The sequence below is a fragment of the Lycium barbarum genome, chromosome 5, assembly GCF_019175385.1.
Source record: "Lycium barbarum isolate Lr01 chromosome 5, ASM1917538v2, whole genome shotgun sequence".
NCBI classification, from domain to species: domain Eukaryota; kingdom Viridiplantae; phylum Streptophyta; class Magnoliopsida; order Solanales; family Solanaceae; genus Lycium; species Lycium barbarum.
In genome coordinates, this window is record NC_083341.1 from 125,588,776 (window position 1) to 125,660,864 (window position 72,089).

Below are 72,089 nucleotides of genomic sequence, written 5' to 3' on the forward strand. Positions count from 1 at the left end.
CAAAAGTACTTTTTGAAACAATAATCAATACTATGACAACAAAATTAAATTCTTTGGCAACAAAAAAATCATTTGCCAACAATAAAACTAGGTTGTTTCCAAATATAAAAAAAAATTGTTGCGATTTCTATACTTTCTTATAGTGCCTCTACCTTACCCCAACCCCATAGTGTTTGCCTAGATTGTATATATATGATTTTGTGATAATATTTTCTATTTACTTACCAAACACAAAAATATAAGTAAGAAAATCACGAATTCCCCAAAATAATATTTTCCATAAAACCATTTTCCTTCGTACTTGTTAGAATATACGAGTCCGCCAAACAGTGTAGAGAACCTGGTTCTCTATCTGTTCCCTTAACTAAAACGGAAAGTAAATACACAAGATATTTGCGTGGAAAACTCCTTGCTCAAGGGATTGAAAACCACGACCCCAACTTCACTAAACTGAGCAACTTCATATTACAACCTATTAAAACCTAGGAATTAAACTCTTAATCTCTTACCCCTTACAATAACTCTACTGTAAGCCCTTTACAATAACCCTATTGCAAAGCAATAAACCTTGACTAACTCTAGCCAAGAACCCAAACAACCTTGACTAACTTTAGCCAAAAAAAACCAAAATAACAAAAGGTTGAGATCTGTCCTACTATGACACTTTTTGAAAGTAGTGTAGGAATACAAGTAAAGAACAAAAGACAAAGACTTAACAAACCTAAGGACTTAAGACATCTTCAGTGATTTGAATCTGATCCTTCAGTTTGTTGTAGCTTTGTTCTTGAGAGCACCTTGAGAGGTGGAGACTTGTACTTAGGATATGAGCAAGTTTCTGATTTTGCAAGAATGGATTTTCCCTTAGAACATGTTGTTTATATATGTGGAGAGAGATTGAGTGAAAGTGACAAACCATAAACCTTGGACCATTGATCTAGCTAAGCAACTCTGCTGTAGTATTGCTGCATTGCTACAGTGCTACAGTGTCAGTAGCTTTACAGTTGTAGAGTTGACTTTTCAATGGTCCAGGGACCTGATCGCATCTGGTTCCTTATCTGGTCCCTCTAAAGACATAACTGGTTCCTCGAGTAGGTTTGTCAATCAATTTCCCCCTTTTTATGATGACAAACACGTAATTGAAATATCCCTTAAGAATCGTATCCTCACATATTCCCCCTAAGAAATAGGCCCATCTTCAAGTATGACAACACTTCCCTGTATGAACATATCTAGTTCCTCGAATAAGTTGGTCAACTCATCAAAACATAACATAGCATAACTTATCAATTTCCCCCTTTTTGATGATGACGAACTCATAATTGAAGTTCCTCCTTTAGAACCAGACTCTCACTTGTTCCCCTTGAGAATCAAGCCCAATTTTTAACATAACAACATTATCAACATCTTATATCTTTTTCCCCCTTAATTATCATGTTTGTCAAATTATCAAAACATAACATAGCATAGCGTATCAATTATTTCCCCTTTTTTGATGATGACAAATCCATAATTGATATTCTCCCCCGAGAACCAGATTTATCTTCTAATATTACAACACAGTATCAACACAAGTAAAGAACCAGATCCTTACTTGTTCCCCCTGAGAACCAGATCTATCTCATAGCAACATGTTAGCAGCATCAACCAATTATCAATCCCTCTTGAAAAGTTCCCCCCTATCCTCTTAACATAGCCAATCATTGAGGTAACTAGTATAGAGACAACTAGTTGAGCTTGATCAACCCCAACTCCAACCGATTTCTTTTAAAGTTTTCCTGCTCAGTGCTTTGGTGAAGATGTTTTCTACATGGTCCTTCATTTTGCTATACAAATCAACCCCTTTTGAACATTGTCCCTCAGGAAGTGATACCTAACATCAATGTGCTTGGTTTTCTTGTGTTGCAAGGCATGATCCTAGAAAAATGAGTTATTTTAGAGGTGTTTTTTTTATCCAGCATAATTAGCATCAGCATATCCAGCCAAGTTCAAATTGTCTCCTGAAGGGTAGAAGAGGACCAGGTCCGGAGTCTCTTTGAGATACCTCAAAATTCCTTTTGCAGTAAAGATTCGATGATACCCCGTACATGATTTCATTTACAGTAGAACCAGGTTCATCCATGTCTGGCCGAGTCGCAGTGGTTATAGGAGTACCAAAGATCTTATCATTTTCTATCTCAACCTTCTTCAGCAGCTCTTTGATGTACCTTTGTTGACTGATCATAGTGCCTCTTGGGGTTTGCTTGACTTATGGCTCAACAAAGAAAATTTAACTCACCCATCAATGCTCATTTCAACTTTACTTCTTCTTGATTGTAACTTTGAACCAGCAGCCTTGCCTTGTTTCTTATTGTGATTTAAAAATCATCAAGCTTGTTACGAGACATCCACCTGGTTCCTATCACTGTTATGTCAGAAAATCTAGGGACCAAGTGCCACACTTGTTTCTTTGAAGTTGATGGAGCTCTTCTTGCATAGCAGTTGTCCAGTCAGCATCTTTCAATGCTTCCTCGATATTTTTGGGTTCAATTTGACACAAGAAGGCTGAGAAGGCAAACATGTTTCTCGCCCTAGACCTAATTTGAATACCAGAGTCTAAGGGAGTAATCATATTTTGAAATAGATGAGATCCCTTGTGCTTCCAGTTGGATACTTGAACTTCAGGATTCGAGAGTGTCGTACCCCATTTTAACCGGGTTAAAAATAGAGTACAACATATTGGTGATTCCTATTTATTTGTTTTAAGGAGTCGCCACCTAATTAATTTAACGGTGAATTAGGACACCTAAATGTTAACTAAGGTAAAGTTAAAACTAAACCTCTGTTAATAATCTGCTTAACCGGTGTGATTCTAGGTAAGGGCTCTATATTATCCTAAAGGAAAGGGGTTAGGCATCCTTTAGAATCCGTTAACTTACGGTTATCCGGCCAAACTTAGGTTAATTAATTCAGATTAAATATAATGCTTAAATCTTAAGAAAAATAGGTTGTAAATGTTATTGAGGTTTTTAAAGGAAAACGTAATGATGCTATTTAAACTGACTTGAAGAACTACATAGTAGTCCACTTAAAAATAAAACTTATAAATGTTGTTAAGCTTAAAATAATAATTTTTATTGTAAAAATGAGACTTGCAAAATATAATGATTTGTATATAAATAGAAGCTTTTAGGAGAAACCTAGCCAATTTAACTTGGAATAAAATGACATTATATCAGTACAATAGTGTAGGAAATCTAGACTTGTCTTAAAAATAGAATGCAAAGATGATGAATTTCTTTCTCTTTTTTACTGATTTATTTAATTATGCTCGGCTAAAAATAGACGTGATTGATTCAAACTTGAAGAGTTATTTATAAAATATACTTGAGTTTATATTTGCATATTAGTGACATTTCTTAAAACAATATTCTAATGTAGCAAAACATAATTTCTTTTACTCCAAATATGTTATTGAAAATCAACTATTCTAACAAAAAATAAATATTATAGATACTTTAAATTAACTACCCATTATATTAAACTAACCCACTAATTCTACTGAGGTTCATCTAAGTTAAGAAAATGAAATAAGATAAGGTTGGTCATACAAAGCAAATAAAAACATACAACGGTAAAATAAGGTAGAGGGGAAGAAAATTGAATGGATCTGGCCCATTTTCAGGCCCAACTGCTGCGGACTATTCCTGCTATTGGGCTTCGGCCCAGTAACTTTCATTGTAGGGCTGCAGTCTACTGCTGCTGTATGGGCTTTGGCCCAATAATAATTTTTATATGCTGTTGCGGATGGACTGAGGGAGAATGACTCAAGAGGATTTCGTTGGGCTTTTAGCCCAACAGCGAATGCCGGAGAAGAACGAGTCCTCAGACTCGTATGCGGTGATCATGCATAAAAACAAAAGAAAAGGATCAATATGTGATCAGCCAGTAAAGTTAAAAGGTATAATGCAAATAAAAGAACAGATCAATGGATTGCGCATATACTATGTATATTTAATGTATACCTTATGTATTACACATTCATATGGGATATATAGAAGGTTTTCGCCGTTATTAATGTATTTTTATGAGCATGCTTCAAATATACATTCATATACATACTACAAACTGAGATATACTTGCAAGATACACAGGATTCTAACAAAGATATGTACTGGTACCAGAATGCATACATGACTTAACTAACACATTATTTCACCCATTCATTCGAAATGATTTCAACAATATTTCGGATATACAACGAATATTACACTGCCCATGTTCTAAGACGCTGGCGCAACGCATAAAAAAGAAAAAAAATACAAACTGAGTTGCAATCTTCTTATACTTCTCAAATTTTATCCTGGGCATGGTTTAACCCCAGTTCATAACAGTGGAGCAAATGTCAAGTTGAATTTTAAACTACAGGAGTAGGCATACATACATAACAGAAGGAGTATAGAGTTCTAAAAGCCAAACTAGTGCAATAAAAAGAAAACCGCGTAGCGAGATCGGCATATTGGGCAGAGAAACCCATCAAGTTGGCCATATATCCTTTGTGCTCAAATAAATGGTCAAAAACTTCGAACATCTTAAAACATGTGATCTTTTAAAGGTAACAGAGTCTCAACAAGGCACATATTCTTTATAATATCTTGGTTAGAAAAATAACTCCATCCTGGAAATCCAAACAAGTCAATTTCAAGATTATGTCCTATAAATTAAACTGTGCTACAGTCCTCCTAACTTACACAGAGACCTTAAACGCCCATTTCAGATCACATTAGGCATTAAGATTTAAACAAAGTTGGACACAAACATAACCAAACAGTTATCTTTAAATCAATCTCACAAGGGCAACCAAACATATAATCATGTATTGATCAAAAATAAGGCATAGCTAGTATGAATTAGGCAAGGTTATTTATTCTAATTAGCCATGATAGGAAACTGAGCAAGCATGACTTCCTAAGGATAGCAAATACCAACATTTTTAGGCTAAGTGTTTCTGAACTTTTAACAGACCAGCAGTATATGCAGAAATAGGTAAGAACAGGACAGATTCAGCAAAGAGCGAGTTTTTTGACACGCAATTAACATTTCAGCATTAATCAATCATTAATGCACCTTAAATCACACACAGGATTCACTTGAGATATTATATATATGCAGAATAATAGACTTTACAGATTTGAATCATCTTAAAACCAAAACAAGACGAAACAGGTGCCTGAGACTAAGTCTCTTTCCACATATGCTCTTATAAGAAATTCTTTATATATTTCAACCAACTTGTAACTTGTCAACAAATTATGGACTAATCATAGTGTCGGACAGGAAAGCATGCATGTATATTCAATCGTATTGATCAAGTCCAACTCCTTTAATCCAGATTTGACACAAACAGTTAACAGAATGACTAATCATAACAAATTTTAACCATATTAGCATGATTAGCGGACTTCTAGGTCACAACTGATCGCAAAAACTCATTGGGTGTCATAGTAGTGAAACAACAAATCCAGGTTTCAGAGAATAAGCAAGGATTAACATCATTCCTCTAAGTAATATGTAGAAGCAAACAGGATAGGTATGCTAATAATCCTTATCAGACTTTAATCAGATCAATTAATCATAGAAAAAGAGCTAAAGCGTACAAACACGATTAATGAATTACCGGATTTAAACTAACATATGATTAACTCGGTGATGTACAGAGCAAACAAAAGACCCATTTAGAGCACAAGGTTAATCTAAACTTGCATATGAATCTAAACTGTCGCGAAAAAACTAAACTAAACAGGACTAAACATGCTTAACGTAACTAGAACAATTATGACAGAACTGAAATAAAATTAAGTACACAACTAGAATAAACTATAACAGAACTGAAATAAAACTAAGCAAACAAAATCAGGTATACGGTTTCAAACGTTCAAACAAACATCAAAAAAAAGTAATTTGAAGAAAGGAGATTACCTTCTTCGGGTGCAGCGAAGTGAGGCGAAGGTTTCGATATCCACTCGAACACTTCAAATCTACTTCGAAACACTAAAAAAAACCGAATTTGTATACCCTTCGAATCTAGACAGATGCTAAGGACAAAACAGAACAAAAATGGTGTGGATTTTGACTTGATATCGAACAATACAGCTAAAGAATTAATCTCGTCTATGGGGATTTCTTGTGATTTTCAGAGCTTTAATTTTTCGGGCCCTTTTTTGCGACTGAAAAAAACCTGTCTTTATAGTGGAGTTTTGGGGTTCAAGAACTCGTTTTTGTAGGGGATTCTTGCGATTCCAGAACCGTTCTAAACGACTCAAGATAGGATTATTTATAGGATGGATTAGGGTTTTGAGTTTGAGAGGAGCGGGGACAAAGGGAAGTGGAGGCGGTAGAGGAGTGGGGAACAGGAGGAGGTGGAGGCGACAGTGGCGTGGGGGGACAGGGCATAGTGGAGGACAGTGGCAATGTGGGAAGGTGGAGGAGAGAAGAGAAGGGAAGGAGAGATGAGAGGGAGACAGAGAAGCGGCGGAGGGGAAAATGAGAAGGGAACCATAGTGGTTCCCTTATTTTGGACGGGGATTGGGCTTCCGGGTCGGGTTAAAAATGGGTTGGTTTGGCTAAAATATGGGCTGGGCAAAATTAAAAGAATGGGCTGATCCGAAAATGTTGGTTAATTATTTGGGCTGGGGTGAATTAAATTGGGCTGGTAAATTAAAATGATGCCGTGTGAATTAAAATGTGGACTGGTTTTGTGCATTGGTCCGAAAATAGTATGAGTTGATTGGGCAACTACATTTAAATAAAAGACCTATTTAAATAACTTGTGTTAAAATATTACTTAATATAAAATATGCAATTATTAGTGCTCAGGAGTTATAATAGCCGTGCAATAATATTTAGAAAATCCACAGTAAATAAACACTATTATCTAATTATGCAAAGATAAATACGATGTGTGTACGTAAGCAGGCAAAAATGCCGAAACGATAAAAATTATGAATTATAATAATAATAATAATAATAATAATAATAATAATAATAATAGTAATAGTAATAGTAATAATAATAATAATAATAATAATAATAATAATAATAATAATAATAAATGATGATGATGATGATGGCTAGTAACTGGAATAGAATAATGAAACGCCGGTATTGATAAAAGGCTAATAATTATAGTAAAATATAAATATATATATGTTTTTAATTTTTTCCAAAAATATTAGAAGCGTAAATAGGTATTTCGGAGGAGAGGCGGGACAAAATTGGGTGTCAACAGAGAGACCAGGTTCCTCCATGTTTGATCCATCATTGACATCTTCAGAGGCATGACTTCCATTTCTTTGTCCAACCTCAGGAGTGCCTGATATAGCATTAGCTACCCGATGTTCAGCTTCAAGTGGGATAATCGAGGGACCAAGCTCCTTTGTGCCTTCTGGAGATTTTGCTGCATCTTCTTCATTACTCTGCTTGACTTAACTCATCAGGAACTTTTGAAAACTCCCCATCTTCAGTTCTTGAAACAGAGTGCAAATAAATCTGGAGTAGTCATCAACAATAACAAAGATGTAACTATTTCCCCCTCTACTTGGAATTCTCATTGGTCCACATAGATCCATATGAAGAAGTTCAAGTGTCCTTGAGGTACTTACCTCTTTCTTTGGTTTAAAAGAGGATCTGACCTGCTTCCTTTTTATACAAGCATCACACACCTTGTGATCTTTGAACTTGGTCTTTGGCAGCCCACAAACTAGGTGCTTCACAACCAGCTTGTTCATCAGTGAAAAGCTTGCATACCCCAGCCGTCTTTGCCACGGTACAACATCATCATCCAGAGCACTGAGACATGTCAGATCATTACCATTTAAAGAATCAAAAATAGCCACATAGATGTTCTTGTATCTTCCTGCTATCAAGACCACTTCTTCAGATTTGATGTTGGTGATAGTGCATGAAGCTGATAGGAATTTTACTTCATTTCCTCTATCACAGATTTGAGAGACACTTAGCAACTGTACTTCAAACCATCCAAATAATACACATTTTCAATTGCATGAGAGAGTGTCTTGCCAATTTTGCCAACTCCAAGAATATGACCTTTCTTGCCATTTTCAAAAGACACACTCCCTCCTTGAAAGGCCTTGAGTGAGAGGAAATCCTTCATTTTTCCAGTCATATGCTTTGAGCAGCCACTATCCATGTACCATTTTTTACTGCTTCCTCTCACTCCAGCCTATAAACTTAGTCACTGATTAGATTTACGAACCCAAACTAGCGTGGGTCCCTTAGAATGATAGAACAGGTGAATTAAGCATATTTTAGTCCATGCAGGCAAACCAGCTTTTCCTTTTTGGGGACCAGGTCTCTCTGTTCTAGATTCCTTTTCAATGAATTTCTTATTTTTCTGAGCAGCTTGAGTTTTTGCTTTGCATGCATCTTTATAATGACCTGTTTGACAACAATAAGTGCATAGCCAATTTTTAGAAGTAGTAACATACTTGCTATGTGGATTATAGGGAGATTTAGGCCTTTTGAAATCCAATGCCTTCCTTTCCTCTTGTGTTGCTCTTGTACTTAGAGGTAATCACATTGGAGGACCAGATCCATCGAAGTGACTTATCCAGACCATTTTTAACCCTCTTTAAGTCTTCTTGAAGCTATTTGCTCCTTTCAAGAGCAGCAGTAAGATTCATCTTGGTTTTGTTAAGTTCTTTTTCAAGCTCAATATGAATTTTATAAGCTTCTTCCTTTCCTCTAGAGGGTGTGTTCATCCATTTTTTCATTTGGTTATTTAGCAAAGAATTTTCTCTAGTTACTTTATCAACCTGTTCCTTTAGATCTACGATGGAAACTACCATGTCATCCTTCTCTTGTTCTAATTCACCAATTTCTTTAGTTAGAAATCCATTTTCTTTAAGAGGCCATGATATGCATCGATTAACACATTTGCTAATGCCATCAATTGCTTTTGAGAGTAAATTTTTAAGTTTTTCTGAACATCAAGAAAATTTACCTTATCCTGTTCATTGTCATCATCGGCAACGTTAGATTTTGCCATAAGTGCAAAGATCGTTTCATATTTTGAAAGTTCATCGTCAACAGCCATCATAGACAAATCTCCTTGATTATCTTCATCTTCAGATTCACTTGAGGAATCCTCCCAGGCAACCAGAGCCTGTTTCTAAAGGTTTTCAGCTGTTTCTCTTCTTTTGAATTTTCTGTCAGGGACCTGGTTCTTCTTTGCTGCTTTGCCCAAGTTGTTCTGGTAATAGTTCTGGTTGTGGAGAGGACATTCCTTGATGAAATGCAAATTCCCAAGTTTCCCACACTTGTGACAACAGTCACATCCCTTGGGGTTTCTGTTGGTGCTTCCTTTCTTTTGGAACCTATAAATTTTCCGGACCATCTTTTGAAATCTTCGAGTGAGATATGCCATAGCTGACTCATCATCACTTGAGTCACTTTTAGCAGCAGCTATGAGGAACAGGTTCTTCTCTTTCTTTGGCTCCCTTCTTTCCAAATCTTGTTGTCTTTTCAGCTCATAGGTTTTGAGGTTTCCAATTAGCTCATCAATGGTCAGTGTTTGCAAGTCCTTGGCTTCAATAATAACATTGAATTTGCTCTCCCAAGAATTAGGCAAAACACGAAGTAACTTAGGAACTAATTTGTTGGTGGGGATTTCACCAAGGGAATGGAGTTCATTGATTATGGAGGTGAACCTGGTATGCATGTCATGAATGGATTCACCATCCTTCATCTTAAACAATTCATACTCAGTGATAAGCATGTCTATTTTGGACTGCTTTACCTGACTTGTTCCCTGATAAGCAGTTTGAAGCATTTCAGATCTCCTTTGTAGATTGACAAGACGAGATACGATTGTACTCATCAGGTCCAATACCGCAAACAAGAATTTTCTTTACTTTGTAATTCTTTTCTATAGCCTTCCAGTCAGCCTCATTGTACTCCTTCCTCGTCTTTGAATCTGTTTTGATACCAGTCGAATCTATCTTCATAGGAACACGAGGACCATCTAAGATGATGTTCCATAACTCAGAGTCCTCAGCCATGAGATAGTCATGCATCCTTGTCTTCCACCACCTATAATATTTTTCATTAAATCTTGGTGGTCTTGTGCTAGATTATCCTTCCTCAAAGTTTGGTGGAGCAGCCATGAGAAGATCTTTTCTAGGTGTTAACCTTTTAGAAAGAACCTGCTCTGATATCAATTGTTGGAATATACGAGTCCACCAAACAGCGTAAAACTCCTTGCTTAAGGGATTAAAAATCACAACCTACCGGAGTAGGATTTCCCAACTTCACTAAACTGAGCAACTTCATATTACAACCTATTACAACTTAGGAATTAAACTCTAATCCCTCACCCCTGACAATAACTCTATTGTAAGCCCTTTACAATAACTCTATTGCAAAGCAACAAACTTTGACTAACTCTAGCCAAGAACCCAAACAACCTTGACTAACTCTAGCCAAGAAACCAAAATAACAAAAGGTTGAGATCTATCCTACTATGACACTTTTTGAAAGTCGTGTAGGATTACAAGAATAGAACAAAAGACAAAGACTCAACTTCAGTTTGTTGTAGCTTTGTTCTTGAGATCACCTTGAGAGGTGGAGACTTATACTTAGGATATGACCAATTTTCTAATTTTGCAAGAATGGATTTTCATTTGGAACATGCTGTTTATATATATGGAGAGAGAAAGTGAAAGTGACAAACCATAATCCTTGGACCATTGGTCAAGCTGCAGCAACTCTGCTGCACTGCTACAGTGTCAGCAGCTTTACAGCTGTAGAGTTGACTTCTCAACAGTCCAGGGACCTGATCGCATCTGGTCCCTCTAAAGACATAATTGGTTCCTCGAGTAGGTTTGTCAAATCATCAAAACACGAAGTAGCATAACTTATCAATTTCCCCCTTTTTGATGATGACAAACACATAATTGAAAGATCTCTTAAGAACCGTTTCCCCACATATTCCCCCTAAGAGGTAGGCCCATCATCAAGTATGACAACACTTCCCTGTATGAACATATTAGGTTCCTCGAATATGTTTGTCAACTTAGCAAAACATAACATAGTATAGCTTATCATTTTCCCCCTTTTTGATGATGACGAACTCATAATTGAAGTTCCTCCTGAGAACCAGATTCGCACTTGTTGCCCCTGAGAATCAAGCCCATTTTTAACATAACAACATTATCAGCATCTTATATCTTCTTCCCCCTTAATTATCATGTTTGTCAAATCATCAAAACATAACATAGCATAACGTATCAATTATACGTACTAAACACACCTTTGTGGAAAAAAGCTGGCATAGAATAGACATACATAACGCCCTTTTTCATCTGATATCCGCATTGCGTCAACAAATCCGTCTTTAATTCCAGTAAAGAAAGCCTAGAGTCCCTCAGTGACATTTTGGGTTTATTTAAGTCATAAATCTCATATTTATAAAAATGATTGTAATAATCTCATATTTATAAAGATGGTAGTATATATCAATCTTGCAGGTTAAATATCTAACTCAAAGAAAGCGATAAGCGAACATAAGCCCAGAGACTAATAAACAAGCCTCAGCATAAGTAGCAACAAGAATAACTTTGCCTCAATCCCAAATAAGTTAAAATTAGCTATACCGAACAAGTTATGATTAGCTATAGGAATTCTCGCAGACCATTTTACTATTAAAACGCCTCGCAAAAATGCACCGCTATCTTTAACATAAAACCAAACCAATTGATTGAACTAATAAAAGTCGAAAATACGTTCAATTTCAATGTCATTAAGGAAATTCATCTTGTCATTAGTCGAGTTAATAGTGCCCAGTATTATTGGCGTCTTCGTAAAAAGTTTCTTTTTCTTTTCTAGCATCAGCTTGTTTTATAAATTAAAGTAGATACTCTATCGACAGAAATATCCACAAATTATGTATCAAGTCGAAATCTCACCCATCAAATTCCCATTTCGATCAAGAATTAGTCAAATTTTTCGATCATTACTAAAGATCAAGTTTGCATTATACGATCGAGACAGAATTAAGCTAATAGATGTATGATGATGACCCCCTCTCAGATTTCTGATAGGCTTCAGGTTAAATCAATGAAATAACCCCAAAAAAAAAAACGACAAAATGAATCATCAAAAGATTCCAACCAAACAAAGATGTGTATTACACAGTCAATTAATCAATTTTGATTAGTATGTTACATCCTCTGGAAACATCTAAATTTTATCAGCCAAGTAGTCTTTCGAAAGTGTGAAGCAAATTGTAAGCTTCTGAGTTTTCCATGATATTGTATGTTTCCTCACACCTCTATTGAAAAAAAAAAAAAAAAACAGCAAATTATGAGATATCAGGCTTCAAATCTCAATAGAATACTAAAAATTATTGTAAATTGATTTCTTTAATCTGTCCAAGTATTCACGAGTTTTTAACCAAAATTATCCTATATGTTTAGAGGTAGGTTCATTTTTACCCCTAAAATATACATCCGCGTGCACAGCATCCTTTAAGTTTGTCAAAGTTGAGCACATTTGGTTCACACAACGGGAAGACATAGACCTAACCAAAAAGGAACATCTCTTCCAAACACAGTAAAAATAATCGAGGTGTGTGTATACTAATCCCCACACAACCATTTTATACAAAGATTAAATTTAAAATACTCCCGTTTCATAATAAGTGGTTTTTTTTAGCTTATGCACAATCCTTAAAAAAGTGCTTACTTCTAGAAAATTAGAAGTGTTTTTACTAACTTTGCAATTTAAAGCAGATATAACACTTGTTAAAAAAAATAGTGTATTTGCCCTAAATCGTAAAGTTTAGGAGTATATTTGCACCTTTGCCCTTATACATAAAGATAATAAGATCAATTTCTCCTTAAAATCTTAAATCACTACTTATTTTATTTTGAAATGAAGGGAGTAAGAAGGAACAGCATAACATGGGGCGACAGCTTCAGGACTAGCACGGGCCTGCCAGCAACAAAATCCAATATTGCTTTTGGCAGAATCTAGTTGGTCTATCATATTATCTCGAAAGTATTCACTCTCCTAGGAAACTAATGAAAATGCTGATGTACATAGCCATCTTTTACAATACATGGACAGTAATCTTATAGTATTCTTCACTTTTTTTACATTTTAACAAATATATATATATCAGATCACCACTTAGACGACAGTAGTTTTTTTCCTGAATTTAACAAAAGAATGAACCTTCTTTTTATTCTTCCTCTCTTTTGCCACTTAAAAACACACAAGCATAGTATATTCAAGAAAGACTTGTCATTGACTAATGCAATTTACATGTGTGAATGCTAGGGACGGACAAGACATCAAAAGGTAAAAGAATATAGAGGAAAGAATTTCACAACAGAATTTTTTGAGTGCTTCCCGTGTAACACCATTCCATTAAATACCAGTATTTCAGAGCAATGTTGATGCCTAGATCCTGCGATTAAGTCCTCCGAAGAATTCTTGCAGTCCTGCAACAGGTTCATTGCTTGGACAAACAGAAAATGCACCTCGGCGCCAACTGATTCAGCTACCACATTTCTCTATAAACTACAAGTAAAATAGAAATATAAATGTTTACCGGATGAAAGAAAATGAAATGATAGGATACTATAAAGCATTGACCCCGAAGGTAAGCAAAAAAGAAGCTCACCCAACTAACAAGGCTTCCTTTTGTCAACCTTCAATGGAATGTAGAACCACTTCTTTTTCTTTGTCCGATCTCTTGAAGGCTTCTTTTCTCTTACCGGGCCATCTTCCCTGGTCTCCTTGGAACCACCTTGGTTCTTACTTCGATTGCTACTACTACGCTTCATCGCGGGAAGAGTTTTATAGGAAGCATGAATTTCATTGCGGTGCTTAAGAAGCTCATCAATCTATTCATTGGTGAAGAAGTCAAAAAACAATAATTTAACTTTGCCCTATGAATATAAAACCACTTCAAGGCATCAAACTTACAGCTTGCATTTCTTGTGCATATCTACTTGTCATCTCGGTAAATTGTGCTAAAACCTGTGAAGAAACAAGAAAAGGAATCAGTAAGATCAGAGAAACATAAAGCAAGAGATCACCAATTAATGAATACAAAACAGACCTCCCTATATTCTGTTTCAAATTTAGACAGTTCCACCCTTTTAGACAAAATTTGAGCTTCTACTGCTCTAAGATTCTCTTTTTCCTCAGTAAAAGGTGCGGCACAAACGACTTCGATGGTGTAGCTCGCACTTTTAAAAAAATTGTCGCCTACAAAAGCCAACCAGGAAATAGAGAGGAGTGCTGAGTATCATATTCCCATTGAATATCATAGAAAGTTCAAGATGGCATGGGAAAGATACCATAAATTGCAAAAACATGTGTGCCAGGTTTTAGCTCAGTAATCTCGCATGGTTGAAATCCATCTAGTTTCTTGAAAAATGCTGAGTCTGGATCCTTTGCAGCTGCTGATGCCTATATATTAGCTCAAGCAGAAAAATAATGTGAACACATGAGCACAAACTTAAGAGAACCAACTAAAAATTGAAATTATGCATAGATATAAACTCACCGATGTCTGGGTTTGATCCATGTGATAAACTGGGAATCCAAGAAAATACATGCCGGCGGATGTGACTTTCCCGGTTTTTGAGCTATCTTCCTGCAAAGAAGTCACGATAAATTTACAGCGGACACTAAGGAAGTAGAACTGCCAGGATCATAAACCAGATTAGCATAAACAACGATAAGAGGATTTTTGGCAACCGATGGATTGTGACTAATCTGAGGGCAAGTGGAGTAGCTTATAGTAGAGGGTATCGAAAAAAAAGAACGCAGAAAAGGATAGTGTTTGAGCAATGATATCACTTAATGTGAAGCCGCTAATTGATCTAGTTTCATTTTTCAATTGCCCCACATCTGCTATTCCGTCATTAAAGAAAATTAAAAGAACATGAACTCAGCATATCAGTAGAGAAGTGAATGAGAAACTTATTTTTGGTGCTAAAGAAAAGGATAGTGCATCATTTGGGAATAGGCATAAACTTCTTGATTTGAACAGAAAACTGGTACCCGTATCCATATATTTATAAGCCAAAAAAGAGCTCATTGTGATCTCTTCAAGCCTAAACTACCATGAAATTTGAAGTGTGATCTTATAGATTTACTTGACAACAAGGAGCAAACAAACGAATAGAAAGGATTGGAACCTGTAATGCAAGGCTCAGCCCGCCATTTTCTTCCTGGTCAAAGTATAACAGCTGCACACACAAAATTCAAATGACCAAACTGTGACAAACTCAAAACAGATCAACACAGAGAACATTTCAGTTGATAGAATTAAACCAAAACAAATTGAAGTCATTAAATCATGTTATAATCTATGACGGAAATCATAATATGATACTCCCAAATGAGGAAAGCATGTCATATTAAACTAGTCAGAAATCAGTCTCACTCCGCTTGATGATTCATTCCAAAAGAGAAAAACGAAATTTGCATTTTTTATGACAAGTAAATTTTCCTAGGATCAACTTCCCGACATGGAAGAAATCAGAATGGTGACACTATGTTTAAACAACATGAAGAATCATCCGAGACATTTCCTCTTTCTCTGCCCCCGTTTTACAACTAAAACCTAAGTTGCTCGGACTCTTCACTTTCGATGCCACACCTGTGTCGACAAGACATGGGTGTGGGTGTGGGATCCGTAACGGATTTGGTCAACCAACTTTGGGTCTCTGACCAAAATTGACGACAAATTAGAGACAAATACAATAATGCACAGGAGCTGGTTTTACCATGTGCGCATACAAAGGGTAGCGGCTGTGGGTTCCCATGTCATCAAAAAAAAAAAAAAAGTTCAGGCGAAATTGAAGAAAATGGAATACCTTGTATATAGAAATTTCTATGTCAGTCCTTTTCCTTTTATCTCCTTCTGTGATTCTCCTCTTAATGTCTCATAATTTAGACATGTAACTCTATTTTTAGATATTTGAATTATTTTTAGCCTGCACACGTACCCGTACCCGATCCGTCCCCCCGAATCTTAAAATTAGATCATGAAATATCTGCACCCATAATAAACACCCGAGTCCGAGCAACTTAGTCTAAAACAGTAGTTTAACGGGACATCATAGATGACATATCTACTATCTACTACTGATAACACATTTCTACAAGGTCCTAAAAATTTAACAAAGAGGCCTGCCACCTTAGAGCATTCCTAGGATTCGTTAAGATCAGCAACACACATAAATTTTCCGATTACCAAAGTCAGCATGTCAAGACAGATCACTTAAACAGAAATAGAGATGAGCAAATCAAACCTAAATGAGCAAAGACATGAGAAAAAGCATCTAAGAGTTTGCGTCTAGGTCTGGCAAACTGGTTAGAAGAATAAGTAACCATCCAATCCGACCCATTAAATATGGGTTAGATAATTGACCATTTAAAAATGGATCAAATATGGATATTATCCATATTATCCACTAAAAATGGGTATCCAGATGAATAATATGGATATCCATATTATCAATACCCATTTATCTACTTCCTTTCAGGGAGTCTAAGCTTATTTTGGCTTTTAGGTTGTGTTCTGACCTGACTATTCCTGAAACCATAGATAATATGGATATCCATATTTTCCGTCGGTTAACCCATTTTTTATCCGTATTAAATATGGGGGGTTGGATACTTTATCCGTTTTTGTTTAACCCGTTTTCGACAAGATCATATCTGATCTGACCCGCCCGTTTGCCACTCCTATTTGTGTCTATCGAATGATTTATCAGGAAAACAAAAGAGAGCCTATCTAATGATGGATATATTTGAATATATTCTAGAAGCACACTGTTAAGCCTCTAACTCGGCTACATATAAAATATTGATAAGTGACGCGCATCAGTCTTAAAGTCTGTAAATGCAACAGTAAACCAAGCAGTCCTCCATTAGCAATGTAGCAGTCTTTTTGTAGCAAAAAACTTCCTTTCAAGCTTATTTTGGCTTTTAGCTTGTGTTCTCACCTGACTATTCCTAAAACCATAGATAATATGGATATCCATATTTTCCATCGGTTAACCCATTTTTTATCCGTATTAAATATGGGGGGTTGGATACCTTATCCGTTTTTGTTTAACCCGTTTTCGACCCGATCATATCTGATCTGACCCGCCCGTTTGCCACTCCTATTTGTGTCTATCGAATGATTTATCAGGAAAACAAAAGAGAGCCTATCTAATGATGGATATATTTGAATATATTCTAGAAGCACACTGTTAAGCCTCTAACTCAGCTACATATAAAATATTGATAAGTGACGCGCATCAGTCTTAAAGTCTGTAAATGCAACAGTAAACCAAGCAGTCCTCCATTAGCAATGTAGCAGTCTTTTTGTAGCAAAAAACTCGTCGATTATATTTTCCAACTGACCAAATGAATTTTTCCTATCATCAGAAGTGTGAGTCCAAGTAGCAAGCATTCAGTTGATCAAATATACACAATAAAGTAAACCTAAGCATATTTGGCTTTAGATTTTGACAGACCTTGAATTTGCTTTTTTCTCGTGAATGAACTCGGAAAACAAGGCCTCCTTTAGCTTCCTTTTCTGTTATTGTAACAGAGTAGAAGTGAGCAGATTGCTTTTCTACCTGTTAAGAAGAAGATAAGAACTTCTGCAGTGACTAAATTTTAACAAGAATAAATAACATAAGATTTAGATTGATACCTTCCTGCATAAAGGTTGCCCAAGTGAAAGCGATTGAATAGGTACTGAACCATTGAAGGCTTCCTCTAGAACAGTTGCAGAGACTGTGGTTTTTATTGGTACACCAAGCTTACTGCTCATAATGAAATAAGCTAAAATTTATCATCATGCAACATAAATTTCATGAGCAGTAAGTCTGACTTCAACGAAAAGGAACATAAAAAGATTACATGCAACATGGACTGACCTAAAAAGTGCAGCAAACATAGTATTCACAGTTCCCAAACTTGAAAGATCAAGCTCCAATTCTTGGCTTTCTGACTCAACAGCCTGTTTAATACTTCCATTAGGTATAGCACCAACATTCTCATTTTTTCTAATAGGGAGAATGCACAAGAGAAAGTCTAAGTCTTAAACTAAATATAGATATCTAGGATAAAGAGAAGAGAAAATGACAAAAAAGTTCCCTTATGTTTGAGGGAAGGTTTAAAATAGCTCCTTAAGTATGCACTTAACAGTTTGGTCCTTTAAGCTTGCCAAAAGTTAACGCTTTTAGTCTCCGTAAAATATTACCGAACTCTGTTTGTTAGATTTGACGAAAACAGTTTGTTGGGGGTGGGGGTGGGGTTGGAGGAGAGATGGAACTCACATTTAAAGGTACAATTTTGTAGGTTCTGCTATTTGTAATTTATTTCTAAGGTCTGATGCAGCTTTTTGAGGTGTAATTTATGCTATCTTTTATATATTCTTAGTCTCCAAACTCTAGTGTAGTTTTTTGTGTTGCATATTTTAGGATTTGATCGGATTTTCTTGGTGTTTATAGTTAAGTCTTTTGTTTTCCATTGTTTCTGTCAAATCTAATCGACAGAGTTGGTAAATATTTTACGGAGACTAAAAGTGTTTTAACTTTTGGCAAACTTAAAGGACCAAAAGTCCAAAACTGTTGAGTGCATACTTGAAGGAATATTTTGAACCTACCCTCAAACATAAGGGACCATTTTTGTCATTTTCTCATAAAGAACAATACAAAACTAAATTATCAACCAGAAGGCATCATATGCTTAGGAAAAGAATAAGTAAATTAACTTCCTGCCCTACAGACTACACTGAGGGGGAAAAAAACCTCAAAGCCAGCTGAGTTATATTGACGCCTTTTATCTGGATCAGATAAAATGTTATATGAAAAGGTGACCTCCTTAAACATGTCCGCTGCTTTAGGGTCATTTGCATTCTTGTCAGGATGATACCTACATTATGCAAAAGTGCAAACAGAAAACAATATAACCTCCACCAGACAAGAAGGATATTATTTGCATCCTGCTATATAAAAGGACTTAAAATGACAAGCTATGATTGAATACTACACTCTCATGAGAACAATATTTTTAAAATTGATTGCTAGTCGATTTACAAACAGTGATGTGATAATTTCCACAGGCATCCAGAACCAACTTTGTAATTGTTGCCATGGAAATATTGTAATACTTTGATATATCAAACTCAAAGGTAACTTTCAAAAACTACATATACTGAAGCTCCGATGTGAAAGATGAGACTAACAAAAGATCAAAGTAAAGAAGACAAAATTCTTTCCTATAGCATAACTACAAAGATAACATTTGAAAAGAACTGACTTTCTAAAAGATTAAATTCTTCCAGAATCCTGCACAAACTACCACTTCTCCTTTACTTCCAAATCACAAAACCGCAAAAATAATTCTTTGACAGTTATTGTTTCCTCTTAAATTAGCAAATCAAGAACATTAAGGAAAAGATCTTTTTTCTCCCAATTTAGTTACTTCAAATTGGTTGCAGACCTAAAACTTGAAAAGAATTCCTAGTCAAATCCCATGAAATTTCAAATGAATGAAAGAAAATCCACAGGGAAAAAAAACAAAAGAAAGGTAAAAAGCTCTCATCTGACAACAATAACACATAAAAGGCTTTCTTCAAAATTTTCTTGTTCTATAAAAATTCTCAGAAACAATAGAGCTTCAATATTGATGCATCATCATAACGCTTATAACAACTATGTCTAACAATTCTATATAACTAAGCCTTTCGAACTACCATTCCCAAGCTAAAGTTATTTTTATTATCACAGAGGCAATAACAACAATACACATCACAATAGACAAAAGACAAAACAAAACTGAAAGAACACCAAAATGAGGTTTCAAGAAAACAACTCTACAATACCCAAAAAAAGAGCACTGTAAACAAAGAAAATACATAAAAGGTCAAAACTTAAATTAAAAGGGTCAAAGATTAAACATACTTCAAAGCTAATTTCCTGTAAGCACTTCTCATTTCTTGCTATAACAATTGTTGCTAACATCTCTATACAACAACTAAGCCTACAGAACTACCATCCCCAAGCTAACTAATTCTCTTTATCACAGGGGCAATAACAACAATACACATCACAAAATCTAAAAATTTTGCCCCACTCTTCAGACACCCCCCCCCCCCCCCCCAAAAAAAAAAAAAGATAATATTAAAATTTAAAGAACACAAAATGGGGTTATCAAGAAAACTCCTCTACAATAACAAAAAAAATACAACTGACAACAAACAAAACAAATAAAAGGGTCAAAACTTAAATTAAAAAGGGTCAAAGATTAAACATTACTTCAAAGCTAATTTCCTGTAAGAACTTTTGATTTCTTGATCTGTTGAATTCCTGGAAACACCTAATACCTCATAAGGATCTCTCCTTAAAGGCTTTTCTTCCTCATTCTTTTCAGATTTCCACTTATGCCCCGGCATTTTTTCTTTCTTACCACTTCAAGGCCACAACTTTAATTTTTTGAATTTTTTTTTTTTTTTTTTTTTGAAGAAAACACTAACAGCCAAATCAAATTTTGATAAAGATTGAAACTTTGACCGGAGAATATGTTAATGTGAATTTTCTCATACCCACATCAAATTATTATTTTTCCAAGAAATTTGTATTTCTGGGAAAATATTTGGGGTATTTGAAAACCCTAGAAATGGAAAACCTCAGGTTCCAAGCTGGAAGAGAGCTGTGAAGGAGAGAAGACTTTTTTTTTTTTTTTTAGAGAGAGAGAGATAAAATTTTCAAAATTTTAAAAATTTCCTTACTGTTTGCGCTATTATACGCAGCGGGTATACTGCGCCACTGTATAGGAGTCGTTAGGACCCGTTTGGTCATGGGAATTATTCACTTTTTTGAAAAATTAGTGGGCGTTTGGCCATAAAAATTATTCATTTTTTTCCGAAATTTTTTTCACTTTATTTAATTTTAGTGTTTGGCCATAAAAATTATTCAATTTTTTCCGGAGTTGTATTCCGGAATATCAAAAATAAGAAAAACTTATTTTTCAAAAAAAAATCACTTTTTTACATTACATTTCACCAAAAACTACAATTTCAAAAACTATGGTCAAACACAACTCCAACTCCAAAATTCCAAAAAAAAAAGTGAAATATTTTTTGGTATTTATAGCCAAACGGCACCTTAATGTTTGATCATGAAAATTCCAAATGCAACTTTTTGAAAAATAAAAAATAAATTATTTTTCACTTTTTTCACAATCAAAACCTTATTGAAAAAGTACATTTCAACAAAAAAAAAACTATTTGCAAAAACTATGACCAACTCCAACTCCAAATCCAAAATTTCAAAAAAAAAGTGAATTTTTTTTTTGGTTTCTATGGCCAAACGCCTACTTATATTATTTGTTATTGATTGTTTGGTTTATTGTATTTTAAATTACATGAAGTGCATAATTTCTAAGAACAAATTTTTTGGTAACAAAAATAGACTCTACTATATTTAGCACTTCCTCTGTTCCATTTTATATAAAGGTGTTTGAATTAGTATAAAATTTAAGAAAAAAAGAAAGGCTTTTGAATTTTATGATCTAAAATAAGTCATACAAATTTTTGTCGCTAAAATCATTTCATTAAGGGTAAAATGAAATTTTAGAGTTAAATTATTGTTAAATATAGAAAGGTACCATTCTTCTTGGCCTGACTAAGAGCCCGTTTGGATTGGCTTATAAGTTGCATATAAGTTGCTTATAAGCTGTTTTCAGCTTTTTTGAGTGTTTGGCTGGCCAACTTAAAGTCATTTTGTGCTTAAAATAAGCTCAAAAAAATAATTAGGCCCATTTGACTTAGATTATCTAAAGCAGCTTATAAGCTGAAAACAGCTTATAAGCCAAAAAAAATAAGTTAGACTACCCCAACTTTTTTTTTTTTAGCTTATAAGCTGTTTGCAGCTTATAGGCATAAGCCCATCCAAACAGGCTCTAAAAAGGAAAGAGTGTCATATAAATTAGGACAAAGGGAGTTAAGAAAAAAGTTTGAGGGGCCTCAGGGACATTTTTGTCATTTTTATTGTTTTATTTAGGGATAACTAATTTTAACATTTTTTATTCCATCATTTGAGAGGAATAATATTCCGACACTATTTTTAATTTTGATACAATTTATTTCGGGATTAGTAACTAAATACTAAATATTTTCTCAAGATTGTTTATGTTGGTCCAACATAACAAACGACCCTTTAGTTAGTGTTTGAGCACGTGCGACTCATGTGCCTGATTATGTCTACTAGTGAAGTGAGGTGCGTAATGCGCACTGGGCGTAGAGTAGAATTGGGGTGGGTTTTGGAATTTTGAGGAGTTTGTGGGGTGCTGAGGTGGCAAAAAGGGGAAAACAGAAGAAATGATCTGTATCGATTCATAGCCATGATTAATGGTGTAAAGAGAAATTAAACTCATTGAGATCGCAATCAATGGGTTAGGGGAATGATTAGGAAACTTGACCTTAAATACACAATTGATGAGATCTTGATGGATTTGTAATCATGGTATTTACTTTTTTGTTCATGATTATACTGCTACTTTATTTTAGCCTTGGTATATTTAATTACACGCTCATGCATGCTAATATGCTTTCATAATTCACACACATATACGACATATAGTTTGTACAGGTATATCCGCACATATTTGTGTCTGTTACTCTGTTAGTTTATTCCCTATATACTATATATTAGCCAGGACGATTCATTATTTCTGATTCATCATATGGCAAGTTGCTACATCATCTACAATAAATTGTTACAATTAGCAAATGATAAACTCTTAGGTCGATTTTGCACCATTTTAAAAAAAAAAAATGCTACTAGTTGTCTTAAATCTTTCTTTTCCTCTTTTTGTAGAGGAGAACTATGTAGATTTCGAGTGACGTAGTCTCTTTGTAGTCATTTTCTATTTACACTATGTAAGTTTTCTAGTCCCATTCATTGTGGTCCTATCTATGTTACTTTCGTCACAACATTACATTTGCTCAAAGCCTCGAAGCACTTTAAATTTTGCTACTAACTAAAACTACATTTAATCCGAATACGTTTTGGTAATATATTCAAAACCTTTTACCGTGAAGTAATTGGAATGACTCTCTCCGTTTCAAATTGTTTGTATTCCTTTTCTTTTTAATCCGTTTCAAAAAGAATATTTTTTTTTTTTGGTAACTTTTTAATATTTTCTACATATAACATATTTAGGACTGTAAGATTAAAGAGCATTTTGATACATTTTATATATCTTTAGTTTAAGAACACAAGATTCAAAAATATTTTTTACAATGTGAATGAAAACTAGAAAAATAAATTAAAATGCCGAAAGTAAATTATATGAAAAGCACTATAATGTTGTGAATGTAAACTTTGCCCAAATTACAGTTTGAGTTTCAGATTAGTAGCACAACTAAAAAAATTAGAAAAAATAAAATGCAAGTTTTTATGACCTAGTAGCTTATCTTCCTCACATATGTTTATTACACTGACCTGAACACACCATTCAAAAATATGAAGTGGCCATGTGTCAAAAGATTGAACTTAGACCACCAAAGATCTTATATTGGCTTTGCTAGATTGAACCTTTTGTCGGCTAATGAAAAGAAAAAGAGATTGGAACCTTTGTCGGTGAAAGTATTTAGTATTTTTTCAAAATTATATATTACATTAAAAAAATTATAGCGAAAATCGTAATTTATATATATTTATTTTTTTGGTTAAATTTCTTTGTTTAATTGAGCATACTCTAAAAATGAGCGATAGTGTATGTGGTACATAATAGTGATGTGGTAGGAAATGATGGATGTGAGCGGGCAGCCAAAACTGATTATGGTTGGAAGCGGAGGCGAATCTAAGGATACAAGCGATCATTTGAACCTTTTTTTATTAAAAAATTACATTATATAACGGTAAGGGATCATTTGAACTTTTTACATCGCTTAATAACTTAGCTCAATGGTCTAAGAGGTATCAAATTTCAAAGGTGGTCAAGTATTCGAATAGTTGGGTATATATAAAAGAATATTCTTAAATAGGTTGATATGTGAGTAATTCAAATTTAGAATTTCGTTGAGTGAAAATGAACTTTTTTTTTTGTGCGAATTTCCCTTCATTTGGGGTGGTTTTTAATTTTTGTCCTTCAAATTGGTGGTCTATAAGTTTTGCCCCTCAAATTGATGGTCTTTAATTTTTGTCCTTTACCTTTGCAAATTCTGCCTTAGGGTTCAAGGCAGAATTTTGTAAATTTGCAAGGATAATTTTGCAAATTCTGCCTTAAGATAGAATTTATAAAGGTAAAGGATAAAAATTAAAGATCACCAATTTGAAGGCCGAAAATTAAAGACCACCCCCGCAAAGGACAATCCTGCAAATTGCCAAAACGAATTTGGCCTAACGTGTAATGCAAACGAAATAACGCACGTTCTGTTTCTTGAATTGATAAGTCAAGTAATATTATTGGCGCTTCATAATCATCCTTAGCAGAGTTTTATCATTCTTGTGAAATCAAAAGTTGTACAACAATGCATTTGAAAATGAAATAACTATTGCAAAATCACTTTGGATGTAGGGGTCCAATATAATATCATTATCTGGGCTGATTGAAAAGCATGTCCCATCTCTTTAATTCAGTGGAAATTTGTCTTTTGTTTCAGAAATATGTAGAAAGTAATTAAAGAAATTTGATAAGAAAAGAAAAGAGTGGCATTGGCATAACTTGTTAAATTTACTTTATTTGTCTGCATTTGCAAGAAAACAGTGAAAAGCATATCCACCTTATGTACTTTTTACTACTTTGTGCTGATACTTTAAACCATTTTTTAATGATTATGTTACTTTACTCAGTTCAATTTTATACAATTGGAATTTAATTAAATAAAGAAAAGTTAAATTATTAATTTTGTTCATCTATACTAGTGATGGTGCAAATTGTTAAAGTTATTGTTAAAAGGGCAAAGGTGTAAATATATCCCTCAACTTTGCAATTTAGAGCAGATATACCCTTCGTTACAATAGTGTATATATACTACCGTTACAAAATGGTACAAATATACCCTGCAGTTACAAAATGGTGCAAATATACCCCTGCAGTTACAAAATGATGCAAATATAACCTTTTCGCTGAAGGTTATTTTTTAATTAAAAAAATGCCACGTGACTTTAAAAAAAAGTCTACCCATTTTTTTAGTAGACATATTTTTCTAAAGCCACATAGTAATTTTTTCTGGTGGATCGAGTCTGGTTCGGTTAAAAAAATGAGTAGACTTATTTTTCTTAAAGTCACGGAGATATTTTTTTAAAAGAATAATACCCGACACACCGGAAAAAAATTTACCATGTCGCTTTAGAAAAATATGTCTACAAAAAAACACAGGTAGACTTTTTTTTAAAGTCACGTGGCATTTTTTTAATTAAAAAATAATCTAAGTATTTTTTTTAAAAAAATTCCGTTAAAGAAAAGTGTATATTTGCACCATTTTGTAATGACAGTGGTATATTTGCATCATTTTATAATGGCAAGGTATATATACACCACTTCTTTAACGAGAGGTATATCTGCTCTAAATCGCAAAGTTGAGGGGTATATTTGCACCTTTGCCCTTGTTAAAAAGATCAAGATTGAGAAAACATCAAATCAAATCTTATAACTTGAATAGTTAAACATATAAATGGGCAAAGATGCAAATATACCCCTCAACTTTGCGATTTAGAGCAGATATACCCCTCATTACAAAAGTAATATATATATATATATACCCCTACCGTTACAAAATGATGCAAGTATACCCCTGCAGTTATAAATAGTGCAAGTATACCCCAGCCATTACAAAATGATGCAAATATACCCTTTTCGCTGACAGAATTTTTTTTAAAAATCATTTAGGTTATTTTTAATTAAAAAAAATCCCTATTTTTTTTTAGTAGACATACTTTTCTAAAGCAACCTAGTAATTTTTTTCTGGTGGGTTGGGTCTGGTTTGTTTAAAAAAATGGGTAGACTTATTTTTTTTAAAGTCACGGAGATATTTTTTTAAAAGAATCATACCTGACACACCAAAAAATTACCATGTGGCTTTAGAAAAATATATCTACTAAAAAAAAATAGGTAGACTTTTTTTTTAAAGGCATGTGGCATTTTTCTAATTAAAAAACAACCTAAGTGATTTTTTTTAAAATCCTGTCAGAGAAAAGGGTATATATGCACCATTTTATAATGACAAGGGTATTTGCATCATTTTATAGCGGCAAGGGTATATATACACCACTTTTATAACGAGAGGTATATCTGCTCTAAATCGTAAAGTTGAGGGATATATTTGCACCTTTGCCCTTGTTAAAAAGATCAAGATTGAGAAAACATCAAATCAAATATTATAACTTGAATAGTTAAACATATTTAAATGGGCAAATGTGCAAATATACCTCATAACTTTGCGATTTAGAGCAAATATACCCCTCGTTACAAAAGTGGTGTATATATACCCCTGCCATAATAAAATGGTGCAAATATACCTCTATCACTATAAAATAGTGCAAATATACCCTTTTCTTTGACGGAATTTACAAAAAAAAAATCACTTAGGTTGTTTTTTAATTAAAAAAGATGCCACGTGACTTTAAATAAAAGTCTACCTATTTTTTTTTAGTAGACATATTTTTCTAAAGTCACATGGTAATTTTTTTCCCTAATGTATCGGGTATGATTCTTTAAAAAAATTATCTCCGTGACTTTAAAAAAAATAAGTCTACTCATTTTTTTAAACGAACCAGACCCGATCCACCAGAAAAAAATTACCATGTGGTTTTAGAAAGTATGTCTACTAAAAAAAAGGGATAAACTTTTTTTTCAAGTCACGTGACCTTTTTTTAATTACAAAAAGCCTAAATGATTTTTTTTAAAAAACATCAGCGAAACGAGTATATTTGCATCATTTTGTAATGGCAGGGGTATATTTGCACCATTTTGTAACAGCAGGGTTATATTTGCACCATTTTGTAACAGCAGGGGTATATACACTACTTTTGTAATGAGGGGTATATCTGCTCTAAATCGCAAAGTTGAGGAGTATATTTGCACCTTTTCCCTATTTAAATTAATGAAAGTTGTAAACATGATAAAGAAGTGAAATAGTGTCAAATATTTTAAGGCATCTTGACTTGAAGTATCGTGAGACTTGGGAGACAGGAACTATTAATTTTATATCACTAAAGGATGCGATGAAATAAATGTGATCTCTCCACCATTAAAAAAAGATTTAGGCGAACCTGAAAATAAAAAATTCTAGTAAAAACGCTTTCCCTATATGGATTAGAGTCAATTGACTTCAGATACCAAATGATTAAAAGAAACTTATCAATTTTACACCTATCTTGGAAAAACGATTTACATTGTTAAGTTGTTGAATTGTTTAGTGAAAATTTTGACAATTACTTAACAGCTTCACTGACAAAGGCAAAAGGGTCTTGTCACTATAAGCAAAGTGGCTTTGCCTCAAAGCTAGTGATCAAGATGGGACTTGATACCTAGTTTTGGCAGAAAGTAAGGATTCCTCTTTGAATAATGGAGTAGTAAGAAATGTCCTAAGTGACAAAAAGTATAATTAAAACTGGCACATCTACTGTGGGGAATCTAATTGTCTGATTTATTTAGCCCCTACTCTTTCCCTCTTTGATCTCGTACCCCCTATATATCAATTACTCTTATCTATAAAAGAAATTAAAAGATGACAAGAAAAGAGAGTATATTTACATGTATACAGACATCACATGACAACAATATTTCTAGATTAAACAATTATAAGATGATAATGTTGTAAATCGTACGAAAAATACTTATAAATTTTTATAGCTTGAGACATATCAAGTACACTGTCCTCAAGGATATTTTGTCCATACAGTAAATAATATAATTTAGCGTATCTTCAAGATTCAACAAGTTTATTCAATTTAAGTTTAAGAGCCCGTTTGGATTGGCTTACAGCTTAAAGCTGTTTGCAGCTTATAAGCTGAAAAAAATAAGTTGGGGTAGTCCAACTTATTTTTTTTGGCTTATAAGCTGTTTTCAGCTTATAAGCTGCTTTAGATAAACTAAGTCAAATGAGTCCAATTATTTTTTTGAGCTTATTTTAAGCATAAAATGACTTTAAGCTGACCAGCCAAACACTCAAAAAAGCTGAAAACAGCTTATAAACCAACTTATAAGCCAATCCAAACGGGCTCTAAATTGGGAACAGAAACAACGGAAACTTAATAATAAAAATCCACCTTTTTTGAGATAAGGAAAAGAAGAGAGCATATATAGAAAAAGTTGTTTTCACTTGTATTCATCAAAGAAGTGTATATATAGGTGTTTCTCCGACGGCTAATTGATGACTAGTTTGACTACAATATTAAATATAAATAGATACTAACATTAGAAAATATTTTCACAAACCAATGATGAACATTCCCTTTTGAGATAACACTAATTTTTCCAACAGATAAGATATAAAGTGTAAGAGTCGAAGTACGTTTAAATTGGCTCCAACACCACCATTATTAGTAGTAGTAGTATTTTTTTTTAAAAGTGCTCGCTAGAGTTTGAAACATCTCATTTCGAAGATAACATGAGGGAATTCTACACAGTGTTGCCTCCTCACATAGCTCAAAACAACAAATAATTCCATTCCTTTTAAACCATCGGGTTTCTACATTTTGAGCAGTACTATTACAATTTACAACAAAAAATTGTCGGTCCTCTTTTTTTCCTCTGTTCACGCCTAATCCCTCCTCTTTTACACTACATTAACATATGCATTACACTGTATAACAAGTGTATACATTATTACTTATTCATTATATAACTACGATGAACTTTTAATGATGATTGGGAGGATATACACAAACATACATGTATATATATTGTGATATAACTAACATATATAATAGTATTCTTGTTTATTTCGATGATCCTCGATGCAGAAAAAAGAGTATATATGTGTGTACACACACAGAGACACATACTAGTACTCCCTCCGTCCTAATTTAAGTGTCTTAGTTTGACTTGACACAAAATTTAAGAAATAAAGGGAGACTTTTGAATCTTGTGACCTTATATTAAAGATGGATAAAGAGTAGCAAAAAATTATTTAAATCTTGCGGTTATAAACTTAACAGGTAGGATATTTGAACTGTCAACTTACTAAATATAGAAAGAAGAACTCTTTTTGGGATAGACCAAAAAAAAAAAGTAAGACACTTAAATTGGGACGGAGGGAGTAATACTTATCTGCCATATTTATCCTTGTAAATATATGCTGCCAAGCGATTCTATGAGAAGTTTTAGGGATGAAAGCTATTAGGAAATATTTGAAGTGGATTTTCAATGGTTCTTTCTGGTGAGGGGATGAGTGTTGGTGATGGAATTTGAGAGTGGGGATTAAGGGTCGAATTGGAAGTTGAGTTACATGAGTTTTGTTAAATTTTTTGAGTGAAGATTGAAGGAATTCTCAGTGGTGATTATGAACGTGCGGCTGACTAAATCAAGAATGGTTTAAGAGTCTTCCATCTGAAAGAAATTGAACAAACAAGAAAAGAAGTGGTGATCTTGGATTCGACATGAAAATTTAACGTCTTTGTGTGTATCTAAAAGAAAGCCTTGCATCAAAGTGCTTTTCATCCTCTTGGAACATTGAGGGAAGAAGGAAAAATGAAATTACAGTACGCATTTTGACGACAAGCCAATATACTACACAAATTATCAAACCATATATAATCTTTGCAACAAAATCATGAACGTACACTTTCCTCATCTTCTACCATAAGATATTTTACGCAGCATTTTTTCAAAGGATGGAAGCAAGTTTTGAATGTTTCCCTCACTAAACAAGGCGCTCCTAGTTGTAGCTATTTATGTAGTGTGCTAGTTGATTAGAAAGATGACTTGGTTTCTTCATTTTTTGATAGTCATAACTCAAGGCAAGGCATGAGAAACATTTTCCTCTGCATATTCATTGGTACACCTTGGCATTCATGAAGAATCCATTACCATTCTTTCCAATTCAGAAGAAACTGAACTGATGGCGAATTTAGCATTTGTCCTGAATCGAGGCAGAGGCAGATCAGGACTTTACTTATGGGTTCAAGACTCAGGTTTCAACTACTGAGCCAATAACCTCGATTGAGTTATGGGTTCATAATTTAATATTTTCAACTATGTCAGTTATTTCACACAGATAAATTCAGGTCTAGACTAAAATTTGGGGGTTCAAGCAAACCCATAATTATACTATTGGATACACCCTTGCTTCGAAGGACAAGAGCCTTAACGGGATCTCCTTTCCACCCATATTACTACAAACACCTACATGCCTCGTAGTTATCATAATCTTGCAGGATTTGTGCTCAATGGCTGCTAAATCAATGGACGACCAAACATCATCTAGCATTACAACTATGTTCAGTTATATGAAGCCTTGTTAATTCTGAACTTCGTTTGTGAAGGAATCAAACTAATCAATCGTGCTTTCACTGCTGATGTTGGTGTCTGGAGAGATGCGAACAGAATAAAAAATATATCTCTTTCAATGAAGGCAATCCCTTAACATCTCTAACAAAATTCAAGTTGCAATTTCCTTTTAAATGGAGAACGGTTAATAAACTTGACTCTAAGGTTTGCGAAGACATGTAATAGCGAGAACTACGTACGAACAAATAGAATTCTGTGAAACTCATATTGTCAGCAGCAAATTTGATGACAGGCTTGACGCGATAGTTGCATTGACAGTAACCATCATAATAATAATAGCAGAGTCCACAGTATATCTTTGTAGAATGTGTTTGTACAAATTTTCTGTCGTCCAGTGATGTTATCATCTGATGGAAACTTTTACTAACAAGGGAAGCTATTGCTCTCTCTTTCAGAGTTAGAGAAGAGAGAATTTTCTGGAGGATATCATACGGTAGCACATATAATAATCCATCAGTAATATTGTGGCTAGGCAAAGAGAGGGAATCAGAAACAATGGCGGCCATGCATTTGTGAGAGAAAAGTAAGCTATTGCTCTATATGTGAGTTTTCTTTGGCTTTGTAGGGTTTTGGCAGTGTATAACCCTCTGTTTGGATGGTTGTTTCCCGTGGTTCATTAATGTACAATATGGTGTTGTATTGTATTGCACTGTATTAATGAACACAATGTTTGGATAGACTGTATTTGTTGTGGTTTAATAATATTTGTATTGTTTGGTTTGACTGTATAATAACTTGTAAGTTTACTAAAATACCTTTAACTCTTAATTAGAAATTAGTTTATATATATTAATAAAACTCAGGTAAAGAATAAAGTAGGAACTTTAAAAAATAAATAGGTAGTGGATGGGGGTGGTGGAGGGGTGGGTGGTGTGAGGTGGGTGGTTGTGGAACGAGGGTGGGGGTAGTGGGTGGTAGGGTGGGGGTGAGTGGTTGTAGGGTGGGCTTGGACGGTGGTGAGGGGTAGTAGGTGGTGGTTGGTGGCAGAGGAGTGGGGTAGTTGGGGGTGGGATGGGGGTGGGTGGTAGGGTGGGGTGGGGTGAGTGGTAGAGCAGGGTGGAGTGGATAGTGGAGGGCGGGGGGTATAATGGAGAAATGAAATACGTAACCACGGAAAAACCATCAAATCCGTGGTTACAAAAATTGGGACTTTTCAAGGTTATATAACCATGGGATGAACCACGGGTTTACAACACCATACCACATAATTTTAAGAACAATGGAAACAAATATGGTTTCATAGAAAATCATACATTAATGAATCACAGGAAACCACCATCCAAACAGGGGGTAAGGCTCTCCGACTAAGAAACTTTTCCTTTTTTTAAAATTTAAATTACATTAAAATGTGAATGTTAATTCGTTAGGTCAAGCTTTCTTTACTTCTTGTCTTTATATACGTCTGTTTGGTTAGATTACAAGATTACTTCATGTTGGGTTGGTCCATAATATAGTTATTGACCAAATTCATGAGCTAGTTATTAAAGAAAATTTTATCGAGAAAATGACAAAATGATCCCTTATGTTTGGGGCTATGCCTAATCGGACCAGTTGCAACTTTTACTTGTTCAAATAACAATTACGGTGAAGCAGAATCAGGAAAGACGAATATCTTTATGATAAATACGTCCATTTTGCAAGTTCATTAGTACGAGTAGGTCCCAAAAAAGGATCGTCCTTTGTTCCCCATAGCAACCGGGAGTAAAAAAGCACCAAATTTGATGGCTTATTAAGGGAAAGATGAAGTAAGAGCATGCTATTGGAGACGTTGCAACATATGTCGGGAAGACCTTTGTTGATCGTGTACAAATGAAATACGGATCCAAAGGTAGGGTAAGAAAGGGTCTAGCTAAGTAGATTCAAAATAGTACCTAAAGTATGCTCTGAGCAGTTTTGGGCCTCTAAATTCGTCAAAGGTGAGCACTTTTGGTCCACAATGAATACACGAGATGAACCTTGGTTTTGTGGATTGAAGTTAGCCTATTGGTGTAATAGGACTCCCAATAACTGCACGCGATTGTATACTAAGGTGCTCTGCGCCAGTTATTGGAACGACGTAAGTGTGAGCAGATCCCGAACAAAATGATGAAATGAAGAAGAATAAACTGGAGACTCAGAGGAAGGACTGCTGAATTTGTTGCTTGTGTTTGGTTAACTACTTTACGACCTTAAAAAGAAAAGAAAGGATAAATTTCTCAAAAATCACTTTCTTAGCCATGTAATAAAAATGTTTACTGTTATTAAGTTTGAAATTCCACAAATAAAATTTAGGCATTATCATGAAATTTTAACGGTGGAATGTCAAATTTCATAATAGTGATTATCTTTTAAAGCTAAAAATGGATAACCTGTGCTATTACTACCAATTTTAGAAAAAGTTTGACAGATAAAGGGTAATTTAGACCAAAAAACAATATAATTAATGCTATTAAATGATTTTCTTAATTACTGAGTCAAAACCTTAAACGACAAATAAAAAAGAGTACAGGAAGTAGTTGAAAAGCACAAAGATATGATTAAAAAACAGAATCACTGCGGCCATAAGGCACTGATGATTTCTGCTCCTCTGATATGAATTAATTTCTGCTATTAGCTTTCATATCAAAATAATCATGGTAATTCATTTACTTTTTTTCTTTTAAGTTTTAGTTCAATTTTTTTTTCCTTTACCCGAACTCAATTGGCAACAGATGCCTGGCTATGTTCAAGAATGTTAACATCTTGACAAATCTCAACTTCCTAGCTTTAGAATTATGATATGACAAGGCTAATTTATTTGTTAGTTAAAGCCTATTTTTGTATACAGTTCCAGATCTTGGTATGGACTACTTTTGTAGAGGTCCATTGAACTCAATGGTGCATCATGCAAGTCCTTTTGCTGGAGGGAATAAGATGCAGATCCTATTAAGGATGTAAATTAAGAAAAACAAAACCAGTGATGGTGCACTTTCTACGCTATATTTAGAAGTATCAGTGGCAAAAATTAAAATCTTTCATATTGTGACGCCGCTTCAAAGCCAATTCGTCCAGTGATTGGAAGATTGTGCTGCCCAAGCTAATGCAACGCCACATTTAGCAATTACACATAAAACCATCACTAGAGGAATTGGTTTGTGTGTTACATTGCTAAATGTGGAGTTGCTTTAGCTTGGGCAGCACAATTTTCAATTTTTTTTTTTTCTATTCTCCTCATTGCTTATAAGCTCCTCCAAACGATATATACACTTCGTTAACTTTAAGTTCCTTCAGTTGAAGTAAGCTTTGAGCACAATCTTCAAATCCCCTTTTGTGTGTCCACCAGAAAAAAATATACACACGAGCCCTTACCTTACGAACTGTCAACCTAGTTAAACTATCTTGATGAACATTTATGATAATTCTAAACAATCAACTGCCCGGAGCTAGCTAACTTTGGCAGAATGATAGGTTAACAGCCTCAAGTTATTTGAGTCACCAATTTCATCTGGAATCTCTTTGATGTCGGAGCCATAAAAACTTAATATCTCAAGCCCTTTAAGTTTTCCAAGGATGGATATATTATCTAATTTGCTATGATCTAAGCTCAAAACTTGAAGTTCTACGAGAACTTCAAAAGATGAAGGAAATTTGACACAACTGGACAGCGGGAAAATATTTGGTACTATTAGTCCATACTAAAGGATTTAGCGAGGGAACACCAACTCTTTCACTCAAATCTAAAACCTTTAACAACTCTGCAATACCGTAGTTCAAGTGTCTAAACAAAATTTACTAGAAAATTTATGGGGCTATCCTTATATTTTGCCTATTAGGAAACATGACTCAAGGCAAAGCATGAGAAACATTTTCCTCCACATATTCTTCACTCATTGGTAAACCTTGGCATTCCTGAAAAATCTCCTTGACATTCTTTCCAATTCAGAAGAAATTGAACTGCTGCGAATTTAGCATTCTTCCTGAACAAGTGCCATGACTCTACGAAGTAGAGGCGGATCAGGATTTATGGGTTCACGACTCGGGTTTCAACTACTGAGCCAATAACCTTGATTGCGTTATGGGTTCATAATTTAATATTTTAAAAAATTTCAGTAACTTTACAAAGATAAATTCAGGCCTAGGCTAAAAGTTATGGATTCAAGTAAACCCATAACTATACTATTGGATATGCCTCTGCTTCGAAGGATAAGAGCCTTATTGGGATCTCCTTTCCACCATATTACGACAAACACCTAGATCCCTCGTACTTATCATAATCTTGCAAGACTTGTGCTCAATGGCTGCTAAACCGATGGACGACCAAACATCATCTAGCATTACAAGTATTTTCCTCTCAAAAGAGTGTTTTGCAAAGTCGACTTGCTCATCCAATTTCACTTTCCTCTAAAGTTTGAGGTGTAAAATATCTGCTATTTTGACCCTGAATTTTTCTTATATCCGGAATTTGAGAAACCACGACATATACAACCATATCGAAAAGGCTGTCTACTGCTTCTCTTTGTTGGATAATGACAATAAGCATAGGTTCACTTTCATTTGAATTTGTTTACATCCTATTTATATTTTATGACTTATAGCCTGCTTGGTCAAGCTTCTAAAAAAAAGTACTTTTGCCAAAAAACAGTTCGTGTTTGGCCAATTAATTTAAAAAGTACTTTTGAGCAGCAATTAGTTTTTGACCGAGCTTTTAAAAAGTGCTTGTATTTTTCTCAAAAGTGCTTTTCAAAAACGTATTGCAAAAAGATTGGGCATAATGTTGGAAAACATCAGAGCTAATGAGGCTGCACAAGCTGAGTTAAGATCTACCAACAATGAGAAGGGGAATACAGATGAAGTAAGCAAAGAGGAAGCCAGCAGTTCAAACAAGGTAGAAAACACAAGCAGTAGTCTTGAAGGAAACAAAGAAAACAAACAAAATGAGAAAGTGGAAGAAGTCAAAAGTACTAATCAAGAGGATGGAGAAATGCAGAACACTGAAAACAACAATGTTGATCAAGTTGAGCATAAGGTACTTTCAGTTTCAGAAAGAATAATCAACAAGAAGAAGAAGAAACAAAAAAAGAAGAAAGTTCCAAAAAATAAGAACAAAATACTGTTTAAACCAGCCATTGATCAGATAGTAGTGAAGAAAAATAAGAGAAAGCAAAGGAAGAAAGGGAAAGAACATGATGAAGAAGACAAGGTGCCATCAAAGTGACCTCAACCCCAATAAGGACCAGGGATTGAATCAGCGAGAAATGACTAGCACCAAGTCCAATAAAGAGGAACAGGAATGCAACAAAGAGCAAGAGCTCAATAAAAAAGAAATGGAGCAAGTTGATAGCAAAGAGGAGTGTACTTCACAAGCTTCCACCAACAACTATGTAGAACAAGTTGAGAAGGAACAAGGTAATCAGAAAGAGGGAAACAAGGAGGAGGTCAACAAAAACAAGGAAAACAAGGCAGATAAGGAAAAAGTCCACTACAAAATTAATGATATCAACTCATCCACTAGTCTACCATCTGACATCAAAAATCAAGAAGCAATTGAACTGTTTGTGGATTTAAGGTGTGAAAGCTTTGGACAAATTAAGAAACCACCTGATCCAGAGGTCTCTTTAGTAGAATCACAAGATGAAGAGGGCATTGACAACTCTACAAGATTGGAACAAGCTAGCAAAGATACAGAAACCTTTCAAAATGCTCATTTCGTAGATAACAAGGAGACTGGCAATGGAAAGGAACATGTTGAGAAAAGAGGAAGAAATGCACAGAGAAATATTCAAAGAAAAACAAGCAAGAAACACAGAAACACTACATCTCCTTCACAGATAGAGAAGGAACACAAAAATTATCTGCCCCCTAGTATCTAATGATCAGTGCATTGTTTTGGAATATAAGGGGGGTGAGATCCAAAAAGGCCATTCACAGGCTAAAGAGACTTGTTAATATCAACAAAGTGGTTTTTATTGCTTCGTTTGAACCTTTTGTCAGCAACAACAAAATAGAAGGGTATAAAAGGTTCATTGGATTTCAGCATTGTATTTCCAAATGATAACGGAAAAATATGGTGTTTATCAGATGGATATTCCGGCTAATGAGGAGCAGCAAATTACTCTGAGACTCAAAAAAAGTGGGAACAATGATGTGTTCTACATTAAATCAATTTATGCAAAATATACTACTAGAGAAAGAATTGATCTTTGGGATAGCCTTGAGAATACTTCTAGCAGAATCAATAGCAGAATAATGGATGCTGATGAGAAGTTGGGAGGAAAACCTCACAGGGCTTACAAGAGCTTAGATTTCATAAGCACTATGGAGAGCTGTGGTTTTTCAGATATTGGAAATACACTTGATGTAATAATAGAGGGCCAAACAAAAGAATTTGGAAAAGATTGGACAGAGTTCTCGTGAATGACCAGTGGACTCAGAAGTTTCAACAAAATCTCATTAAACATTTAGTAAGGACCGGCTCAGATCATAGGCCTTTACTTATGAAGAGTCAAAATGATGATCATGGTGGCATTAAATATTTTAGATTCTTAAATTTTTGGTCAAAGCAAGATGGTTTTACAGAAATGGTTCAAAACAGCTGGAATATGGCAATGATAGGTAATGCGATGTGGAAATTCCAATGCCAGCTCAAGGCTCTTAGCACTAATCTCAGACTCACTTGCAATAGTGGAAATGCTGAAGAACAAGGATACTATCAACCTCATGCTTAGAAGACTTATACAAAACACCATACAGGCCATGGAGGGCAAAGATATCACCATTTTACATTGCTTCAGAGAAGCCAATGGTGTTGCTGATTTTTTTGCTAAACTTGCATCCTGAAGTGGAACTAGCACCTTCTGCTACTCTTACTAACAACTACCTAGAGAAGTGAAGGGGTTATTTCACCTAGACAAATGCCAGCTACCTAGCATAAGAAGAAGATATGACAAGAATAACTTCTTTGTTAGTTAATTCTGTGTAAATAGTATATATGAAAGTTGTATAGGTTCACTTTCATATCTTTTGCAGATTGTAGGTTAACATCAAAATGCACTCGAGGTCATGTATTTTCCCACCTCTTTCAACTGTTTTTTGCATCGAATGAATGGGCAAGACAAGGGCCAAGCCAGGTCCTTGACATCAAGGTGTTAAACCTTGGTGGTGGAAATTTCATAAAATAAACAAAAAAAAAAAAAAAAAAGACATCTTTTCCTTTCATCAGAAAATTACCAAATCCATGTTTTGATTTTCAGCCTGCACCATTGGCCAGGGCTTATCTAAAAACGGCATACATACTGAAGGAAGAATAACTTGAATATATACGCGGAGTTATACATATATTCTTTTTTAATCAATTATGTATTACCACCACCAATTGCCTTTGCATATTTTTACAAAATCACTTGTGGAATTCTGTAAATGTTCTACCGCAAGTACACTCTCTATTGCAAAGCATTTTTCTCCCAATCAAAAACTTCTTCTTCTTAGAAAGGTAACAAATATTATATCTTTGGCGAAAAAGGTTGTGCTAAAAGCCATATTTATATTTCAGAAAAAGCAGGAGTGTATCCTTGTTCCTCTTACATGGATTCTATGGTGTCTAACAAAGATTCTGCTTCATCTAGAAGTTCTTCTTTACACCAAAAGTGAAACAAAAATAAACAATTCCTCTTCATCTTCTGAATAGTGTTGTTTGTATCATCAAAGAATCTTGTGAATTCTTTCTTTCCATATAGTCCCACCAAATATATGATCTCTTTAGATCAAAAACCAAAGTAAAGTGTATCACTTAAATTTCGGTTTTCACCATTAAGACCATTGACTAGATAACATCATTAATAGAGTATACATAACATAGTAAGATACCCCAGTTTAAGTAAAATCACCAATTTCATATATCAAAATTTCAAGGAGGACTAAATCATACTGATCCAATGAAACATCGAAAAAGTGTACAAAAGCACAATAGGTCTGATTAATTTCTTAACTCATATTGTAATAATAAGGGATAATACATGAAAAGAAAACCTCCTATATTTGGCTCGGAGTGTAATTTGCACACCTATACTGTGTTCCACATATGTATTTGAGCAGGTAGATAGAAGTACTCTTGCAATCTGTGATTCTGATTCATTTAAACCTGCATTATAGAAAGAAAATATGACCAACTTCTAAGTTTTTGTGAAAAAATTACTAATAAGCTGTATATTGTAAATTTCAATTTCAATATATAAACAAATGTTTGTTCTGAGGCAATTACCATTGAAACTCCAAGCTAATTTGATGGGCGCCTTTCCTTGTAATTGTAGTTGATTCGAGGATCTCGTAGCCTTTCAAGAAGTAGCGCCAGGACATGTAATTTATATATTTGTAACGCTTGGTACATTCTTTGTCCCGACCTTTGAGCTCATTCAATAGAACCTACAAATTCATAACATAAGTATAGTGAAAAAGAAGGAGAAGTGAATATAGGAAATTATTAAGCTGAAGAATGAAGTCATAATAATATTGCAGAATACCTGTATAAAGTTATGTTTTTGGACATCTGAATTCATTCTCACCAGCACGGTCCGGGGATGGAAGTAGCTAAACAATTCATCAAGTAAAGATTCATATCTTGATACTGACGAAAAGAGTATTGCCAAATTTATGTGCTTGATACAAAGCGGTTGAATGTTGCTTTGATGGTTTCCCGAATGAAATTTTACTTCCTTCATAGACAATGAAAAATAATATTCAACACGAATCGTCAAACATGAACGGAAATTGAATGGAAAAATCATTTACTCTCAAATTGTTGGAAAGTACCAAAGATGAAAGTTCTAGTTTAACACTTAACGAGACACATGATGCAACAATTAACAATAAAAGAAGTTATAAAGTTTAGAATGTGAATCAATGCGGGACACGCTATGGAAGGTACTATCATCAGAGTAAATTTATATATGTTGCTACCTATGTGCAAATAACAAACTGGCGTCTACTCCCAAAATGCAACAAAAACAACTGAAATTTCTAATGTGCACCCAAATAGAAGTTCCAGCAAACTCTTAATCTCTAAACCGTTTTTGTAATTTATTTAGAGTAATGGAAAACGTCGGATACATCATTTCAGAATATATAGATGTGACCGTCTACAAAAAAAATTCCTACAACTACTGGATTCATTATTACAGAAAATGTTGTGCCTTTTAAACAATAGGCAAAAATACTCAAAGCAAAAACTAACATACCTTTGATTCAGTTGTGTCAGTTTCCAAGGACAAGCTGATATTTTCACCCAAATTTTCAGCAAAAGTACACGAGCTTGGGACTTTTTTAATATCTATTAGCTTGAACGAACGTAAATTGGGACTAACAATGAAAGCATCATCCACGTCAACCCTGTCAATTAACCTCAAACTCTTGATTTTATTCAATCCTTTACATAAAGGAAGAGATAAGGATTTAAGACACGGGAATGCTAAGGAAATATCTTTAGGAAATCCTATGGGAATATATTCAGAATCTATTTTCAGGACTTGCAGCTTAGTACAAGCGCACAGATCAAGTTTCTCTTTTGCTGCTGATGAGGAAATAAACAAGTGAAACTCCAACAGATTTAGAGCTTTTATTTCTATTGTTTGGATATATCTACTGCGACAATTCACATGAACCTTTTTAAGTTGATGCAGATGAGGCACTGAGATGGAATGAAGGTCGTAACAACGTATCAAAGTTAACTCAACAATGGAAGGGCACTTGTTGATGAACTTGGAGAAGTAGCATGGAGAGATGCGAACAGAATCAAAATATATCTCTTTCAATGAAGGCAATTCCTTAATATCTCTAACAAAGTTCAAGTTGCAATCTCCTTTTAAATGGAAAACGGTTAATAAACTTGACTCTAAAGTTTGCGTAGACATGTAATAGTAAGAAGTACGTACGAACAAATAGAATTCTGTGAAACTCATGTTGTCAGCAGCAAATTTGATAACAGGCTCGACGTGATAGCTGCATTGACAGTTGTTGTGATAATAATAGCAGTATCCACAGACTATCTTTGTAGAATGTGTCCGCACAAATTTGCGGTCGTCCAATGATGTTATCATCTGATGCCAACTTTTACAAACAAGGGAAGCTATTGCTCTCTCTTTCAGCGTAAGAGAAGAGAGGATTTGCTGGACGATATCTTCTGGTAGCACAGATAAGATTCCATCATGGCTAGCAGGCAAAGAGATGCAATCACAAACAATGGCCGCCATGAATTTTGTGCCAGAAAAGTGAGCTATTGCTTTTTGAGGTTTGTTTGATTTTCTAGGGTTAGCAGTATATATAAGGCTCCGCAGCTAAAAAAACTCTTAATTTTTTTATTTAAATAAAACATTAAAATGTGAATGTCCTTTCGTCATGTGATCAATATTTGCCTGTTTAGTCAAGTTTTGGGATAATTTCAGAGACCTCTTCTCAAGTGTGACTTTGTAACATTAACTTGCCTTGTGTTTACGATTTTAATGTTTACTACCCTCTCATTGTTTTTTAACGATTCTATTAACATGGTCTTGGTCACTACCCAGTGTAATCCCACAATAGTGGAGTCTGGGGAGGATAAGATGTACGCAGCCTTACCCCTATCTGGGTAGGGAGGCTGTTTCTGATTGACCCTCGGCAACCCTCCTCCTTTATCCGGGCTTGGGACCGGCAAATGCTTTGCTATTATCAGAAATATTAAAAGTTAAAAGTTGACGAATTTACCTTTGCTATTATCATCTATCGTTTATCTAACAAATGCTTTAAGAATGAAAATCTAAATTTATTGGTTGCCTACGAAATCTGTAAACACTAGTTCCGATTAAAATAGTAAAGATCAAAAAACAGTTTGTATTACAATTTTGATTTTTCAATTACAATAATTACGACAAAGCTTTTCTTATCAATAAATTTAGAACTTTCAACCTCTTCTCAAGTGTGACTTTGTAATATTAACTTGCCTTGTGTTTACGATTTTAATGTTTACTACCCTCTCATTGTTTTTTAACGATTCTATTAACATATTTATTAGAAATATTAAAAGTTAAAAGTTGACGAATTTACCTTTGCTATTATCATCTATCGTTTATCTAACAAATGCTTTAAGAATGAAAATCTAAATTTATTGGTTGCCTACGTAATTTGTAAACACTAGTTCCGATTAAAATAGTAAAGATCAAAAAACAGTTTGTATTACAATTTTGATTTTTCAATTACAATAATTACGACAAAGCTTTTCTTATCAATAAATTTAGAACTTTCAACCTCTTCTCAAGTGTGACTTTGTAATATTAACTTGCCTTGTGTTTACGATTTTAATGTTTACTACCCTCTCATTATTTTTTAACGATTCTATTAACATATTTATTAGAAATATTAAAAGTTAAAAGTTGACGAATTTACCTTTGCTATTATCATCTATCGTTTATCTAACAAATGCTTTAAGAATGAAAATCTAAATTTGTTGGTTGCCTACGTAATTTGTAAACACTAGTTCCGATTAAAATAGTAAAGATCAAAAAACAGTTTGTATTACAATTTTGATTTTTCAATTACAATAATTACGACAAAGCTTTTCTTATCAATAAATTTAGAACTTTCATCATTTAAAATAATCCCTCCACTGGCTCAAAGAAAAACGTGAAACGGGTTATGGCGACAGTGTTTGCAAAGTATGGAAGGCCTTCCAGCTAATAAATTTAGATTTTCATTCCTAACGCATTTGTTACATAAAAGACTAGAGTAGTAATGGTAAATTCGTCCACTTTTTTATTTTTTTATTTTATTTATATGTTAATAGAATTGGTATAAAATAAATAAGAATAAGGGAAGTAAGTGTAATATCATGACCCACAAGAAAGGTTAGCCGCTACTAAAAAATCACTATTTTCTCATTGAATTTCCCAGTGAAAAATGTTCAGAGGCGGTTCTCATTGGATGCCGATAGAAAAAACCTAAATAGTAGTGTTTTCACCCCGAAAAATTAGGAAGTTCTCCAGCGTTTTAATGGGAAACTGTTTCCCACTATGCATCTTCCAAGTGAGCTGGTTCGGTGAGAATGAGGTGGGAAAATCATGTTTTATAACAGAAATTTTTCACTGAATGAAGGTGGTGAAAATCTCTATTTCTAGTAGTAAGCATGGGGGAATTTAGGTTTAAAAAATGGGGCATGTGAACCCATGGTCATTCCGACAAATTAAGTATTTAATGTAAATGTATTTTAGAATTGATCTAATGTTATCGTCTGGCACCCATGCTCCAACCAAAAGGACTGAATGGTACACTTGGTTGAATGCTGAGTTATTTAGCTAAAGGATTAGGGATCAATTCCCACGTAGTATTTTTTTTTCTTCCCTTTTTAGTGGTGCACCCATGTTCTAGAAATTCTAGATTCACCTCTGGAGGTTGGTGTTATGGAGCCAAACCTAAGGGGAGATCTCTGAATTTATTCCTGTTTAAAAAAAAAAGCGCTTACGTATTTTTTAAGGTTGAACTATTTAGCCAAATTTTTAAGAAAAAAATAAATGCTTTTGAGTAGTAGTCGGAACAATTCTTTCAGGAGCTAGAAAAAAGTAGCTCATCCCCCGAAGCACTTTTACAATATTGGCCAAGCACGAAGTACTACTATAATATTAACAAAAATTATTTTCAAATTGTTTATTCAAGCACAGACTGCTACTCTCCAAAAGTATATTTTTCTAAAAGTGCTTCTGACAAAAAGCAATTTTTAAAATAAGTAGATTTTTGAAAGTTTTGGCCAAACAAGTTATAATTAGTGAAGGAAAGCTCCATATAAGAAAAAAGAATTTTTGTGGTAACTCAATTTCTTCATAGCTTGTGTTTATTAATATAAATAAGTATGTTGCTTAGATTACAAGATTACATTATGTTGGATCGGTCCATAATACAGTTATTGACCATATTCAGTCGGAAAAACACCTGATTTTGGGAGATTCTTAAGTTGCACTGCAGACAAGACTGTAAAGAATAATAAATTCACATTTATATCACAAACTTTTATAATCTTTCACTTGATACCATTTGTCTAAGTTTTATATCCTTTTTTATTTCTAATTTAGATCAAATATCAATAATTCTGAACTCCTAATAATACTTCTATTAATGAAATTTTATCGAGAAAATGATAAAAATAGTCCCTTGTGTTTGGGGTTGGTTCAAAATAGTCCCCAAAGTGTGCTCTGAGCAGTTTTGATCGTTTAAATTTGTCAAAGTGGACAATTTTGGTCCACAATGACTAGACAAGATGAACTTTGATTTGGTGAATTGAAGTTGGTGTAGGTGTAATAGGACTCCCAGTCGATTATTGGAACGACGTTAGCCGGGCTAGGTCTCGAACAAATTGATACAATGAAAAGGAATGAATAGGAGGCATCAGAGGAAGGACTAACAAACTTGTTACTTATGCTTGGTTAATAACTTTACTATATTTAAAGGAAATAAAGGATAAATTTCATGAATAATCATTTTTCAGTCATGTAATTAGAAAATTGTTATTGTTACGGAGTTTTAAATTCACATGTAAATTTCAAGACATTATGATGAAATTTCAATTATGAAATGTCAAACACCATAATAATAATTTTTTTCAATTAAATAGCTAAAGATAGATAGCCCCCCAAAAAAAAAATTATAAAGAGAGAGAGAGAGTAGCTTTTGGCCCAATTTCTTTTTAACATTTTGAGGATCCGGATATTGGTTCGAGCTCATTTCCAGGGTTAGTTCAAGACCATTTTTTTTGTGTGGATTTCCCTTCAAAAGCACTGGTCTTTAAGTTTTGCCCTTAAATTGATGGTTTTTAAGTTTTGCCCTTTGCTAGAAGCCTTTTGGTTTCGGGTTCGAACTCTCGCTCAGTCAAAAATAAAAATAAAAAATCGCAAGACATAAGTTGGGATTCGCAAGGCAAAGTTTTGCATGCCTCAGGCAGAATTTTGAATGCAAACTCTACCTGCAGGCATACAAAACTCTACCTATAGGGAGAGTTTGAAACTCTACCTGAGGAGAGTTTGCATGCAAAACTTTGCCTGTAGATAGGGTTTTGCATTCAAAATTTTGCCTGCAGGCAGAGTTTGCAAAACTGTTCCTGCAGGCATACAAAACTAGCCTGAGGCCTAACTTTGGCCTGAATAGACCTAACTTGCTACAAACTCTGTCTTGCAATTTTTTTTTTCACTGAGCCGGGGTTTGAACCCCAAACCTCATGATATTAGGCGAAGAGCAAATATTAAAGACCACCAATTTAATGGACAAAACTTAAAGACCACCCCAAAATAAGGACATTCCTGCAAATTGCCCGTTCAAGACTGGGTTTTAGGGCCAACTTTGCTCACAGCAGCTTTTGGCCCAAACTTGTCAACTATGGTTGGTGAGGAGAAATGGGTAAATAGTCATTTTTAACACCGTTAATAAAAAATTAATCACTATTTCAATATTAAAGTAAAAATTAGACACTCTTAAATGCGAACAAAGTATTTGGATAAAATACTCCATTTAAAACAGCATAAAAATTCACTGTGTCTAAAATTCAAAACTTTACGAGTAAAATTCCAGCAAACTGTGTTAAAGTTAAAAAATTCTCAATAAATAAAACTCCAATACAATTTGCTAGAGTTTCGAACTCTCTACACAGCGAAACTCCCAAATCCCATCTACTACAACACTCTAAAAAAGAAATCTATGTCAAAATTTATGTTATAGATCAAATGTGAAAACTCATGATATGGTATAAATTCCACTACTCCTTTTTGCAAGGAGGAAGTATTTTGCTTGTTTAAATTCCACATGATGACAAATCCATCAACTTTTTTATTTTGTTTAAATTCCACATGATGACAAATCCATCAACTTTTTCATTTCATTTCATTGGAGAATCTCGTTTATTTTGGGCTACAAGAGCTCAATCCGAACAAAATGAGAACTTTATTTGATTGCGTTGCAATAAAGAGGTACAAGAAGTTGAATTAACTAGTACTACTAATTAATAAGAAAGGACAAAAAGTGCAGTTTTTCTCATCTTTTTGGTCAGGATTTTACTTGGAGAAAGTGGCAAGAATGACCCAAGATGTTCGAAGTCTAAATAGCCCCTCGAATATGGAGTATATCCTAGTAGTATTGGTCCAAACTTGTTAAAAATGACCACTTTTGGTCTCTGTCAATTTTTTGATAGACCTTGGTTGTTAAACTTAACAAGAATAATGAAATAAAAATATTTAACCGAGACCAAAATACTAGTCCCTTATATATACTCCACAACAAATATATAAACTCCTATGAATCTTGTCAAAGAAAGATTCTCACACATTAGGAGATGCAGTTTTGATGGTCTGAATATTGAGCTGCTCATGAGTATACGTAAAAGACTATTTTGTTCTTCGTTGAATATTCAAATTGCTCAAGAATATATTTAGGGGTTTATTTTAGGAGGAAATTTCATTAATGTACAATCCAGCATACAAAATTATATTTGTGTAGCAATATTTTTAAATTACAACCCGCATAGCCATTTTTTGACGGTATACAACATTATACAACAATATACAACTTTATACACCTACTATAGACAATGAATAAACCTTGTATAAAGTGTATAATAGTGTATAAGAGGTGTTTATACACACTTTTATACTAGTATACAATATTATATAAACTTATACAAGAGGTGTTTATACATAAGAGGGGTCTATACATAATGTATAAGAGGTGTTTATATACACTTCTATACCATACCGTATAAAAGAGAAAGAAAAAAAAAAAAGAGAGGAAACTGAAAAAATAAAGAAGCAACGCCAAAAAATATATATATATATATATACATTACTTGTGTTAATTACAATTAACCACATACAAGGAACAAATAGGTAGAAAATTCATATCATATAAAGATGCAAATTTGGAAGGAGAACAGGAAAATATATAGGAGCATCCGGCAGTTTGATAGGGGGCTAGCTCGGGTAATAAAAAAAAATATGGGCTAAAAACGGGTAATTATTTTATCCTAATTGGCATACAGTGTTATTTTCCCTTTTAGACCTACTCGAAATTTTTATCATTTTCTCGTTTACTTGTGTCTTATATTAAAAAGAGTAGAAAAATACCAACAAAATTTCCATAACGAAAATAATAGAAAATGAAGCTGGAGTTTTGAACATTGAAGTTTATGTCATCAGTGACTTAATAAAGGCCTAGTAAGGTAGCCTTATTCATATGTTGGTAAGAATAAATTCACTAATTAAGACTCCAGAAGAGTCCATTTAACTGTTAGTTGAAAATTCCATGAGTTTTGAGGAGCTTGAAAATTAAGATGAAGAAATCTCACTTCATGTGAACATATATTATTATTTTTTTGGTCAATTACGTACTAAAAACGCCATGGATCTTGTCAAAGAACGGTAAATAAAGGCTTTCTATCAAAAGGACACTTAGCATTATCTCTAGGGGAATCACGGATGCCCCCGCAAATAAAAAAAATTACCCGCCCAAATTACCATTATTTTCATGCCCTCAGAAAAAATTAAAAATATTTACCCAAGACGCCCCTAGTTATGACACCAATATGGTATATAAATATACTGAGATGATATCATGGAAGATGTTGCAGTACTTCTTTTAGTCCTCCATGATAACATCATGGTATATAAATATACTGAGATGGTATCATGGAAGATGCTTCAGTTTTTCTCTTAGTCCTCCATGATACCGTCATGGTATATAAATAGACCGAGACGGTATTATGAATGATTATGTTCATTTATTAAAAATGACACTTTTTTTCAAAAAAAATACCTCTATGATACCATCGTCTTATACATATACCGTGATGATATCATGAAGGATTGCTTCAGTCCTTCAATGAGACACTCCTCAGGACCATGATACCATCATGGTCTATAAATATGCTGAGATGGTATCATAGAGATTGTTTCAGTCCTTCTTTTAGTCCTCCATGATACCATCGTGATATATAAATATACTACAATGGTATCACGGAGAGGAGGGGGTTTGGCCGAGGGGTATGTCGGGTAAATATATAAATATACTACAATGGTTTACATTTTTAGCATCATTTAACACAAGTTTTGAAAGTTGAACTCCATTGTCCATCAGTCATAGTTCTAGTTATAATCAACTCATAAATTAATTTTGCCAACGTGGCAAGAGTCGGGACATTTCAAGAAGTTACAGACAGTGAAGATAGTGAAATGTGTTGTCTATTGAGCAAGAATTTCAGTTATATTGACTTGTGAACAATGGAGCAACACATACAATTACTACTACCTATGAGGCAAAAATTATGGCCAATTGAACAGGTGCATTATATTGAATTTCGTTTCGACCTCCTGTCTCATAGACAAATTAAATTAGTACTTTATGTACAACTTATGTTAGATGTGCAATAAAAGGTCATTTTCTAGAGATTTTATTAAGTGGGAATAAAAGCTCAAGACCTCCCCTTAGCCCTTATGAAGGTCATTCTTGCAAATCACCCTTGATTAATTAGGAGACTGAAATTTCACTAGTTTAACATAGAGAATTAACTTTGCATGATCATTATCTTAATGAAAGTCGGAATTAATATACACAGTTACAAACTTAAAATAAATAAATAAATAGCAGAAGTAATGCGTTTGTCCTCTTTAAATATTTTAAACTTATAAATTGGAACATCCCTCTATTTACCCTTCTTCTTTTCTAGGGTTTTCTTTAGCTCTATCACTTTGGACAATATCGTTAAGAGCTGTGATGGGATGAATATATATGATTACTTTATTTTTTAATTAGATGGATCTTCAAGTTCGAACGATGAGAATGGAAAAAATCTTGATAAGAAGCGTTTCTCATTTAATAGGTCTTACGCAACGCGAACTTAAATAATTTGTTGGAGTCTCAAAACTAGTACGTACCACTGTACCAGATATCAAATGAAAAAAAAAAAAAAAAAGAGCTTGGACGACGTGTTTTATCTTTTTGGTAGATGCTTTGCTCAATTTGTTTCAGATATATAGAAAAAAGAAAAAGAAAGATACAAAATACCTATTCTTCTCCACTTTTGAACATCAAACTAAAATGAAACGTTTATGACCATGGATGTAATAACATCATATCTCTGGATATTTATTGTAATTTGTAGGGGCAAGACTAGCTTCCATAATTATAAAGTGAAAGTAGAATAATAAAATAGAGTAGTAGTTAAACATGCTAGTTTATGTAAAACAAAATTCCCATCACACTCAAAGAAAAGTTAAGAATATAAAGTGGGAAAAATAACAGTAAAAAGGGAAAAGTACAAAATCACGGTGATCAACATGGAAAATTAAACATTCCCCCTCCCTATAAGGCTATAACTCTACTGAAAGCTTTTTTAAAAGCCAATATTCTTGCATGCTGGCATAGCTGCATAGGTTGAAATTCTTGCCTTTTTTCTTTGAAAAAAAGCAGCAATTAATTTGAATTGTTTTACGTAAATAATACTAGTACATCTTACTAATTGCATCAACAGTTGTAACATGATACGAAAATGTAAACATTACGTAATTGCATCACTTGCACCTATATTTCAACAGCTAAGCTAAAACTAATTAATCCCTTCGCAAGTTTGATACACTTTGTGATTCTATGTGGTGCAAAAGAACATTGTATCCTCAACAGTTGCAGCTTAATTCTAACTTAGTTTTTGAGAGCTTGCTCACATTGTCGGTACAAAACTCGAATAAAGGAGGAGATTATGTTGCGGTAACTTGACAACCAACGCAAAACTACTCAATCAATTTCATGATGAATTCTCACAATACAATCCCAACTTGTTAATTTGGAATTGAAGCGTAATAATAGTTGTTGTTGTATTTATTGCTTAGATCTGTAATACAAAAGTGAATTGGTTGTTGAAGCTACTCAATCATATATGATATATTCTCATAGCATCCAAAATAACAAAAGAACTAGCAAATCTTCTTTGTTTTTCCTTTGCCTTTTCTTCCAGGTTTACAAAATGTATAAAGAGATCTAAAAAGCTTAGTAAATGGATATAGACCATGCACAAGTCCCTTTAATTTTCTAGAGTACTCTAAACTAGAACAATACAAATATAACTAGTTCTATCTTTGCATTCACTAATATTACAAACTTAATCCCAATTGAAGATCCAGAGGTTTACAGCTTTGTTTAGTAGCTGAATTAGCCAAATTAGTTGATGGCTTCATGTAATTACCTCCATGTGTAAGAGTAAATGTACAATTAGAATCTTGCTGAAATGGCCACTTTCCTGCTGATGAGACTTGATAATCTTGATCAAAAGGGCTAAAACTAATTTGGGATTGGTCTTCATAAACTGTAAACTGAGGATCATAAAACTGATAATTAATACTATTATTGTTGTTTTGATGAAAAGGTTGAAGATAGCAACTTAAGCTGGCCTTTCTTGCTTGAAGTTGTAGCCTCTTTTTCCTCATTCTTTCCTTTTTGTGAGCATTTTGATGACCTCCCAAAGCTTGAGAATTAGCAAATTGTTTGAAACAATATTGACACTCAAATTTCTTCATTATTTCCTCATGATTTGAAGCTAATTTTTCTTGATGATCTATAATATTTCCTGATGAAACTGTGGAAGCTGATGATGAATTTACACTTTCTTGATCTTCTTTTGGTGAATTGTTTTGGAGTACTTTTGTAGAAGGATCAATAAGCTCAAAACCAAAGAGTTTGAGCCTCTTGTTGTTCTCTACACATGATTTAGAAGAGGATTCATAATTTTCTCCATTATTGGATGATGGAGAATGAAAAGTACTAGACACCACATCTTTGGCCATATTTTTCTTGAGAAAAATGAATGGATTTGAAAGAGAGAATAAATAAAAAGAACAGAAGAAGGATGATGTTTTTGTGTGTGACGGACTAATTTGTGTTGTGCATACTCTTCCTTATATAGTAATTTCAATGGGTTTTTGACTAGTATATAAGTCATGTGAATTAACAGTGTAACGATCTTTAATTTGCACTATCGGTCTAATTTAACTTATTATAGCAAATTAGTTAGTATTCTAATGTTCCGTCAGAATTTGGCTCGTTGGCAAGAAATTTTTGACAAAAAAGTCATCGGACATCCGCAATTTTCTAATAGTTATTTTTACCGATTTATCATCGTATCATATAAATTTACTTATAATTATATTAAAAGTGATCTGATTATATAAATATTTTTAATATCGTGTACAAAATTTAAATCCTTTTGACTATGCAATGCAACTCCATTGCTTTTTTATATATAAAAAGATGACACAGGGCATACATGTACCAATAGTCAATATTAAAGAAAGGGAGAGGGAAAAGAATAGTCATATTAGGAAGCTGTCTCTCATGCAATAAAAACAAACCTTGTAAAATATTAATGCAGTAGATACACCATAAGCTTTTCCAACCAAAGAAGATTCAGTGTGTATGATTAAAGACTAAATAAGCTTTTAAATTCTTACTTTTAAAACAAAATAAGAAATAAAAAACATGCAATTATAGTACCACTTGATTACTTAAAAAACAAATATTCCATGCTTGAAGAGAGGAGAATGTTTTAACTATTATAAATGCAAACAACAAAAGTCAAAGAAAGATGAGGATGTAATCACCTGGAAGGACTCAACAAATCTATCACTGTACTTAAAAGACTTTTTTAACACTTGTTTTATTGACCAATTGGTTAGTGGATTCATGTATTGTTCTCTGCCAAAGTTTATAAAAATACTAGAAAATTGAAATTCACCAATATTCATCCTTAATCAGAGGTCTCGAGTTCATTCAAATCTTAAATATGTAATCACTTTTGCTAGGGAACATTTTACCCTAAAAGTGAACGTTCCTATGCAAATTTGGATTTAGTGAGCCAAATGCAAATTCCGGGATATCGAGTGAAAAAACAAAAGAAGTTTAAAATTCAATTTTTTTTATTTAAATAAACATCTGTGGGTGACTAGTCCCATCTACTACAGCGCTCTAAATTTATGTTCATGCACTAATAAACTGTAGAAAACTGATTATTCAGCACTTAATGAAGGTTCTTTGCAATTATCCATACTCCTATTCATAAAAAAATTGTAAAGAAATAGGTTTATCTTGACCATGTCAAAAGGGATGTAATTAAATATAATGATGGGAGAGTAGTTGCTAAACAAAGGAATATTAAGGAAGTGGTTGATGAGGTAAGCATATATACTAATTAGGGGTAGTTTGGTAGGAGGATAAATTATCCCATGTAGATGGGATTGTAATCCGACCTTTTATGTGAGATTACTAATCCCACCTTTTATCCTATCTCCATGGGATTGGATGGGATATCAAAAAAGTTATCTCACCAACCAAACATAGGATTAATTCCAATCCCATTGGATTAATAATCTAGCCAATCCTATCCCTCCTACCAAACGACCCCTTAGGGTCTTCTATGAGATCTGAGCATATCTTCTTAGAGCAAACAAACCATATTAATTTAATTGTTTAAGGTGAATCAAGTCATCAGCTAATATCATTCAAATTATTTCTAAAATATTTATTATATTTTTAATTAAGCAAAGGCATTTGTGTTGACAGTTGTTCCCTTTGGATTGGGACCCATAAATTGTAACTTTGTGGGACATGTTAGAAACTATTAGATTTTGTGTGTTTATTCCATAGTCTCTTATAAGATCTTCCATTGGTGAAGAAAAATTAGTCCACCAATCAATCTTTTCATGCTCATCAATTCCCACTCCTTTTTGTTTAATTCCTTTTATTGGTTTTCTTTCTATTTTTCTAATGATGTTCGTGTAGAGGATAGCTTGCGGGCAACTTGCTGTTCTACCAGATATTTAGCTATCATCTCTCCATCAGCATAATTATTGAATAATCTTGTCCTTCAAGATTTACGCAGATGAAATTTGAACCCTTGATTTTCAAAATTTACATATGTCTCAGTGACTACTAACTCACACGCTTGGATGATTTTTTTCTCTCTAGTCTATTCGAATGCTTTAGGAGAAGAATTCCAACTAGGCATGCTGTCATCAGACAATTTCTCTATATTAACATGTGGAACAAAATTTCAATATGTTTTTGAAGGACTAATCTTGGATTAGATTTTGGTGGGTGGTTGGGTGGGTTGGGTTGGTTTGGTAATTAATCTTGATTGATTTCTTCTTCATTTCATGTATTTTTTTTCACTATCCTTTGCCTTTTTGTAGATTACAAGATCATAAAGTGGCCCCTACCATCAGCTAACCCCTTTAAAAAGTCTTACTTTCATCCATTGTATTTTACTTCTAATCAAGGGACAAAATCCCTGAAGAAACTCTAAGTAATTTTTAATTAAGATTTTACTCTAAAGAGTGCCAAAATTGACATGTCCAACAACATAAAGTCAAAAATGTTTCACTAGAAAAAGAGAAGCTTCAATGAAGCATGGGTAGGTTGTTCTCTAATTTTTTTTCTTTTGTTTAATTTAATGTTAGCATGTCACTAAGGAATGTTTTAATTAACTAACAAATATTTATTGCGTGTTTAGTAGAGCTTTTCCCCGATTAAGACAATTCAAATTAAACTCATTTCAAAGAGTTCATGTGCATAGTTCAACTAAACGGAAATTTTAGGTGGGAGAAATTTAATTAAGTCCTTTTGACCTGATATTATAATTAATTGTTGTCGTTTAAGTAAAGCAAGACAAGATAAGTAACAAGAAACAGGAGTTTTATGAAATCCCTTTGTACCATTTAAGATTGATCAAAAGATATTGGAATTTTTGTGAACTAGGCATATGCCATCTGTCCTCCATTTCGAAATGATTAGATTATTCTTTAAAAAAATAACAAAACTAATAAAATATCTATGGCACTCACCAATAATATAACGGCAATGTCGACAAAATAAACCGCTATCACTTTAGAAATAATTTAATTTTGCAGTTCAATGTATAATAAGATGTACAGGTGTGCAATCAATCATATCATATTATCTCAACCCAAAACCTATTGCAAATTATTCAAATTTCTATCTATAATATTGAAAATAATAAGGCGCTGAAGAATAGGCAGACTTATGTAATTCAAAAACAATAATATGAAATTAAGCTAGTTGCATGGGAACGAAAAAGGGACAAAATTGACCATAAACCTAATATTTTAGCAACATGTTAGTTTAATACCTTATTCTAGGATGAAATATTGAAATAAGTAGTTGTGAATGAGATCATGAGAATCCACTTGGATTGTACAATAATCAATTGAGTAGGGACTAAGGTTTTCAAACACTCTAGAACCAAGTTATTTAATTATTTTTAATATAAAAGTTCCACCACAAGTTTTAATAATTTGGTATAAAGACTTTAGGAATAGATAATTTTAAAGCACAAGTTTTTTGTACCAAAATTTTGATGGAAGTTGAAATGGTCCCCGTCTAATTCTATGCACACATGCAACCAAACTTGAGTTTTTTTAAAGGTCTTTGATGTAGAGAAAAGAATAAATAGTTTCTTCTCTTTTCTTTTCTTTTCCTTCTCTTTTTAAAAGCATAAATTTCTATCGTATCTTCTTGGCTTTTAATAAAAAGGATATTTGCTAGCAAAATCTCCAAGTTTTCGACTAAATGAGACACCTAAAAGATTTTCCTCTTTGTTTTGACTACAAATAATGATGAAAGTCCATTTTTTCGACTGAAGATCTGTTTTAGAGATCATAACAAATTGTGAATAATAATCACGCAGTAGGCACTTTCGGCATTGGTATTACTTCTTTAAGTTGCAATGAAATCAAAAGAAATCTTCAGAGAGATCGTTGCTAGCAAGCTAATGTTCATTTGATGGTCAGCGGAGAATTGAAAGTTAAACCGTGAGAATTCTAAAAATTCATAAGAAAGATATATTTTATTACAATTTCTATACATAAATTTATCTTCCACATCGAAAGTACTGGAGTTCAGAAGAACTCAGTGCCATAATGCTGGATCCGCCCCCTGTATGCAGGGTGTGGCCTATATAGGTTAATGAAAGGGAATGTAAATATTGCAGATCAGTGTTCAAATTTCGATAGACCCTCGTATTGCTTCCCAAAATCCGTTTTAAACAGCTTCCATTTCGCCTGCCACTAGTATAGGAATCACTAGATGCAAACTTAACTATACATGATATTCAAGCGCGAAACTAGTTACTAGTGTTTGGTTAACTAATTGCTCCAAAATTCCTGTTTTTTTCCTTAACTTAGACTACTAATGACATTTATCACCAAACGATTTGACAAATCCAATATCCGAAGTTACAAATTCACCCACCGCCAAACTGATATTCAAAGAAATACAAAGATAGAGACCCTCGACACTACATTGTCCAGCAATTGCTCAAAAAGCAAATTCAAAAATCAAGTAGTTTGGTATTAAAATAGTTGCATGCCTAAAATCAAAACGGATAACTGGATTTAACATATAGACTAGACCATACACCTCAAGAAAACAGGTGGAAGTCGTATTGCAGCTTAGCGAGTAGTGATTCAAATTCCACCAAAGGCTCTCTTTTTCTAAGTTATTCCCTCTCCTCTCACCTAGCAGGGCTCTATTACAAACCACCCCCCACTCCTCACCAAAACAAAAAACAAAAACAAAAAAATGTTAAAAGGTAAGAGAACAAAAAACATGAGGAAAAGAAGACAGGAAAATCACTGACCTAACGTCAACTTGTCTAACTTTAAACTTAATTAACACGTGTTTTCATAAACATACATGAGCATACTTGCAAACCATTATGCACACCCTACACTCTAACAAGCGTATCAACGTTTTCAAGAGATTTTCACTTCACAAGAAAAATATATGTGCATCTGGCAGCAGGCTCATGCATTTCCATATCTTACACAGTCAATACCAAAAAGAAAGCTGACCGCCGACAGGTTGAAAAATACCTTAAACGGGTACCTTGGGATGGCAACGGACCGGTTGCGGTGCGGGTTTAGCTTTAACACGCGAAGGCTTCAAACCACCCCGCATAACAGAATTTTGTCATTTGAACCCGACCCGCATAATTTTATTTTATTTTAGAAAAAAAAAAAAGTTTTTCATTCGAACAGTACTTTAGTTAGTTGACATCATTATTTGTTACAATAACTACACTAATTAAGTAATCATCATTCGAGCCGCACGATATAATTTTAATCGAACTGAAGCTTTTTTTTTTGCACTTGTAGCAAAAGTTCAACAAAGGCCTCTAATGGCAATGTAGATAGAATTTAAACTAACAAGCTAAGTCTGGAACTGAAACCAAGAAAATAATGCTGTTTTTCAGTTTCAGAAGTGGGTTTTCAAATTATTCATATCAACAGCTATTAGCCTATTAAGGAAAAGATCAAAAAATAAGGTAGAAAAATCAGATCTTTAACAGAAAAAACACACAACGGTACTAGTAATACTAAAGGAGAAGCATATTACATCAAAATAAGGAGGAAACATGACAGGAAAATAGTGAAAATAAATGAAGACAACAAACCCCCGACCTGCCGCATTAGTTTTTCAAAATATTGTTTCAAACCTGTCCCGCCCCGCCCCGCCCCGCCCCGCCCCGCATAATGTCAAAACAGCCCCGCCCAGTTGCCATCCCTACGGGTACCTGAGCCAGATTGAAAGCGTTTTCCAGGTTTCTTTCTCAATCATGAATCGTTCATGATTTGGTGTGTTTAAAGTCACAAACTTTTTTGTTTTCATGCCGGAGGGTTTACAGGTGTGTAATTCCCAAATAATGAGGATCACACAAAAAAAGAAGCAGAAAAAACAGTGACAATATTTGCCCTGCGTAGAAAACTACAGAATTGACAAGGGGATCTAACAACTAATCCAAACAGATTTGCCTCGCTAGAACGAGAAGGAAATACATGCTCTGCAAGGCATATGATCTCACTTCAGCTCTCATGGTTTTTGCATCAAAGCTCGAGAATGTATTTGAATTTGCATCAGTTCATGCGATCACACTTGTCTCCTGGCACGAGATGCTAGGGCAAGCAGAATCTTTTTTCTCGGACCCTACAAATTTAGGCATCTCTTTAGGAAAAGCTAGGAAAGAAAAAAAAAAACCATTATCTGAGAACTGTTAACAATAAAGCAAAGGGGTAAAGACAAGTATATTTTGACGCATGCCAAACTATAGATATGTCATATGGAAATGCTGTTTACTTATTCCCCATAGTCACTTCCTTTTGACTTCACATCATGTGGAAATGCTGTTACTTATTCCCTGTAGTCCCTTTCCTTTTGACTTTCATCCACAAGATCCTGGATGTAATCAGCTGAAGACAAAAGAAAGGCCGCCTAAGCTCCCTCTTATCTCTCATCAGTGTAGATATGAATTCTTGCTCTTTCCAAACGAATGACTGTGTGACTTTATATAGTTATAGGAGAAGGATTAATAAATGTACCTCAAAGTATACATACATTGAGGGATCATACACGGATTAACATATCTTTTTGTTTCTATAAACCAATTAAAGAGAAGTTGTAATTGTAAGAATTGTCCCGTTACATCACGTAATATACTTTAAAGATTTCGTAGTCGGAAGGTGAATATAGTCTTGAGATAATCTTAAAAGAAGAGGTAAACTTCAGTTAAGACATACAAGTGCCACACAAGGAAGAAAAAAGACATGAATTAAGCAGAAAAGAAAAGGCAGATGGGAGAATGCATGACCGAAAACACCCCTAAAAAAGGTGAGAGCACGAAGAAAAGAAACAATCATACTGTCATACATACAACAAAATCCAGAGCATTCAACTGAGATACTAGGTCTACAAGAATGATCAAATATCACATTTAATAAGAAACATACCATGGGTACTCCCAACTCTTTCAGATCATTGTCACCCATCTGCTTCAGTGAATACAAATCCACCTGCAGCACAGTTCAAGGTAAATATGCATAATAGCTGAAAAGAATTTTACACCTACGGGTAATCAACTATTCAATAGAAAAAGACACATTAACACATTGGTGACAAGAAAAATGAGTGAACTGAGTTTAAGGACCACATTAAATCAGCAAATCTAGTCCAACATAAAAGAAAACATGAATAGATACTCCCGAAACAACACTTTTATGTGGCTACCCATACACGAAAGACAGTCACATCTAAACTTGATAGACAAATAACGTGGGAGAGTTACAGCCAGCAGAGCTCCAATTAGTACTACAGTAGCCGCAACCTCAAGACAATCCTCATCCAAACTGCCAAGCTCGTCCAAATTCAAAAATTTTACACCATGCAGCAAAAGTTACAAGTATTATAATAAGGTCGATTTCTTATAAGGTATATTATAGTAAGGTCATTAAGTACATACACACAATACCGGAACCAGGCTTTGCCGTGGATAGGCTCGTGTTGGCACTACTCCTAGGAACAATGCACAGAAAATATCATCACGCCCTTTCTCCAGCAAGGAAACCACCCTTCTGTACGTTTCTTGCCATTTTTAGTTGCCCTTAGTAGTCACCCAGACCCAGTTCACTCTAATTGCTATCGTCCAAGACATAACACTGCCACTGTCAAATTCTAGTTCTGAATCCAGTAATCAAGTCACAGTGCCAACCTTAAACAGTTCTGTCTTCGGTTTTCTGTCCTCACACTGACTAGAAAAGAAGAATGTTACTGCTCCATTCTTAACGTTTTTCACCCAAATAGTTCAATTCTAAACTACATTCAAAAAGTGCTCTTGGTTCTATCGTAATGCTTTTACTACAATCCTTTACAACCACAATTACTACTTTCTACCAAACTACTAAAACGTAAAATCAAATTAAGCATAAACAATTACTCATCTGCCATTCTTCATTTCCCTGATCTAGGCCAACTTTACGGTGCAAAAGTAGGGAAACGTTTTCGTTCTGTGGATAAAACGAACTTCGTAGGTATTTGTTAATTCTCCCACGTCAGTTCTAGGATGGGTGTTTGGACTCCTTATATGGACATGGGAAATCCTCCCCTCATGAGCTTGCTTTTGGGGTTGAGTCAGGCCAAAGATCCATTTCTTTACATGGTATCAGAGCCACGCCCATCCCCAATTCTTTGTTCACCGATGTTGGGCCCCCATATCATATTGTCCACGCTCTAGTTAACTAGGCTTGGGCGTGCGGGGGAGTGTTAGTTCTTCCAACTCGGTTGTGGGATGGGTGTTTGAACTCCTTATATGGACATGGGCATCCTCCCCTCATGAGCTAGCTTTTGGGATTGAGTTAGGCCCAAGATCTATTTCTTTACAGTATTTTGATGAATCAATTGCAAAAACGGAAACTCAAAGTGGTATTCCCTTGTCACACTTGCACCATCAAGTAGATATAAACTCTATATTTCTCGAATGTTCACTACTTAAAGCAAGTAACCATATAGAGTAGCTTGAATGCAAAACCCAATCCTCAATATCTCATAACTGAATACGAACTGTATAGATCTTCTACAAGTTTTAGGGAAACAGATATTGCAGAGTTCTAATGGTATAGAGCATTCATTACATGCATGCCTTGATTGCTAATCTTAAACATGCAATGATGCTTAATATTAACAAAGTTGAGATAGTAAATTCAATAATGTTGCAACTGAAACGATATTAAAAGGTGTGGACATACTTCCTCAGCCTTGAAATGGATTGCATATTTATCTAGACCCAAAGAGTGCAAAAAGCTATCAACAGTAGGTTGATCCTCAATCTGCAGTGAAGGGAAGAAAAATAACTTTTAGTGACCAGTAAACCAGATTCTTTATAACTTCTTATGTTCTTTTTAACCCCCAATTGTTTATCCATCATGCTCAGTATGCAATTTCTCAAGACATGGCAGTGATCTAATTTTTCAGACAAGAATGTAGAAATGTTGAATCACGTCAGTAGCCAAATATGATATTTTATCTTGGACAGGAATGAGAATACAAGCTCCATAGTTCCACTATCCAACATCAAACTTTTGCAAGACGCGGTGAAGTTTGTCTACTTTACAGGTGAATATTTTATTTTTTTGATAAGGTAAGATTTTATTAAAATCAGTATCAAGATGATACTGTGAAAGTACCAAGGAAAAAGCAGTCTAGATTACATTAGAAACCTAAGTAGTCTAGCATATCCACCATGTTATCTAAATTCATAACAACATTTCCATCTTTCCAATAATACAACTGGTGCAAACAACTATATTTCAAATATTGCAACTGCTCCTTTTTGCCTTCAAAACACCTCAAATTTCTTTCTTTCCATATAGTCCAAGCTATGCTAAGAGAAATAGCTATGCAGGTGAATAATTTATTAAAGAAGAATTAAGTCAAGAAGGTGCAAACTGCACAAACACCAAAATGATTGTTAAGAACACAACCACAGAATATGAAGTGCCAAAAAATATTCAAAAAGGTTTATTTCAAGAAATTCTCAACTATGGATAGCAGATGATCATATACAAACAAGGGCCTTTTTTATTTTTACTTTGGACAAGGCTAACCATTTTCCTTTTAGCAACTCTTATCCAGAAAAGATATGTTTCTACTAGCAAACAACTTGATGTTTATGTGCATCTGTTGTAATTAATATTGTTATGGAAGTGATGCAAAATAGCACTTCAATTATCAGAGCTCACATACTTGAAGGCAGAAGTAGTTTGCATCCCTGGGAATAGGATAAATATGAGTAAAAAAGCTCACCATATAATCATCTAAGCTATCACATATCCGAACATGAAATTTCAGTAAAGGAGGAAACAAAGAAAAAGCAGAAAGTCAAGTAGATTGTACTCCATATGAACTTTTCTGCACTAAACTCCGTGATTGAGGGATTGGGGCACGCAATGGTGCGACAGTCTTTCCTGGTCCAGCAGGTTGGGATGTATTTGACAGGTAACCTGCAGAAGTCATGGGGCGTGAAAACTCAGAGACATCTTTCCTTGTGTATGAACTCAGTCTCGGATCATCATAAGACGTCACCAGAGGTCTTCTCTGCGGTTCCTCCCCTCTCCTTGGTGGTGAGATACCTCTAGAAGAACTAACAACTCCATCTGGGGATCTTCGCCTTAAAAGATCCAGTGACCAGGGAGAATAAGAACTCCTTATCGGGTCCATCAGTGGTAAAGCATCTGCATTTCTTGTGGAAGGAGCTCGTCCCAGTATGCTCAAACTCCTGGACTCGGGTGTATTATACCTAACATCCTTTAGCTCTGGAGGGTGCCCTCTAAAATCCCTGGCTTCAGGCATGTACTGTCTTGAATCTCTGATTTCAGGCAAGTACTGTCTAGAACCTCTTGAATCAAGCATATGATGTCTATCATCCCTTGGCTCAAGTACTCGTGGTCTATTATCCCTCGGCTCAGGTACTCGTGGTCTATTATCCCTCATCTCAGATACTCGTGGTCTATTATCCCTCGGATCAGGTATGTGCTGTCGTGAACTAGGTTTTGCAGTTGAAGATTGAGCAGGCCTTGATAGGAAATCACGCAGATCCACCCCATTCTGCTGGCCATTGCTTTGACCCCGGTCAAGTGCAGTTTTCCGCATGATTTTATATCGCAGGTCATCTTTACCAAGCCGTGCATCTTCATCAAATCATAAGGAACAAAATTACCAGCCTTGAATTTGGTTGTATATACAACAAACATGAACATATAATTGAGAAGCAGTGGAATTATTACCATCAATGCCACTAGAGGCATGAGAGCTCAATCTACTTCCATCTCCTCGCTGACTGCAAAATATGAAATGTGGATATTGTGTGTAAATGCATAGATTACAAAGGGGTCGCAATCACCTAATTCCATTCAAAGGAAATTTTGTTTCAATGTACATCGCTAACAAAATATGTTGTTAATTTCAATTTACATTGAAATACATTTATAATCATTAGTTTACTCTTCTTCCTTTTTTTTTTTTTTTTTAAGGACAATCATTGGTTTTCTCCCAATCATAAAACGTTTTTAATTTCACTCTGTGGCGACATATTAACGCCAATATTAGGCATACAACCTTTATACGTTAAATCCTCCTTCTCAAAACATTAGGCATATAACCTAAAACAAAAAGATCAAATCACACAGCTAAACTACCCGCACGGGTGGCTCAGTTGGTTGAGCATGGGACTTCCATAATGGAGGTCTCTGATTCGAAACCCCCTGCCTACGACAACGGGGGATTTGCCTTCTGGACCGAGCTCGTCACATGGGGCTAGTGCGGTTGTCTCTCCTGTGTGGTTTGCGGGCTATTTCCAGGAGCGGGGTTTTACCCTGTGCGCACCCAAAGGGTAGTGGCTGCGGGTTCCCTTGTCATCAACCAAAAAAAATAAAAAAAATCACAGAACTAAACTATTTCGAGGAAAACAATAGAGAGTTCACCGTTTATTATTGAATTCGGTCGTTGAATCTGCAATGGTACCTAGTCTATCTCTGACAGACCGTTTACTCCCAACTGCTGGAAAGGGATGATCTAATCCAGGTCCTGCTTTCTTTACCACCTTTCATTTTACAATGCAACCACACATGAAAATTCAAAATCAAAAATTTGTAACAAAGAAAATCGAATTACTCAACAACAGCTCCATAACACACCATATTTCCATAACGTAACGTAAAACTAATCCCCTCCAACCTAATAATGAAACATTTAAAGATAAATTCACTTTTGTTTTTCTGAAAGGTAACATACAGAGGTAAATTCACCTCATTAGCATCATCATATAGAGCTCTCTACTACAATAATAACAAGTCATTTGTACATATAGCACGAAAAATAATCAAAAATGCATACGAAAAATTGCAATCACATACTGTTCTTACAGAATATCCTCCGGAACTGATAACACAGCATGAATTTTACATTTCCACATTTAATAAATTACCTCATTATCATGATATAGAGCTCTCTGTTACAATAACAAGTCATTGGTACATATAACACGAAAAATGATCAAAAATGCATTTTAAAAAAAATCAACATAAGGAAAAAACAAAAAGAGACACGAAAATAATAAAAAAAAATTGCAATAGCGAACTGTTTCTACATAATAATAATAATAATAATAATAAATAACGCAGCATAACTTCTACATTTCTAAATTTAAATTACCATAAAAATATCATAAAATTCATACGAAAAAGCATCGTTTCTCCATTTACGAATTTCGCTACCTGACCGGTACGTCCTAGCGTGATTGTAATTCTCGAGCTCGAATTCTCCGCCATTTTTAACAACTCCTAAACCCTATCTCAACAATCAACGTATAAACATCAAAAATCCTTTAAAAATTACAAGAAATAGCAGTTTCGATTATTGAAATCGGGCTTAGGGTTCCATCACTGAAAGAAAGAGAGTTAGTGTGTGTTTGTTTTGTGCTAAGTGTGAGAATAGATCCCCGGTGGATGAACACGTGACACCTGAGCGCGTGGAATTCAGATTCGTAAGTACAATGAATGAAGGCCCAATTGATGTAATGTTTTATATGGGCTTTACAGAAAAATAAAGGCCCAATTGAGATTCAGTCTTTATTAAATGGGCCCGAGTGTGTGTGTCACAGAAATATTGAAGCCCCAATTGGTGTAATGTTCAGCCTTCATTAAATGGGTTTGTAGCTTCCCCTTTCCATCTTGGGTCATTTTGCACTTTTGTCCCACTTATAGGGTCTTTAGAAAAACTACATGGTGTAACTCATTTATACAAGGACAAAGGTGCAAATATACACGTCAACTTTGCGATTTAGAGCAGATATACCCCTACCGTTATAAAATGGTGCAAATATATAAACAATTAATTTAGTACATTATTTTGTTGTAAAAAATCAAACTTATGTATCGACGAACTCCTGAGATGGCTGCCTAGAGAGCTCATGAGCTGGCTCCTCAGTGGTCTCCTGAGTGGGTCCCGGAGCTAGAGATGTAGATAGTGCCGGAGCAGGAGACGGGTCCACAGGTGCAGAAGAATGAACCTGAAATAACATATAAAAAATATATGTTTAGTTCTATGCTAAACTAAACATAAAATAACATATAAACAATTAATTTAATACATTATTTAGTTGTAAAAAATCAAACCTGTTAGTCGACAGCCTCCTGAGATGGCTGGCTAGAGGGCTCCGGAGATGGCTCCTCAGCGGTCGCCTGAGCGAGCCCCGGAGCTAGAGACATGTCGAATTTCTCGAATAAGAAATAGAAGTTCAGCATCGTGCCACCCTGTAGATCACGAGCTGGCCGCTCACCCTGTGGATGACGAACTGGCGGCTGTGCAGGCGATGGCCATAACATGTGATCTGAAAATAAATCTGGCGTATATACAGGTATCGACAAACGCTCTGAAGTCAACGGGATCTCTGAAGTCGACGGCCGGCAAGAAGTCGACAGAGGCTGCTGGGCTGGAGCTGGAACTGGTATATGGTTGTCAGGCTCATCTATTAGACCACGACCCCCTCTGTGACCAGCCTCTCTGGCCCTACCGCCTCGGCCACCAGCCCCTTTGCCCCTACCCTCTCGGTCACTAGCCCCTCTGGCACGACCACGACCATGACCACCCGCTGCCTAATGCGGGACCTCTGTAACAGGCTCGTCGACACGTCTGAGCTCCTGCGCCTGCTGCATACCACCCTCCGCTAGTTGAACTATCCTCGCTGCATATCCTGCTGTCTCGAGGGCATCCATATGGTCCAAGCTCTCCCAGCGCATCCTCTGTACAGTCCGTAGCTACATTTGTTTGCAAATATTAATGATTGAATAAATTTGTAACTTAATACATAAAACAATTAATTAAGTTTAAGACTAATAAAACTTACCAACGCCTCATACTTCCTGCGAGAGCTGCATATCCTCGGCCATCTGCATGAGGCCTTGCGGGGTTGCCAATCAAGCTGCGAGTGATCCGCGTGTACCACTGCATATATGTTTGGACCGGAGTCGCATGTCCGACCACCGCTAGCGTCTCCACCCTCTGATCCCAAAGGTGGACCTGGAGCTGCATAAAGGCCCGCCATGCATTAGTGACAACCGTACGCTCGTCCCGCTTATAATGGTCGTGCTCCCAAGCAGCCTGCTCAGGTAAATCCTGTACATGGCCGAACTGTCGTAAGACACGGTCGATCGCGTGATCCTCAACGATGTCCATATGTATCAACGGATACCGCGACCTCCACGAGAGCTCACCAGCCCTACAAAACGCCGACAGCTGATCCACAATATGATCATACGACGTACATATAAAATCCTGTAAAAATAATTGAATTACTTAACAATAAAAGACTAAAATAGTAAAAAAATGTTAAATTAAAAAAATTGACCGTGTCCGACGTCATACGATCCAGTTGATCCCTGAACAGGAAAATGCTGTGGTGCGTATCCACATCTCGGATAACGCCTCTTCTCGTTGATCTTCGCGCTTATGGCATCGCCTCATCAATATAGTCGAGCGGAGGGTCACCAGCTATGGGCTGAAAAGGTCTCATCCTAGTCCACACCCATATCTGAAAGGATCATTAAAAAAATATTTTATTAGTCGTCGTTTCAAAAAGCTATATTTAGAATAAAATTACACACACTTAAATATAGTACATGGAGGAGCGGGCAAAATGCAGCGACATCGGTCCTCGCGCCCATAGACACTCGACAGAATCCGCAATACATGAAAGTCAGGACAGCAGTGCCCCAACTGTAACATCCCAACTCTCCCAGATGCTCCAAAAAGGGCAAATACCTCAAGCTCACATGCGAACCCGATGTGTTCAGGAACAAGATTCCCCCGAATATGACGAGAAGGTACAGAAGAACACGTCGGTCAACATCAACCTGAAGTGTGTCCTCTGTAATCGGATGCTTCCTGTCTACGAGGCGCAAGTGATCGAAAAGGGGATGCATCAACAACTGACTCTGTCCCCATATATGACCCTCATGAGGCGCGAAACCAGTGAGTCTAGTCAACTCCTGCCGATACGACGACATCTGTTGGGGTTCCTGAATAACCAAAGAGCGTCCATCGACCTGAAGACCGTAAAGGACCTCCAAACCTGAAGGGTGATGGTGGCCTCACCAATGTGGAGATGAAATGTATGGGTCTCCGATCGCCATCGCTCAATCATGGTCGTCACAAGAGCCCTGTCATGCTGTACGTGACCAGCAGCGACACAACGGTAAATACCGCCCTAATATAGTATCTCTAAGACATGAGGATGTGGGGGCCGAGCTGTTAAAATATCCCATGCTTGTTCCATAAACATAGGACGGATCAAGCAGGTGGGATCTACATCCGAATCCCATACTAGCTGGGACCTATGCTGCTGCTGTAGATAAAGAACCTCTGGCTCGAAGGGCCCCGGATGAAGGGGGCCGGGATCCATGGAGGTGTCGTATTTGTTTTACGCATTTTTAATTAATCATTAACATGTAATATTAAATATGTAATCTTTTATCGAAAATTTATACTAAGGATGTTCAATCCTAGACTAAAGATGTTCAGACCTAAACTAAGGATATTCAATTATACTAACTAACTAAGACTTTAACGGGAAATTATATTAACTATCTAAATTTGCGAATTAACAATTGTTAATTAATTATTATACTAACTACAATTAACTAACTAATATTATATTAATGCTATTTTAAATCTTAAACTAGGGATGTTCAAACCTAACCTAAGGATTAAATATAATTAACTAACAAATATAATCTTAAGGATATTAAGGTTTAACTAAGGATGTTCAATTATACTAACTAACTAAGACTTTAACGGGAAATTATATTAATTATCTAAATTTACGAATTAATAATTGTTAATTAATTATTATACTAACTACAATTAACTAACTAATATTATATTAATGCTATTTTAAATCTTAATTAACTAGGGATGTTCAAATCTAACCTAAGGATTAAATACAATTAACTAACAAACATTATCTTAAGGATATTAAGGTTTAACTAAGGATGTTCAAACCTACACTAAGGATGTTCAATCCTAAATTAACAAATATTTCATAAATAAAAATATAAATATTAACAATTCATTATCATACAATTAACAATTAGCTAGCAAATAATTAACAAATAAACAATTAATTAATGAAACTATTAACAAATATTTAATAACTAAATAATAAATAAACAATTAGTTAATCCGACAATTAAGAAATACGAAATAAATAATCAACAAATAAACAATTACCTAACAAACAATTAACAATTAATTAATAAAAAAAATTAAAAAAAATGATAAAATGGGGCAGCCATTTGCGCACCAAAAAAGTGCGCAATTTTTTTTCGTAATCCGCAAATATTAGACAACAATCATGCTTAGGATAGTAATATATTTAGCAATGTAATACAAAATTCGTAGTGAAATACCTAGAATGAAGGTGGTTTTTAGTTTTGAAATCGAGTTTTACGCCGCTTTATTCTGAGATCAAAGCTTTGAAACTTGTTCCTTGCCTTGAATATACCAAGAATATTGACCTTTGGGCTAAAAAAATAACACGAAAATGATGTTTTTTTAATGTGGGGACCACTGAAAACGACCTTGAACGTCGTTTTTTTTTTTTGAAAATGGTGGGGCTGTCGGGTGGGGAAGACGAGTGGGGTTTTTAGTAAAAATCCCTATTGCGCACTAATTTAGTGCGCAAAAGGTAGTTTGATTACTATTTTTTTAGTGGGGTATTTTGGTGCCTTTTGACACTTTTTGGGTTAAAAAAATTGCGGACTCGCAATTACAGGGTTTCATTTTAATTTCTTTCTTACTTTTTTGTTTTATTTAATTTTCTTTTCTTTTTTAATTCATTTTTAATTCTATTATTTAATTTCTTTTTTATTTTCACTTTTTAATTATTATTTTTTAAATATACTTTTCTTTTTATATTATTTATCTTTCGTTTCCTTTCTTCTCATTCCTAACATTTACTTCTTGTGGTTCCATGTAATTGCTCGTATTTTTTTAATTCTTATTTTATTCGTTTAGCATAAATGTGTTATTATCCTAATTTTTTAAACTACACCTCTTAATATTAGAAAGAATGAATCATTAACAAATTTGACATATAATGAGTGATGTTATCAAAGTAGAATTTCGTTGTGAATGAGGTTATAGACTTATATTTTCCCTTTATGTTGGAATTATATATATTTACTTAAGTTACGTTGAAACTTACTTATGTTATGTTGAAATTTGACATAAGAGTATTATGTTGGAATTATATATATTTTCTTTTGGATTGTGAATTTAGGTTATATTTTCATTTTTAATTTATTTGCTTTAGTATTATTGACTTGTTATTCACATTCCATGCAGTTTATTTTTCTCTTATAATTGATAGATATTTTTTGTTAAACATTTGAATAATGTTATGACATTATATCTATAAATATTAATTTTTTTTTGTCAAACATCCAATCCATGATGTTCTCACAAAAAAGTTTGCTTTTAATTTTTATAATTAATTAAAATTAGAATATTATTAATATATATATGTGTGTGTGTGTGTGTGTGTGTGTGTATCAATTATTTTTTAAAATACGAGTTACAAATATAAGATTATTAATTAATATATTGTCAAGAAACAATGTGTTGTTAAATACCTAATTTAATATCATTTATATAGACACGTATTTTCAAATATTTATTTTTAATTTTTGATAATTAAATTTTATTTTTAAATTAAACTAACTGTGTAATTACACTTGTGCAACCAAACAGCACGCTTGTAATTACACTATAATTACATTATGAGAAACAAACATGTCGTTGTAATTACAATACTTATAAAAAATAAACTGGATTACTTACTTTATGTGAATTATCGATGATGACTTTCTTTATTCAGTTTTTTTTTTTTTATTATTATTATTATATATTGTGGCTCAGGAGTGTAAGGAAAGTAAAGGTGATATGATTTTCTTCTTTTTCAAATAACTTTGGAGAGATTGCATTGGTTAACTTCGGGAAGTGTTTATTCCATTTTCACTCTCTTAACTAGACGATTGGAATAACTCTCACCCCTTGATGACATTAAGTTACTTCTTCCCTCTGTCTTTTCATCCAACCAAACATACTTAAACTACATATAGGTAGCACACGACTTAGTCCTTTTCCTTCCTGCATAGAGGTGAATATAGCGTTGTGGCACCGGATTATCCGGTACATCCGATGTTGAATATAAATTTATGTATAGATTAAAAAAATCCATCACAATAGCCATAAGTAGTAGGCTTGAAGCAATGATTTTAAAAATATAATGAGTTCAATACAATAACATTAGTGGTTGGACCCATATAGCTTAAATTTTAAATTCGCTTCTGTAATACTTTATACTCCCTTAGTTTAAGTGACGTTATTTGACTGCTAATGGTGTTTAAAAAGAAAAAAAAAATATTTTGAGATCCGTGATCTTCAACATACTATGATACTTTGTGTCTATAAAACTCGGCATTAAAAGATAACTATTACGTTTAATGTCAAATTATTTTCAAATATAAATAAGTGCTATTTTTTTTTAAATCAATTAAAAAGAATAGAGTGTAACATTAATCAAACGCATAGAGTATAACATTATTTAGGACCATTAGAGCTATGAGAAGTGCATTTTCGTGGAGAACTAGGTTCAGAATATTGTTGCAAACAAACACAAAAATATTGATTTTATCTCCACGAGCAGATGAATCAATAGTACAAGAAAAAAGGTATTTTGCATCAGAGATACGTGAGAATAAAAATGAGAGAGAATGATAGATATTTTTAGTTTGAATCCCAACAAACAAACATAATCATCTCTTTGGAGAATAAGGTTACTACGGACAAGATTTGATGTAAAACCAATGTACGCTTCCCATTTAACACCTATGAGGTTGTCTTTCTGTCTATCCTTTCAACTGTTTATAATTAATTACTCTGGCTATACTACCATATCTATTTTTATGGAAATTTCAATTTAATACAGGCTTATGAGTTGCAAGTTCTTTGCCTAATGAGTGAAAATGTAAATCATAGCCTTTTCATTAGTTTCGAATTCCAGCAAAAAAAAAAAAAAAAATATTAGCATAGTAGTATGTAAGATGTGAGTAAATCAAGGATTAAAAGAAGGCTTCAAAGTTCAAAGCAAAGATCTCCATTAAGACATTTTGTGAATTCATCGGTAAAATTTCATGAATTATGCAAAAAATTAAAGGTATTCATGGTTTACACAGCTTTTAAAATTTCCTTTTCAATTTATAGAATCTGTAATGCAGTACTAGTTAATTGAAATGTTGAACACGCTGCAAACCAAAATTTTCTGATTTGGAGAATTTCCAAAATGTAATGAGATTTCTCCAAAAATCTGAAATAGAGATAATGGTAGAAAATGTGAATTATTTGATAGGACTCATTTACAACTATGCAACACACCAACTAACCTCTAAAAAATCACAAGAGATAGCCAAAAGGCCATCAAATTTACGGGAAATCAGCCAAACCAAACCTTAAAATACAATATATTAGTAAGTTCCATATGTTCTTTTGTTGCCAAGTAGATTAGACAACCAACAAATATGAAGTTAAAAAAGGTAACATTTCATAATTATGAATAATGCTTATAACTAGCTACATCACTACTATCTTTGAGATTGTAACATGAACTGGAAAAACATTGTCAAAGCTTGCTTTTTTTAGCGTGTTCACTCAAAGAAAGTGAATTAGAAGAAGGAAAGAGAGAAGATTATCCTTTTTCATAATGAAAGAAAAATAAAACAATTAATCAAGAACACACAATTCCGGGTCTCCAAAATTTATTCTATATATTGATATGTTTCACCCGTCATCAGTATAATCACATTTATATAAAACATGAATTATATCTTAAAAGATAGATATTACTGAAATATCAATCCAGAAGAAGCTACTAATTGTTGAAACAAAAATAGATCTCACTAATGGCCTACACAAATATTATGAAGTTAAGAAAAGAATGAATAGTAGAACACTTTCATGAAGAAAAGTACATCATCATATCCTCGATCAAAGAACAAACAAACATTTATTTTATTACATGATTATAGAAATATTCAGAAACTCACCAGCTCCTTGATATATTGTAGTTACACCAACATAGCATATAACTCGGACCAAACAACATAATAATGATGTATCACACAAAAGAAAAGAAGAAAAAAAAAAGGGAGAGGGATCCAAATGAATCTCTCAAAAAACCAAAACCAAAACTAAAGCAACAAACTCATCACATATCATGGGATGATATCGTGCTTTAATTTCTTCCTAACTTGCTAAAATAAAAACACTCATATATAAAAATATATAGACTAAATATAGTAACAAAGAAAATGAAAATTATTTCTCAATCTCGTACACAAGATCTAACGAATAGTATAATTTATCGGACCAGTAGGCTTCAATTCCCCGGGAGAGAAAAAGAAAGAGAGAGCATAAAAGAAGACGAAGAAATTAGCCATAATATTAATTAATTAACCTTCTTCACTCATATTTGTGAAGTAGCTAGCTAGGGTTTCTTCTTCTTCAAACTGCCCATCTTCAATCTACAAGAAAAACACCACTTTCTTCTTGTTTTTCTCTAACCCTTTTTTTCTTTCTCCTTATAGATGTGATCTTTAAGGTCGTTGGCTGAATTTTCACAAGGTAAAAGAAAAAGGGTTTATGATGAAAGTGAGGGAATAATGATGAGATCGAGAGGTTATTACAGGACATGATGATTACTACAAGGTGTATGTTTCTTGCTTTGGATTTGAGAAATTAGAGAGAGAAAAATTATAGATGTAAATTGGTCTCAAGACCATTCAAAAAAGTTTTTTTTTTCCAGTTACCAAAAATAAAGTTTATTTTTTTCTTGATCTTGATTTCTTATACCATCATGAGAGAGAAAGAGTAAGAAGGTAGAGAGAGAGAAAGAATGAAGAGAAACAGCTTATATGCTTTATCTTTTCTTGAAGTTATGCGACTTTCCTTCTATTTTAATGTGAAAAAACAAAAACAAAAAAAATCCAAGAAAAAGAGACTTTATTTCACTTTTCTTGGGCTAAGTTTAAGAGACTTTTTTATCTTTTTCCTTTTCACTAATTATAGTTGATGGGGTTTAGCTTCAACTAGACACTTTACCCTGCAATCAAGCGTAATTCTCTTTATCGACCCTTCCTTATTAGGTCAAAGCCAAGTGTCAACTTTTTGTATCATAAGTACTTCTAATGCCAAATTATTAGTAATAGTTTGTTTTGTTTGAAAAATCCACTTAAGATCTAGTGTTTATTTAGAAATGCACTTTAGTATGTAAACAATATTTGAAAAATTCACCTTAGATTAGTTTATATCCAAAATTTCAAATGAACCAACTTCTAAAATTAGACATTACGTTCATTAAAAATGTTAATACTACATAATTAAAAAAGAAGAAGCTTATGAATGATATATTCTTGATAAAGCGGAAGCTTTAAAAATAGGAAAACGTCATTAAACATCTTAAAAGGAGAGAAACTCTAAAAATGAAGAGATAATATTATACAATAATGGAAAAAAAAATCGAAGTCAATGCCCTAAGGGCAGTTGCTCCTTGGTCAAAGATCATGAGGAAATTGCTCGATTCTCGCTTGCGTTTTTTC

At 34.2% G+C, this 72,089-nt stretch overlaps 5 protein-coding genes across 9 annotated transcripts; 1 reads left to right on the forward strand and 4 right to left on the reverse strand.

Annotated features, from left to right (window-relative positions):
- Positions 1–13,282: 13,282 nt before the first annotated feature.
- On the reverse strand, positions 13,283–20,794 carry LOC132641421 (chaperone protein dnaJ 16). 2 transcript variants are annotated; one of them, XM_060358412.1, is made up of 12 exons: positions 20,337–20,794; positions 18,828–18,951; positions 17,952–18,034; positions 17,726–17,837; positions 17,544–17,648; positions 15,210–15,260; positions 14,573–14,662; positions 14,364–14,475; positions 14,123–14,271; positions 13,987–14,040; positions 13,682–13,904; positions 13,283–13,578 (listed from the first exon to the last, which is right to left on the reverse strand). In XM_060358412.1, the coding sequence occupies exons 1-11, from the start codon at positions 20,471–20,473 to the stop codon at positions 13,686–13,688; spliced, it is 1,236 nt and encodes a 411-aa protein (XP_060214395.1). In that variant the 5' UTR covers positions 20,474–20,794; the 3' UTR covers positions 13,283–13,578; positions 13,682–13,685. The 2 variants fall into 2 exon arrangements, with proteins under 2 accessions (XP_060214395.1, XP_060214396.1); XM_060358413.1 differs by lacking the exon at positions 20,337–20,794 and adding an exon at positions 19,983–20,109.
- Positions 20,795–35,269: 14,475 nt separating this feature from the next.
- On the forward strand, positions 35,270–35,713 carry LOC132639751 (uncharacterized). The gene has a single exon (XM_060356174.1). The coding sequence runs from the start codon at positions 35,270–35,272 to the stop codon at positions 35,711–35,713; it is 444 nt and encodes a 147-aa protein (XP_060212157.1).
- Positions 35,714–38,278: 2,565 nt separating this feature from the next.
- Positions 38,279–40,762, reverse strand: LOC132642694 (uncharacterized). Its single transcript, XM_060359759.1, has 4 exons — positions 39,729–40,762; positions 39,015–39,206; positions 38,756–38,916; positions 38,279–38,635 (listed from the first exon to the last, which is right to left on the reverse strand). The coding sequence occupies exons 1-4, from the start codon at positions 40,737–40,739 to the stop codon at positions 38,626–38,628; spliced, it is 1,374 nt and encodes a 457-aa protein (XP_060215742.1). The 5' UTR covers positions 40,740–40,762; the 3' UTR covers positions 38,279–38,625.
- Positions 40,763–49,458: 8,696 nt separating this feature from the next.
- LOC132642695 (zinc finger protein 5-like) lies at positions 49,459–50,398 on the reverse strand. Its single transcript, XM_060359760.1, has one exon. It carries the CDS (start codon positions 50,322–50,324, stop codon positions 49,635–49,637), a length of 690 nt encoding a protein of 229 aa, XP_060215743.1. The 5' UTR covers positions 50,325–50,398; the 3' UTR covers positions 49,459–49,634.
- Positions 50,399–56,133: 5,735 nt separating this feature from the next.
- Positions 56,134–62,876, reverse strand: LOC132641422 (uncharacterized). 4 transcript variants are annotated; one of them, XM_060358415.1, is made up of 7 exons: positions 62,652–62,872; positions 61,860–61,978; positions 61,164–61,216; positions 60,274–61,067; positions 59,127–59,207; positions 57,336–57,398; positions 56,134–56,535 (listed from the first exon to the last, which is right to left on the reverse strand). In XM_060358415.1, exons 1-7 carry the CDS (start codon positions 62,703–62,705, stop codon positions 56,479–56,481), a joined length of 1,221 nt encoding a protein of 406 aa, XP_060214398.1. In that variant the 5' UTR covers positions 62,706–62,872; the 3' UTR covers positions 56,134–56,478. The 4 variants fall into 4 exon arrangements, with proteins under 4 accessions (XP_060214398.1, XP_060214399.1, XP_060214397.1 ...); XM_060358416.1 differs by having other exon boundaries at positions 56,443–56,798; positions 62,590–62,876; XM_060358414.1 differs by having other exon boundaries at positions 56,443–56,798; positions 62,652–62,874.
- Positions 62,877–72,089: the final 9,213 nt, after the last annotated feature.

Excerpts from the sequence above, each read along its gene's own strand:
- LOC132641421 (XM_060358412.1), bottom strand. The coding sequence starts at position 20,473 with ATGCCGGGGCATAAGTGGAAATCTGAAAAGAATGAGGAAGAAAAGCCT. Across the intron at positions 18,035-18,827 it reads ATAACTCAGCTGGCTTTGAG|GCTGTTGAGTCAGAAAGCCA; the intron begins GTTTTTTTCCCC and ends AGTATTAAACAG. Across the intron at positions 14,476-14,572 it reads TGGATCAAACCCAGACATCG|GCATCAGCAGCTGCAAAGGA; the intron begins GTGAGTTTATAT and ends GCTAATATATAG.
- LOC132639751 (XM_060356174.1), top strand. The coding sequence starts at position 35,270 with ATGTTGGAAAACATCAGAGCTAATGAGGCTGCACAAGCTGAGTTAAGA.
- LOC132642694 (XM_060359759.1), bottom strand. The coding sequence starts at position 40,739 with ATGGCGGCCATTGTTTGTGATTGCATCTCTTTGCCTGCTAGCCATGAT. Across the intron at positions 39,207-39,728 it reads CTGACACAACTGAATCAAAG|GAAGTAAAATTTCATTCGGG; the intron begins GTATGTTAGTTT and ends TTGTCTATGAAG. Across the intron at positions 38,917-39,014 it reads AAAAACATAACTTTATACAG|GTTCTATTGAATGAGCTCAA; the intron begins GTATTCTGCAAT and ends ATGAATTTGTAG.
- LOC132642695 (XM_060359760.1), bottom strand. The coding sequence starts at position 50,324 with ATGGCCAAAGATGTGGTGTCTAGTACTTTTCATTCTCCATCATCCAAT.
- LOC132641422 (XM_060358414.1), bottom strand. The coding sequence starts at position 62,705 with ATGGCGGAGAATTCGAGCTCGAGAATTACAATCACGCTAGGACGTACC. Across the intron at positions 61,068-61,163 it reads TGCCTCTAGTGGCATTGATG|ATGCACGGCTTGGTAAAGAT; the intron begins GTAATAATTCCA and ends GATTTGATGAAG. Across the intron at positions 59,208-60,273 it reads TGCAGAAAAGTTCATATGGA|ATTGAGGATCAACCTACTGT; the intron begins GTACAATCTACT and ends CCTTCACTGCAG.